Raw genomic sequence first — 72,089 nt, 5'->3', positions numbered from 1 at the left:
TTACGCGGTGCCGGTCGTTTCATTTACGTGGCGCCGCTTTTACGTGGCGCCAATGCCCAGCGCGCGTAAATGATGCGGCGTCGCTCCTAGCCCTCCCCCCCGGGGACGGGAGAATAGGGGGCTGGGAACGGCCTCCGACGCCGGAGTGAAACACTCCGGTTTTCACTCCGCCGTCGGGACGTAGTCTCCCGATGGGAGAATTGCGCCCGGCATCCCAGCCTCTAACAGCATTCCAGTACTTCATGCAAATGGTTATTATTATGTGCGAACCTCCAATGTTGGGAAGGATTGAGACATTAAAGTTGAATATAGTTCGTCCACACCCGTCAAGGGACTGGGGTCGCTGAATACCATTCAGAAGTGCGAACTCTGGTTGATATCTTTCTCTCTCACTCAGGGGTAACTGCAACTGAATATAATGTCACAAATAACAACGTACTTGAAAGCAGTTAACTTATGGGAGACAAAGCATAAATAGATTTTATGCCCTGTTGCATTCTCTTAAAATTACCGTGAAGCAGATGAAACACATGAGGAAATAATTAAATAAGTAAGCAGGCAGGCCAACAAAGGACAAAAAGATAAATCCTCACGGTTCCTTGAATATAAATGATAGCTCAAGGTGCAACACTCAATTCCATATCTATATTTTCCTCAGTTCTGCAGACTAATTCTTAAATAAACACACGTTGCCCTCTGTGTGGAGTAAGCTGAAGGAGGAATCTAAAGGATATATGAGCATATTTTATAGATCACTGTGAAATCTTGTAATTATCCCCAAAATACCCACAACTTCAACACAAATGAATTATTCATTCACAGATGTTTCCTCTGAATTCAATTCAAAGCTGATGGTTCGGACATGAATTAACCCTATCACACGATTAAAATTATTGTGATAATTGTCATCTACCTAGTAGTTGTTTGTTGCTTTTAATTACTTCCATCAGCACTGATAAGGACCAAGGTCTAATGTTTTTGGGTTTTTTTCGCAATAAGACAGATGGAATCATGCAATGCAATGCCCAAAATACTGATAAGATTCTCGGAAAACTACCTGCTGGAAACATAATTAACTTACTTAGTCACAGTAAATCAGTGGTCTTACCAAAGAGAAACTATCTGTGATGCTTTCATTATGCAGTCTGTGTATCACTGTAAGGATAGAGGAAGGACGGTGATATTTATAAAACTTGTCATTGATCCATATTACTAATTGGGAGCACCCCCCAGTGATAGTGAATGGCCAAACCTAAAGAGGTGTATAATCCCTGACTGCCAGTCGTGTACCCCAGGAGCCAGAGCCATATTCTGTACTTTTGTTTTGATGCTTTATATTTAAGCCTTCGGAGCACATTAAAAAAAATGCTGATAACACAAAAGTAGAGTGATTGGCAAACAGCATAAAGGATTTTAATAGACGACAGGAAGATTTAGACAGATTATTGGAATGGGCTGCAGATACAATTATCTTGTGGCTAAATATGAGACATTTTGAAGAGGACAAACAAAGTAGACTCAATGGACAGGAACTTTATTTCAACCTAAGTTTTTTATTTTATATCTATATTATGGGCACAATTCTCTTGAAAGGTTTCAAAATGTGGTAGCGAGTGGGAACTTCCGTGAGCTTCCCGGCCCTCAGCCCGGCGAGGCCGGAAACGCTATTCAACGTTAATTAGACCACTTAACGAGGCCCCACGGGCTTGACGCCACAAATGGCCAATTTGCCGGGACCGTGATCGCAGGTCCATTACCGATTGGAGGAGTCCCAGATGCTACGGGTGCAGGGGATGTCGCCGGCAATGCGTGGCACCGAAGTCAATACTGCTAGGATGGCGACCACAATGGAGAGCCTGGCGCACGACATCACCAGCATGATTGAAGGTATCCAAGGTGTCGGGCAGCCGGTGAGGAGCATCGCTGAGGCTGTCAACATAATGGTGCAGACATTAAGGAGACACCAGGGCTGGCAGAGCTAGATGACGCAGGGCAGTCAGGGCTCGAACCAGCTGTCCCTCCATCCCGAGGTGAATCCCAGGGTCCTATGGGCACCAAGCGGGAGGAGAGGGCGCTGGGTGCCAACCTGGACCTGCCCCATAGAGTGGGGATGGTGGCCACCAGCTCCCCCGAGTGCCACCCCCCCGATGAGGCCGAGTCTCGCAATCAGCCAACGGGACAGGGAGGTATGGCTGTGCGGCGGGACCCTCTGGCCCCGGAATCCCCAGAGGACGCCCGCCAGGGGCATTGAAGGCCACGGGACAAGGTAAGCAGCTGGCTGCCTCCACCTCCAATGTGCATCCTGGGGACACACTGAGACGTAACGATAGGGCAAGGAAGTCTAAGCACGTTGAGGATCACTGAGGACACTGGGAGGAGGGTGGGGAGGAGAGGGAGGTGTTAGGGTGGTGAGGAATGTAGGGCAGTACCATCGGGAGAGTGGGCATTGTTGGAATCCTGTGAAACATTCAAAACCCTTCACCACAACCAGTATGATACCTCTGTCACTTTCGTCCTCAATGCGGGCCGACTGCTGAACCCTTGGCCCATCTCTCCCCCTGCATGCCGATACACTGCATGCAGGTGATGGGTATGAGTGAGCATTCAGCAGACAGGCAGGGATCAGACTATGGCATAGATTGAGGAGCACTGGTGCTCAGCTCTCTGCGGGTTATCATCACCCTCCTGCCCTAGACAGTGACTTGCTGATGGTGCCGACACAGTACCAGCACCCTGGAGTGATGTTACACACTCCCTGTGGGGTGGGAAACGGTGGGGGGGGGGGGGGGAGGTAGCAATTACAGAGCAGGCCACATCCTATGTACAACCAGGCAGGTTTGAGGGCATCCATGGCCCTCCGGGCTTGCTGGACCCTCACCGCTGCCACCTGGCCTGCAGCCTCCGGCTGGTCATCCAGTTTATCCCTGGGATCGTCCTCCAGTTCCTGCTGGTCCAGCGCTTCCTCATCACCCTCGTACTCGTCCTCCACCTCAGGGGTGAGCACATGTTCCTCATCCCCAACTTCCAGCACGTCGCCAAGCTGCTGTTTCAGGTTGTGGAGGATGGAGCAGACCACCACAAAGCGGGCGACCCTCCGTGCGGTGTACTGCAGGTCACCACCAAAGCAGTCTAGACATTGGAACCGCATTTTGAGCTGTCTCAATGACTGCCCGAGTGGCCACATGGGCTTAGTTGTATCGGGTCTCTGCTTTGGTCTCCGGCCTCCATACTAGCATCATTAGCCGGTACTCAGTCGGTACCCCTTATCCCCCAAGAGCCAGCCGTCCATCTTGGGATGTTCCTCAAAGAAGTCAGGGATGTATGACTGCCCTAGGATGTAGCTGTCGTGCACACTCCCTTGGAAGCATACTTGTGCATGATCTTCCTATGGTGGTCACACAGGAGCTGTATATTCAGGCAGTGGAACATCTTTCTGTTAATGTAGAACACTCCCAGATGGCCCGGTGAGCGCAAGGCGACATTCGTGCCATCTATTTCCCCCTGGACCTGGACCTGGGGCATCCCGGCAATGGCAGAGAATCCTGCTGCCCGGATTGTTGTGCTTGGTCCAATGCAAATTTTATATAGTTTTCCACATGGGCAAACAGGGCATCCGTGGCCTGTAGGATGCATCTTTGGGCTGTGGTGTGCAAAATGCCACACAGATCCTCGCTCGAATCTTGGAATAGCGTAAACGTTCAGGGCTATGGTGACCTTGACAGCCACAAAGAGTGGGAGTCCTCCTCCTCCATGTGGTGCCAAGTCCGCGAGGTGCTGCACCCTCTCCTTGTTGAAGTGGAGCCTCCTGCGATGCTCGCTGTCCAGGATTTGTTCAAAGGACCAGCGATGCCTGTACATCCTGGGCCATCATGGGCCTCCCCTCTGGGTCTACCCCTGGCCTGAAGGGCAGCCGGGTCCTCAGGGTGTGGGGCGGGGCCCTGCACATGGACATCCACCTCAAGCCTCTGGCAACGCTGCTGCTGCCGTCGTCTCTGGTGTCTGGCCAACTGGTCTACCAGCAACACCACCAGGGCCTGCTCTGCGAGGTCCAAAATACCACCCATACCATTCAATATCTGTATGGAATTGGGAGAGGGTGTTAGGCTGACAAACAGCGGGGCTTCCACCCCTCCCCCCTCCCTCACAACTGGAAAACCCTGGCTGTCACTTTGGCTGCAGCGGGCCACCTTCAGACCGTAGACCCTGTACCCAGGACACCCGCACACAACTTCACTTGGACTGGGCGCTGGTCCCGTCCCCGTTGAATTTGCCCACCGGCCGGCCGTGGACATATCCCCGGAGCTGTGCTCCATCCCCTGGGTGTTTGGATGTTGGCTGCTACATTCATGGTGTTGCCTCTCGCAGTGTTCAGGCACAGTTTCCAGGCATCAAGGTGTGATTGGGATGCTCGGCAATGACTCCCACATGCTACATGGCCCCACCACCCACGGGAATCCACTTGGGTTCTGTTAAGTGCACACTGAAATATGATTGCCAATTCCCTATTAGCAGTAGCCTTCAGCCACACACCCAGAGGCTACAGCAGTTGGTGAAAGTTATGGGTGGTCGGGGCAGACGGGCAGGGAGAAAAGATGCCCCTGGAATGGCTACACACGATCCAGGGGTTGGCATGGTGGAGCCGTGCAGGGATGCCCCCTCCCAGCGGCATGCCTCCCCCCTCACCCTTCCCATCGCGGCAACCCGTTACAAGGATGCCCTCAGCCGTGAGTGCCCCACCACCCCTGGAGCACTGGGGCGGCAAGCCTAGCACCCCGGCTCTTTGCCTGTGAGCAATGATGGCTACTCGCCTATTTGATTCCCCACAGAAGCCCTTGCACCAAGTTCATGTTTTTTTTAACAGGAGTATTATTCGGCGCCAGTGTGACCACCTGCTGGGGAGACCGTTGAATCACAGGATGCCATTGGATATGGGGTGGCTCCCGTTAATTGTATGGAAATAAGGCTTAAGTGGTGAGAATTGGCTTCTCGCCACGCTATGGCGAGATCCCAATTTCGCCTACAGGAGTGGGCTGGTTGCATCGCAAACTGTTTGGTGCCTGGCGCTGTTCTCGTTTTCAGCCTCTCCCGCTATTCACTGCCTTGTTGCACTCAAGCGATAGCGCAACGAGTCTGGAGATTCACATCCTGTATATACGAATTCTGGAAATCCAAGCAAGATTTTTTGAAGCAAGGTTTCCACTGATTAAAACCCTGATCAAAGTTGAGTTTCAGAGGAAAATTTGGAAAACACGACCAATTTTTCCATTATAATTTGGAATTGACATAACCTGATCCAGGGAACTGTTTTCAATGATAATTGATTCAAACATCAAAGGACATGAGTCAAGAAATTAGGCGAATCTTTTTCCAGCTAAAGGCTAATAGAGTTAAGGAAAGCTATTAAAATGGAGAAAATCATTTGCTCAAGAAACAATTGGATATGTTTCACATTGGTGGGGTTTATGTAGATTCAAAGCAATGGTCAGGCCTAATGGCTTTTGCCCAAACATCCAGCCTCTGAACATTAATTGAGCCGCTCTTAGATGCAACCTAAGACAGCCTGACAGAATGAAAAGAGCTACAAGGTACTGTGATACACATGTTTGGCCTTGACAACAGCAGCTTTACAGCACCCACATGAATAAGCTCATCCCAGATGATTGGAGGATAAAATTATTTAGTGAAGTTATTGACATTTTGATTACAATGCTGGGGAATTTCAAAAATGACTGGTTTTCTTATACTGAAATACTTAAGTAAAAGCATATTCCAATTAATGGGACAGTGCAAGGAACTAGAGTGGAAATTGAATTGCATAATATGAGCATATGAATGCTTAAAGATCAGGGGCGTCATTCTCCGACCCCCCGCCGGGTCGGAGAATGGCCGTAGGCCGTCGTGAATCCTGCCCCCGCCGAAGTCTCTGGTACCGGAGATTGGGCGGGGGCGGGAATCGGGCCGCGCCGGTTGGCGGAACCCCCCGCTGGATTCTCCGGCCCGGATGGGCCGAAGTCCCGCCCAGAAATTGCCTGTCCCGCCGGCGTAAATCAAACCTGGTATTTACCGGCGGGACCAGGCGGCGTGGGCGGGCTCCGGGGTCCTGGGGGGGGGGCACGGGGCGATCTGACCCCGGGGGGTGCCCTCACGGTGGCCTGGCCCGCGATCGGGGCCCACCGATCCGCGGGCGGGCCTGTGCCATGGGGGCACGCTTTCCCTTCCGCCTCCACTACGGCCTCCACCATGGCGGAGGCGGAAGAGACTCTCCCCACTGCGCATGCGCGGGAAACTGACAGCAGCCGCTGACGCTCCCGCGCATGCGCCGGGAAACTGTCAGCGGCCGCTGACGCTCCCGCGCATGCGCCGCATTTCCGCGCCAGCTGGCGGGGCAACAAACGCCATTTCCGCCAGCTGGCGGGGCGGAAATCCCTCCGGCATCGGCCTAGCCCCTCAATGTTGGGGCTAGGCCGCCAAAGATGCGGAGCATTCCGCACCTTTGGGCCGGCGCGATGCCCATCTGATTGGCGCCGTGTTTGGCGCCAGTCGGCGGACATCGCGCCGTTGGGGGAGAATTTCGCCCCACATCTTTAAAATAGTGGACAAAGGATTTCATTTGTGAATTAAGCATTCCTACATTGTGGCCGTGGTAAAGATGCACACAGAACATCTAGTCCTTTGACGAGTAAGATAGTTTATTAACAAAATGAACACATGGAAAGATAACTAACGAATTATAATACAAATGGTAACGAATAAGTGAATTCTCCTGGAGCTACTTCTAATGCGACTGTCCTCGAGCACAATTCACTACCAACAACCGATCTGTGGAGCCACATGGTGGATCACTGTCCCCACCTGCTGGTCGGAGGTCATACATCCAACTATATACATTGCTATGCATATGCATATCACCACGCTCCATTTTAAGAGCAATATTAACCATGGCTTAAAGCTCTCATTAAAATAGTGGACTAAGGATTTTCATTAGTGTATTAAGAACTCCTACTTTAATATCATAGAGTGTGATTTCATCCACTTATGCTCAAACATAATTAATAGAAACCAGCATTTATAATATATTCACATAATTCCAAAAGCACAGGACAAATCATAATTATGGAAATGCATGATAACAGGTGGTATTGAGGTGTTTGCTGATCAGCAGAAAATGAGAACCCAATTGACTTAATTCATTAAATCTTATTAATATTAAATTGAAAAATATTTGCAATCACTCCTTTATAATTACAGTTCCCTCAGGTTAGCCTTGACTTGAATAAAGGCCAGGTTTATTAAAACAACCACACGCTGGAGGAACAATCTATAACATAAGCAATTAAAGGTCAAATTTTAAATGCAGATAAGTTGGAAAGGTTGTTCATTGCCTGCCCAGGCCAATTTTAGTCACGCTGAGCAAATTTGTTTTTAAATTGCCTGATAGTTTATAGGTGTGGCTTTATTATTATATATATTCCTTCAACTTAATATGCATTAATATGTAGCAAAAAGAGATATTTGATCTTTTTCATAGTGCTATTTATCGTACAGTTAGGTGGCTAATTCAGTCAAGAAGCAGAATTGTCTATATTTTTTCAAAGTTCTGACTGAAACCTGTCATGCAGCTCTCCAGATGCTCAACCGAGTTTTTAGACCAGATTTTCTGGCACTCTGGAAAAATAAAATCAATGGGCGGTATTTACGTCGTCAGTCTGACGGGGCGGGCCTTGTACAGCCAGCACGATGGCTCCACAAAGATTGGGCCGCCATCTTTCAAGTGCGCTCTGATCAACAGAGAAAGTAAATGCCCCCATGGAGGGATGCCCCCTTCACAAGCATCGGGGGCATCTCCTACCTTCACCACAGCACAAGCAATGGTGCCCCCCACCCCCACCAACACTCACCACTACAGCACAAGTAGCAGGGCTGCCCCCCACCCCCAACCACCTCCACTACATAAGCAACAGGGCTCTTCCTCCCCCATTCCCCAAAACTTCAGCACGAAGATCGGGGCTCTACCTCACCCCCCCCCCTTCCCCCTCCACCTCCCAATGGGACTCCCCAGAAGATCTTACCCAGCACTATCCACTGGCATAGGTTGGCACTGTGGATCTGTGTCAGGGGGCAGTGCCAACCTGCGTCAGGGGACAGTGTCAAGGATCAATTCACAGAAATATCCCTCTCCTCCCTGGGGCTACACTTACCTTCGTGCCCCGCAGAAAATCACCTCGACTGAGTCACACCTTTTATAAAGCTTGCTGACAAGTAAATATTCAGTGAGGGGGGGATTATGTGGTGGGGGTGCTCACTATTTGTATTATAATTCATTAAAATGTATTATCACGAAGTTCTTGCCCTTTGTTGGGGGGAACCTAATTACATCACCGACGAGTTGCATGAAAAATCATGTGCTCCGACCTGATTCACATTATATATTAATGATTTGGATGAGGAATTAAATGTATTATCTCCAAATTTGCAGATGCTACATAATTGGGTGGGAAGGTGAACTGTGAGGAGGATGCATGGAGGCTTCAGCGGGATTTGGACAGGTTGAGTGAGTGGGCACATGCATGGCAAATGCAGTATAATGTGGATAAATGTGAGGTTGTCCGCTTCGGTAGAAAAAATAGAGAAGGCGGGTTATTATTTGAATGGGTGCAAGTTGAGAGAGGTGGATACTCAGCAAGGCCTTGGTGTCCTCGTGCATCAGTCACTGAAATTAAGCACACAGATGCAGCAGACAGTAAAGAAGGCAAATGGGCCTTTACAGTGAGAGGATTTAACTATAGGAATAGGGATGTTTTACTATAAATGTATAGGGCATTGGTGAGGCCACACCTGGAGTATTGTGTGCAGTTGTGGTGTCCTTATCTGAGGAAGGATGTTCTTGTTATGGAGGGAGTGCAGCAAAGGTTTATCAAGCTGATTCCTGGGATGGCGGGACTGTCATATGAAGAGAGACCAAATCGGTTAAGATTTTATTCATTGGAGTTGAAAAGAGTGAGAGCGGACCTCATAGAAACTTATAAATTTCTAACAGGATTAGACAGAGTAGTTTCAGAAAGAATGTTCTTGACAGCGGGGAATCCAGAACTAGGGATCATAGTTTGAGGAAGGGATAAACCTTTTAGGACTGAGGTGAGGAGAAATTTCTTCACCCAGAGAGTGGTGAATCTGGGGAATTTACTACCACAGTAAGAAGTTGAGATGAAAACATTGTGTAATTTCAAGAAGGAAAATGAATTAAATATAGCTCTTGGGGCTAAACGGCTTGATCAGGGTATTGAACTTGATGATCAGCCATGATCATAATGAATGACGGAGTAGGCTCGAAGGACCTAATGACCTCCTCCTGTTTCTGTTTTCTTTATATGTTTCTATGTAAATGAGGGATCTCAGCAGTGAGAATCTCGTTTCCCGATTCTCGTGAGATTACGTGTCAGCTGACGGCAAATACAAGCACATTTCACCCGCACAGTTTCAATTCCCTTGAGTCCAAATTTATCAGTGTTGACCGGTTTGGTGGTCTTAAAATGAGCACTAGCATTACCAAGTTAGCAGTGCAGAGGCCTGCGTCAGAGCTAGAGATCCAACAAAACATCTCGATATTCACTGACCCATTGAGCAAGCTCCCCAAAATTAGTGATCCCTCTGGCATTAAATTGCACCCACACCACCAGCAACAATTGATCGTCTGACTTGCACCTTGGTTGCCATACCATTCCATCCCCCAACACCTTTCTCACTTACCCAGGAGCTGCTGCAGGAATAATGGTTCCCAGCCTGAGCACCAAGCTTTTCTGTCCAGTTTTTAATCTATGTCTTCACATACTTAAACCCTTCACCCAAGCAAATGATTTGTCTCGATCATATTTTGTCACTTTTCTTTTATATCATCTCCAAGAAAGGATAGCTGTGGGACATCGATAGATAAGCCTTGTTATAATCTATTTTGCTATGAAGCTAAGCAACTGGTCAATTTCTCACAATTCTGATATTGATTGCCTGCGCGTTACTGTGTGTGGATAGATTAACTTTTTAGATCAAATTTCCAAGTAACTATAGCAATAATCCTGGATGTTAACCAACAATAAATTGTACCAAAGCAGCAAGAATGTCGATTTATGTGAGTTATTCTGTGATTTTTCTCCTTCAGTGAAGAAGCCCCTTAGGGTTTTGCCTATTAAAAGCATAATTGGTGTGTTGTTCATTTTTAATCTAGTGATTGTGAAATGGCAGGTGCCTAATAAAACTTTGCTTTGTTTAGTTCTGCCCAGTGAAGCAGTAAAGGGAGATTAAATGTAAAAAGAAAATAAATTGCATGCTGACAGAAAAAATAGCCCCACATTTCTCGCCATTTTAAGGTAGCCACATCATTTTGTCACCGTCAAAACTACAAACGTTATTTATTTAGGAAGGATTGTACCCTGTTGAGAGTGATATCCAGCTGGAGGAATTATATGGTTTCAGTCTGACTGCAGAGACAGGAAAAGTGACATTTTGTTTCTCCTGTTTTGTCCCTCTGTGCTTTCTTCTCTTCTATAGACTCCTCTTCCAAAAGCTTATCCAAGTCATGGGCGGGATTCTCCGAACTCCCGGCAGGTCGGAGAATCAGCGGGGATTGGCGTAAATCCTACCCGGCCGCCCCGCGATATTCTCCGGTCCCCCAAAAATCGCCATAGATGACATAAATCGCGGCACACGCCACGGAGAATGTCGGGGATCGGCGCGACGTAATGGGCCCCGGGGCTGCCCCAATTCTCCGGGCCCGGTCACGATGGTTGACGCCGGCCGGCGCGGAGGTAGGGGTCGACGTGGGGTGGCTGTCGGAGAAGTGACGGCACAGCTGCAGGTGGTGGGGTGGGTCGCAGGAGCCGTTGGAGTGTGCGTGCGAGGGGGGGAGCTGGGGGGTGGGGGGCTGGGGGGGGGAGAGAGGGGCAGGGCTGAGGGGAGAGGGGCTGAGGGGGAGAGGGGCTGGGGGAGAGAGGGGCTTGGGGGGAGAGGGGCTGGGGGAGAGGGGCTGGGGGGAGAGAGGGGCTGGGGGGAGAGAGGGGGTTGGGGGGGAAAGGGGCTGGGGGAGAGAGGGGCTTGTGTGGGGAGAGGGGCAGGAGCCAGGAGAAGGGCAGGGCCACAATTACCGCCTGGGAGACAGTAGCAGCAGCCATCAGTTCGGGCAGCGTGAGCAGAAGGAACGCCGTACAGTCCCCATCACCATCCATTGCACTAGCTTAATCATTTTATAAAGGAATACTAAACAATGCCCACGTGATTCTCACTGGGAAGCCGGTTGGTTCCCGGGTGGCCGTTACATTGGACTTCCACCTCTCTAACGTCGAGATTGATACTAATTGGAGTCAATGATCTTCTCGCCACGTTTGGGCAGGATCTGGAACCGCCAGCGGAAGGCTGCCGGTTAGGTAGCGAATTGATTCGTGCCCGGTGCGGAACTCAATTTTGGCCTCTCCGCTATTTAACCGGCATGCCCAGATCCGGGCTGGGTGCAATAAATTGCGCCCAATAACTCTGTATCTCTCTCCAAAGATGCTGCCAGATCTGTTGAGCGATTCCAGAATTTTCTCTGTTTAATACTTTTCCTCGGGGCTCATTGTATAGCAATCAAAAGTGGGAACACAGATTGATTTTTCCTTCCGTCAGCCATGACCGCTGAGGTAAATTAGAGCACCTGCCATGTCGCTCTCCGGCCCACAAATTCATCACAGACTTGAGATGATATCTGAGCCATTCAGGTTTGTGTGACCAACTGCTCTGTTAACAACTTGATCAATGGTAATTGTTTTTGCAGGAATTAAAAGGCCGCACCCAGTTCAGAGCTGCCAGGTTTTTCTTTGACTGTAGCAAGGTATCGTATCCAAATATATAAATAGAACAGTCGGGTTATGCCATGTATATTTGACATCTCGGATATATGTCCTTGCTACGGAGGTCAAACATTGCACCTTTAGCCTCAGAAGTGTTTCCTCATGCACTACGTATTTTCCCCATCTCCGACATTAGCCATTCTGAGATGGCCAATTTAAAATAAATGCATTAAGAATGAACTGTAACCTTGGAAACTGAGTTTTCAGCAGTGCTGCAGGATGGGAACACTGCCACTGGAAAGACAATCTTGATCTTAAAGTGATGCACTTTGAAACCTAATGTAATTTTCCCTCTTCAGTCAAAATAATCTATGTTGAAATGTTTACTTATAATTATAATAGAAATTTACAGAAATTATAACAGAAATTTACAGTTCATAAAGAGGCCATTCAGCCCACCTGTGCTGGCTCTTTGGCAGGAACAGTCCTACTTAGTCCCACAGCCCTACTTAGTCCCACAGCCCCATTTTTTTGTCTGTAACTCTGTAAGTTCTTCATCCTTATGTCCCTGCCCAGCTCCCATTTAAAATGATTTATAAAATCAACTACCAACACAGAGTTATTTAAATATGAAAATAAAAGCAGGAACTTGAATAGGGCATTACAGGATCCTAATTATTTTATTGTTCATTTAACTCAAGGTATCTCATTTTAATTCATAAAGTAGAATTTTTTTGCAATACACATGCACAATAATCCCAATTGGCAATTACTTCTACATTCACAAAACAAAATTGGCTTGCTATTACATCTGGTTCTGAACTGGACTCCGTGGTAGGCCAGATTCAGGTTGGTGAGTACCTGGACTCTCTTTAAGTACATCAAGCACACACTTTTTATTTTTGTGTTATGACACAAAGAATAAAGGCAGCTCGGTACAATCTTCTGTGTTTTTAAAGCATTTAAATTAAAAGGTTAAAACATTTGATAATAGGTACTGTTAATTTGGTGGAAATTTGTACATTTTGTGCCGGTTATTTTAAGCTAAGCACTAACCGAGTTCAAGCAAACAATTTGATGCTTATTTAAACAGTCGACAGAGGCATGTCTTGCAAATGCCTTAAACACGGACCTGCTGTTATTGCCAACAGTCACTTCTAATCTATTGGTCTTTTGACCATGTCGAGAAAGTTTAATTTCTTTTGCTGGAAATGCAAATGATAAAAATCTGCAATTAATTAAGAAAATTGTAAAGGGCACATCAGTGTCGGTATGGACACAAGGGACCACACTTTGTGTCTTCAGTTGAGCCTAACTGATGAGCCTAGGTTTGCAATACATCATCCTCTCAATAATTACTATCACTCGTCCCTTATATCGATGTTGACAGCTCTAATATGGATGGTATGGGTCTCCTTTCCAGTCGGTATAAGCTAACAAAGGGATGTCCATCATGAGAACATAAGAACACTGAATGCTGCAGAACATGACCAGATGCTGGCTCATTCATAATAAGGTCAGTGGTACACATCAACATGGCATCAGTATATGGTAGCAATATTCTAAATATGCAAATAGTTGGTGTCTTTTTTTTAAACAAAGTGAAATTCATTAATATTCCAACCCTGCTCCATATCTGGGGCGAGATTCTCCGACCCCACGCCGGGTCGGAGAATCGGCGAGGGCTGGCGTGAATCCCACCCCCGCCGGTTGGAGAATTCTCCGGCACCGGATATTCGGCGGGGGCGTGAATCGCGCCGGTTGCCCCCCCCCCCCCCCCCCTGCGATTCTCCGGCCCGAATGGGCCGAAGTCCCGCTGCTAAAATGCCTGTCCCGCCGGCGTAGATTAAACCACCTACCTTACCGGCGGGACAAGGCGGCGCGGGCGGGCTCCGGGGTCCTGGGGGGGGCACGGGGCGATCTGGTCCCGGGGGGTGCCCCCACGGTGGCCTGGCCCGCGATCGGGGCCCACCGATCCACGGGCGGGCCAGTGCCGTGGGAGCACTCTTTCCCTTCCGCCTCCGCCACGGTCTCCACCATGGCGGAGGCAGAAGAGACTCCCACCACTGCGCATGCGCGGGAATGCCGTCAGCGGCCGCTAACGCTCCCGCGCATGCGCCGCCCGGAGATGTCATTTCTGCGCCAGCTGGTGGGGCACCAAAGGCCTTTTCCGCCAGCTGGCGGGGCGGAAATTCGTCCGGCGCCGACCTAGCCCCTTAAGGTTGGGGCTCGGCCCCCCAAGATGCGGAGCATTCCGCACCTTTGGGGCGGCGCGATGCCCGACTGATTTGCGCCGTTTTGGGCGCCAGTCGGCGGACATCGCGCCGATACCGGAGAATTTCGCCCCTTATTTCCAAACCATGGCAAAGCTGCCAGAACACTGGCAGGAATGCTTATTCTCTCAAAAAGGTAGTCACAACCGGTCCTATGGAAAGTAATGCCCCACATAAGACAATCACAAGGCAGTGCCCCAGAATATTCCTTTGAGAAATTATCCTTTTTAAGTTGTGACAAGGACACTTAATGCACACATGTGTGCACACAAATATCTGTGATTCTGAGGAACCATAAACACAGAACAGCAGTACCTCAGGTTAATGAGCAACTGACAATGGGAGAAACAAATATCTAACGGCATTCTTTGTCCTTTGGCAAATCTGATTGTTTTTTCTTTCCAACAGTTTTCATAACCTCTCAGCCAACCAACTTCACCATTCATCCCTATCCTTCAACAAATCTAATTTGGTTTTGACGACTGCCAGTCCTGCTTTCTAGCTGATGGCTGGTTGATACTCATGAACAGCATATTTTGTGAATAAAGTTGAGTCTTTTGTGAACTGGCAAAATAAAACAACACATACAGCTATTGGGACATTGCAACAGGGTCACAGTTGAATTCGTAGTTTTCCTCTTTTCCACCTGTTTCATTTGGAGAGATTGGGAGAAAAGCTGATTAAGATCCATTAACAGATCATGGATCATGCTGCATAACTAACCCAAGTCTGATGGAAGAGGTGAAGACGGGATGCAAACGTTATGCTGCCTGTCCATCGTCATGATTGTGCCAGGCAGCCTAAGGTTAAATGCACTGTTGAATGGCTGTCCATTCCGACGGAGGCTCAGATACCTTCAAAGCTAGGTAGCATTGTGCTGAAGGTGGCTAGGAGGGGCATTCAGTGCAGGAAGGAATGGAACAATGGACTTACAGATCAGATCGAGAATTCCTAACATAGCGGTGCATCTGGTATCAGGTGGAAGTGGTGGGGGAGAGCACTGAGCAGGGGTAGTGGTCGGTCCCTCCCTGCAGGGAGCGATGTCTTTGACAAACTGAGCAGTGGAGCCAGATGCCAGAAGGTTTGGATTTGGATTTGATTTATTGTCACGTGTAGCAAGGTTCAGTGAAAAGTTTTGTTCTGCGAACAGTCCAGACAGATCATTCCACACCTGAAAAAACATAGGACATACATGAATACATAACGTAAGTACATAGACACAGGCATCGGGTGAAGCTTACAGAGTGCAGTACTACTCAATAGAGAAGATGTGTTAAGAGGTCAGTTCAATGCAGAAGAGGGTCATTCAGGAGTCTGGTAACAGTGGGGAAGAAGCTGTTTTTGAATCTGTTCGTGCATGTTCTCAGAATTTTGTATCTCCTTCCCAATGGAAGAAGTTGGAAGAGGGAATAACCCGGGTGGGAGGGTCTTTGATTATGCTGCCCGCTTTTCCAGGGCAGAGGGAGGTGTAGGTAGAGTCAATGGATGGGAAGCGGGTTTGTATGATGGACTGGGCTGTGTTCGCGACTCTCTGTAGTTTCTTACTGTCTTGGGCCGAGGCAGTTGCCATACCAGGCTGTGATGCAGCCAGATTGGATGCTTTCTATGGTGCATTCGTAAAAATTGGTAAGAGTCAATGTGGATATGCCAAATGTCCTTAGTTTCCTGAGGAAGTCTAGGCGCTATTGTGCTTTCTTGGTCGTAGCGTCGACGTGGTTGGACCAGGACAGATTGTTGGTGATGTACGCACCTAAGAATTTGAAGCTGTCAACCATCTCCACCTCAGCACCGCTGATGCAGACAGGGCCGTTACATCACGCCATTAGGTTCTTTATCTCCCTCCTGTACTCTGACTCATCGTTGTTTAAGATCCGATCCACTACGGTCATGTCATCAGCAAACTGAGAGATGGTGTTGGGGAAAAGCAGCAAGGACAAGTCCAGCACTTGTGAGTGGCAGCGTGGCAGGAGCCAAGGCCATGACTAGAGCAGCTTGAAGCCCCAGAGGGTGACTAGAGTATGAAAAGCAATAAAAGACCTAGCCAGACTGCCTGGCAGCAGCCCTGAGTATGAGTAGCCTCAGAGAGAGAGAGAGAGAGACTGAGACGGAGAGAGAGAAACCGAGGCAGCAGATGAAGCCTGGTGAGTCACTGTGCCGAGGAGCCAAAGTCTCAAACAGGACAGAGATCTGGAGCATTGGCAGTGAATAAATAGTTTGTTTCTTGAAGTTACACTTTTCCTTGTGAGTTTATCTGATTTTAATATTGGTGGAATAAATGAAGCTTGTGTTTTAACTTTTGTGCAGTCTGTGTGCTTAAATCGCACATTACACAAGACAAGGTTTTCAGATGCTTTGCTGGAGACCTTGCTGATTTGTTACGTTGTAGGTGTAACGTAAGCGGCTTCCTTGTGGTGCACTTGAAGGTTCAGACGTGGAGATAACTTCAACACGTTTATTAAACTATTTACACTTCTATTACTCGGGTTCGACACTACTGCTAATCCTACTATAACTACCCAGACAGACTAAACAGCTGCTGCAATCCACGTGGAGGGTGTAATATTGAATCAGCCCTGTGTCTGTACTCACTGACTGTCTCCACTGGAAAGAGGCAGATCATGTGTGTGGTGTCCTTTATATATGGGTTGGTGTAATGCCCCCCTGTGGTCGTGTCACCTCCTTGTGTATCGTGAATGTCCATTGGTCATGCCCCATCTCCTTGATCTATTGGTTGAGTGTGTGTGTGTGATGTTTCTGGTGCTCCCTCTAGTGCCTAGCTAGCCTACATGCATTTACATTGCTGCACATCACCACACTTACTTCAATAACCTCACAGGAGTGGTGACGGTAAGTGAGTGCATCATTAAAAAGCAGTAGGGTAGCTGAGTAAGGATGCCTAACTGAGGAAGTGCTCTACGTCCTGTAAGCTGGCATTAACTGCCCACGTCTAGTGGACACGGCCCAGAGGAGGGCATGGAGAGAATCATCATTGAATCTTGGAGATGCTTTGGTCCTGCTTCCCTCCCTTGCACCTAGCTCCCTTCAGCCCTTAGGAAATCTCAGAAAGATATTTGAAAATCGAGAGGTTGAAAGGGATGGAGGAGGAAATCAAAACAATGACCATAAACAAGGAAGAGGTACTGGGAAAACCTTTAGACCTATAGGCTGACAAGTTCCTAGGACCTGAAGGCCTGCATCCTAAGGCCTTAAAGGAAGTGAATGCAGAGATGGTGGAGGAATTCCATAGATTCTGGAAGAGTCCAAGCGGAAAGGCAAATTTAACAACTTTAGTCATGAAAGGAGAGAGACAGAAAGCAGGAAACCACAGGCCAATTAGCCTAACACATAGCAAAGGGAAATTGTTACTATTCAGTATTAAGGAGGTAATAGTAGGATACTTTGAAAATGATTGTGGTAAAATGGACAGTAGCCCGAATTTTAGGCCTGATATAAAATTGAACACTCTAAATTAATAATTGAACTCTTTAAATCAATTCACAGCCAGCTCCAGGTAGGCCTGCTGGGAGTTTGAAGTTGGCCAAGATCGAATACACTGAACACAGACAGACTGCCAGGATTTTGCTGGACCTGCCCTGTCAACAACACATCGGGAGATAATTAGTCCCGTTCATGTAGATTAATTGTTTTGGGTTGCCCAAATAGAAATAAACAGTCTGGCACCCAGTTCTCCTGCTGTTATCATATATGCAGAGAGGTTGCGTACAAGCAACACACCTCGAGATGGACCCCTGGAGGTGGGCTCCTGCAGAGTTGCAATTGGCAACACCATTGGGTATTACGACCCCCACCCCGAGACTTCATTGGCAGAGGGCCAGAGAATATTCTGGAAAGGCGCAAGGAGGGGGATAAAGATCGGCTACCAGGACCCTCCCCAATGAACACTCAGCACAGAGGTAGCAGAGACGATTGGACGATCGACCAGAGAGGGAAGGAAGCAATGTGCGAGACCCACCTTCATTGACAAAGGCACTGAGACAACCAAGGCACAGAGGATGGGGCCCACAGCTTGATTGAGTTCATCAGCATGGTTAATATTAAGAATCTAAGGAGTGTTATTATTGTTTGGGATAGCTTAGGGCGGTAACTGTTTACTGTGTTTAGTAATAAATTTGGTTGAATCAGACACTTGTATTTAATAATAATATTATTAATAATAATCACTTATTGTCACAAGAAGGCTTCAATTAAGTTACTGTGAAAAGCCCCTAGTTGCCACAATCCGGTGCCTGTTCGGGGAGGCCAGTACGGGAATTGAACCCGTGCTGCTGACATTGTTCTGCATTACAAGCAAGCTGTTTAGCCCACTGTGCTAAACCAGCCCCATGATATTTGTCCTTTGCTCAGCTCACAAAGAAAGGCACCTGGGTAAAACATTTGAGTAATAAACTGGTTGAAGTTTCTGAGGTTTTGAAATTAACACCATAATGGGATCAGGCAGAGTCAATATGGTTTTGTGAAAGGGAAATCATGCTTAATTAATTTATTAGATTTATTTGAGGAAGTAAAAAGCAAGGTTCATGAGGGAAACCTGTGGATGAGATGTACCTCGATTTCCGATAAACATTCCGAAAGATAACAGGAAGCAGAGACTAGGGATAAATGGATCTTTTTCAGGTTGACAAGTTGTAACCAGTGGAGTGTCACAGGGATCAGTGCTGGTGCCTCAACTATTTTCAATTTATATCAATGATGTGGAAAAGAAGGCCAAATGTATAGTAGCTAAATTTGTCAATTACAAATAGGTCGGAAAGTAAATTGGCAAGAGGAGATAAAGGGTCTACAAGGGGATGTAGATAGGTAAAGTGAGTAGGCAATAATTTGTCTGGTGGAGGATAATGTGGGAATATGTGAATTTGTCCACGTTGGCAAGAATAGCAGAAATGTAATATACTATTTAAATGGAGAGAGATTGCCGAACTCAGTGCTACCAAGGGGTATGGATGTCCTGGGACATGAATCACAAAAGTTAATGTTCAGCTGCAGATAAAGGAAAGTTGGTGTTTATTGAGAGGGGAATAGAATATAAAAGGGGGAAAATTTCACTGAAGCTGTACTGGGCCATGGTATGACCACATCTGGAGTATGATGAACAGTTTTATTCTCATTTGAAAAAAAGGCTACAATTGCATTAGAAACAGCACAAAGAAGGCTTACTCCATACATTCTTCAGATGAAGGGGTTACCTTATGAAAAAAGATTGAACCGGTTCAGCCTAACTTAATTGTCGTGTTAATGTGAGCCTACTTGTGACAATAAAGACTCAGGGCAAAATTCTCCGGTATCGGCACGATGTCCGCCGACTGGCGCCCAAAACGGCGCAAATCAGTCGGGCATCGCGCCGCCCCAAAGGTGCGGAATGCTCCGCATCTTGGGGGGCCGAGCCCCAACCTTAAGGGATAAATTTCCGCCCCGCCAGCTGGCGGAAAAGGCCTTTGGTGCCCCGCCAGCTGGCGCGGAAATGACATCTCCGGGTGGCGCATGCGCGGGAGCCGCTGACGGCATTCCCGCGCATGCGCAGTAGGGGGAGTCTCTTCTGCCTCCGCCATGGTGGAGACCGTGGCGAAGGCGGAAGGGAAAGAGTGCCCCCACGGAACTGGCCCGCCCGCGGATCGGTGGGCCCCGATCGTGGGCCAGGCCACCGTTGGGGCACCCCCCCGGGGCCAGATTGCCCCGCGTTCCCCCCAGGACACTGGAGCCCGCCCGGGCTGCCTTGTCCCGCCGGTAAGGTAGGTGGTTTAATCTACGCCGGCAGGACAGGCATTTTAGCGGCGGGACTTCGGCCCATCCGAGCCGGAGAATCGCAGGGGGGGGTGGGCGCCAACCGGCGCGGCGCGATTCCCGCCCCCGCCGAATATCCGGTGCCGGAGAATTCGGCAACCAGCGGGGGCGGGATTCATGCCAGGCCCCGGCGATTCTCCGACCCGGCAAGGGGTCAGAGAATCTCGCCCTCAGTTCTGGTGGGATAACATAGGACAGGATTCTCCGGTTTCCCAGCCACCTGTCTCGCAATGGTGTGCATTCGCTACATAAAACATCGAACATACAGTGCAGAAGGAGGACATTCGGCCCATCGAGTCTGCACGGACCCACCCAAGCCCTCACTTCCACCCTATCCCCGCAACCCAATAACCCCTCCTAACCTTTTTGGTCACTAAGGGCAATTTATCATGGCCAATCCACCTAACCCGAATGTCTTTGGACTGTCGGAGGAAATCGGAGCACCCGGAGGAAACCCACGCAGACACGGGGAGAACGTGCAGACTCCACACAGACAGTGACCCAGTGGGGAATTGAACCTGGGACCTTGGTGCTAGCGGCCGGATTCCACATTTCTGCCCCTTGCCAATGGGATTTCCCATTGAAACCATGCCACACTGCAGGGACAGGGTTGCACTGCCGGCAGCAAAAATGAATTGCAACGGCCAGAGAATTCCGGTCTCCCAAATGGAGAATCCAGATGGTGATCTCATTGAAACAGATAAGAACCTAAGAGGACTTGACATGGTAGATATTGGGAGGCTGTTTCCTCTTGTAGGAGAGTATAGAACTAAGAATTAAGAGATACATTTTAAGAGTAAGTGGTCTCCCTTTTAAGATGAAGATGAGGAGAATGTGTTCCCACTGTATATTGTTAGTCTGTGGAATTCTTTCGCCAGAAAACAGTTGAGGCTGGGTCATTAAATTAATTTAAGGCAGAGTTAGATAGGAGACTGACTTTTGAGACCACAATCAGATAAGCCATGATCTTATTGAATGTCGGAGTGCACAGGAAGCACTGAAATCCTAGCTGCTGCACTGAAGTCCTATTCCTATACCATCTCTTTACAATCATACAAGTGATGCAATCACTTCTCAAAGCATCACACTCCAGGAATATTGTGATCCCAAATGGCAGCCAACATTAGTGCATGATGCTGACTGATGTCACAATCTGGCTGTGGTGTTATGTATTAGGGGTAATACGGTACACCATGATGCCGAGGGGCTATTGGTGGACAGATACTGGGTCTGGATTGGATCTGCCGCCTGCTGGGCTCCACCCAGAAAGGCGGGGTATAAGAAGCTGGTTGCTCCCAGCAGCGGCATTCTGTAACTGAGCTGCTGGGGAACAAGTCTGCTCAATAAAGCCTCGATTGAGTTTCTCTACGTCTCGCCTCGTGTGTTATCGATGGTGCTACAATTTATTGAGCTGACTTAAAGAAAAGGAATATGGAGCTCCGGATCGCCCCGGAGTGCCTGCAAATCGGCCCCCAAGCAGCTAACTCCGCATCGGCGTTTAAGCACTGGCTGGCGTGCTTTGAGGGATACCTCCGAATGGCTCCCGGCAGACCAACAGAAGACCAGAAGATGCAGGTCCTACACTCCAGGGTGAGTCCCGAAATCTACTCGCTCACCGAGGACACGGAAGATTTCCCAGTGGCGATCACCTTGCTGAAAGAGACCTACATTCGGCCCGTCAACCAGGTCTATGCACGCTACCAGCTCGCGACGAGACGACAAATCCCCGGGGAATCGCTAGACAAAATCTACAATGCCCTAACGATCCTGGGAAGAAACTGCAACTGCCCAGCTGTAACAGCGAACGAACACACGGAGCTCCTGATGAGAGACGCATAGGTAGCAGGTTTGGCATCGTCGCAAATTCACCAGAGACTTTTAGAGAAAGACTCTCTCGGACTCACAGAGGCACGGGTCCTTGTGACCTCCCTTGACGTGGCCTCCCAAAACGCCCGTGCCTATGCCCCCGACCGGGCTACAGCCCCTTCGGCTCCGTGGACCCCCACCGCGATCGACCCCCGGGCACCCCCCAACCCCCGCAAGCGTGCGCGGCCAGAATCCCAGACCACCCGGGGGGGGGGCCCGCTGCTATTTTTGCGGGCAGCCGAAACACCCCCGGCAGCGCTGCCCGGCCCGTACGGCCACCTGTAAAAGCTGCGGCAAAAGGGGGCACTACGCAGCGGTGTGCCAGTCCCGTGGGGTCGCCGCTATCTCTGGGGAAGAAACGGGACCACGGACTCACCCTCCCAAGCGACCCATGTGCGTCCAACGGGCGCCGCCATTTTGGACCCCGGGCGCCACGAGGGGGGGACGGGAGCCGCCATCTTGTTACCCGCAGGCCGCGTGCGATCCATGGGAGCGGCCATTTTGTCCACCCCCGGGCACGTGCGACCCATGGGAGCGGTCATTTTGTCCACCCCCGACCGCGTGCGATCCATGGACGCCGCCATCTTGGCTGACAGGCAAGGACCCCAGCGTGGACTGCTCCACGCTGCCTGAAAACAACGACCAGATGCAGCAACCACGTTTGGCATCGGTGACCCTGGACCAGTCGCAGCCCAGGACGCTCCAGACAGCAACGAAAAAGGTGCTGGTGAACGGACATGAGACGCCGTATTTGATCGACTCGGGGAGCACGGAGAGTTTTATTCATCCGGACACGGTAAGACGCTGTTCCCTTGTAATTCGTCCAAGCACCCAAAAAATTTTCCTGGCGCTGGGGTCCCACTCCGTTGAAATCAAAGGGTTCTGCATCGCAAACCAAACGGTGCAGGGGAGAGAATTCAAAAATTACCGGCTGTATGTCCTCCCCCACCTCTGTGCTCCCACCCTCCTGGGGTTGGATTTCCAATGCAACCTCCAGAGCTTAATCATAGAATTTACAGTGCAGAAGGAGGCCATTCGGCCCATCGAGTCTGCACCGGCTCTTGGAAAGAGCACCCTACCCAAGGTCTACACCTCCACCCTATCCCCATAACCCAGTAACCCCACCCAACACTAAGGGCAATTTTGGACACTATGGGCAATTTAGCATGACCAATTCACCTAACCCGCACATCTTTGGACTGTGGGAGGAAACCGGAGCACCCGGAGGAAACCCACGCACACACGGGGAGGATGTGCAGACTCCGCACAGACAGTGACCCAAGCCGGAATCGAACCTGGGAACCTGGAGCTGTGAAGCATTTGTGCTATCCACAATGCTACCATGCTGCCCGTCATTCAAATTTGACGGCCCTATCCCCCACTGACTATCTGCGGCCTTGCGACCCTCAAGGTTGAACCGCCTTCCTTGTTCGCGAACCTCACCCCGGATTGCAAGCCCGTCGCCACTAGGAGCAGACAATACAGCACCCAGGACTGGACGTTTATCAGGTCCGAAGTCCAGCGGCTGCTGAAGGAAAGCATAATCCAGGCCACAATAGTCCCTGGAGAGCCCAGGTGGTAGTTGTGAAGACTGAGGAGAAGCAGAGGATGGTCATAGACTACAGTCAGACCATCAACAGGTACACGCAGCTAGATGCGTACCCTCTTCCCCGCATATCCGACATGGTCAATCGGATTGCACAGTACAAAGTCTTCTCCACCGTGGACCTTAAGTCCGCCTACCACCAGCTCCCCATTCGCCCCGGTGACCGCAAGTACACTGCCTTCGAAGCAGAGGGGCGGCTATACCACTTTTTAAGGGTTCCATTCGGCGTCACGAACGGAGTCTCGGTCTTCCAACGGGAGATGGACCGAATGGTTGACCAGCACGGTTTACGGGCCACGTTCCCGTACCTCGACAACGTCACCATCTGTGGCCAATACCAGCAGGACCACGACGCCAACCTCCGAAAATTCCTCCAGACCGCTAACTCCCTCAACCTCACCTACAACGAGGAAAAATGCGTGTTTAGCACCGACCGTCTAGCCATCTTGGGCTACGCAGTGCGTAATGGAGTGATAGGCCCCGACCCTGAACGCATGCGCCCCCTCATGGAGTTCACTCTCCCCCACTGTGCCAAAGCCCTGAAACACTGCCTGGGGTTCTTTTCTTATTACGCCCAATGGGTTCCCCAATACGCAGACAAGGCCTGCCCACTAATCCAGTCCACTACTTTTCCCCTGTCGACAGATACCCGCCAGGCCATCAGCCGCATCAAAGCGGATATCGCAAAGGCCACGATGCGCGCCATCGACGAGTCCCTCCCCTTCCAAGTCGAGAGCGACGCATCCGATGTAGCTCTGGCGGCCACTCTCAACCAAGCGGGCAGACCCGTGGCTTTTTCTCCCGGACCCTCCACGCTTCAGAAATTCGCCACTCCTCAGTAGAAAAGGAGGCCCAAGCCATAGCGGAAGCTGTGCGACATTGGAGGCATTACCTGGCCGGTAGGAGATTCACTCTCCTCACTGACCAGCGGTCGGTAGCCTTCATGTTCGATAATGCACAGCGGGGCAAGATAAAAAACGACAAGATCCTGCGGTGGAGGATCAAACTCTCCACCTACAATTATGAGACCTTGTACCGTCCCGGAAAGCTGAACGAGCCGTCCGATGCCCTATCTCGCGGCACATGTGCCAACGCACAAGTGGACCGTCTCCAAGCCCTCCATGACGACCTCTGCCACCCGGGGGTCACTCGTTTCTACCACTTCATAAAGGCCCGCAACCTCCCGTACTCCGTCGAGGAGGTCCGAACAGGCACCAGGAACTGCCAAATCTGAGCAGAATGCAAACCGCATTTTTTCAGGCCAGATAGAGCGCACCTGATAAAGGCTTCCTGTCCCTTTGAACGCCTCAGTTTGGATTTCAAAGGCCCCCTTCCCTCCACCGATCGCAACACGTACTTTCTTAACGTCGTTGACGAATACTCCCGTTTCCCCTTCGCCATCCCCTGCCCCTACATGACCGCGGCCATGGTCATTAAAGCCCTCTGCAGCATCTTTACCCTGTTCGGTTTCCCCGCCGACATCCATAGCGATAGGGGGTCCTCCTTCATGAGTGACGAACTGCGTCAATTCCTGCTCAGCAAGGTCATAGCCTCGAGCAGGACGACCAGTTACAACCCTCGGGGGAACAGGCAGGTAGAGAGGGAGAACGTAACAGTCTGGAAGACCGTCCTACTGGCCCTACAGTCTAGGAGTCTCCCAACTTCCCGCTGGCAGGAAGTCCTCCCGGATGCCCTTCACTCTATTCGATCCCTGCTGTGCACCACCACTAACCAAACGCCTCACGAGCGCCTCCTTGTCTTCGCTAGGAAGTCCGCCTCTGGAACGTCACTTCCGAACTGGCTGGCAGCCCCGGGACCCATCCTGCTCTGGAAACATGTGCGGACGCACAAATCAGACCCGCTGGTGGAAAAGGTACATCTCCTCCATGCAAACCCGCAGTACGCCTACATGGCGAACCCAGACGGCCAAAAGGACACGGTCTCTCTGCGGGACCTGGCACCCGCCGGAGCTCCCCACACACCCCCAACACCAATCACCACCCCCTCACTCCCACCGGTGCACCCACAGCCACCTCCTTCCCGGGGGGATCGGTTCTCCTCCCAGGCCCGCCCAGGAGTAAGGAAACAGGGATGGTCAGCGCGATGCTCCCAGAGTCGACCTGACCCGAGCCAGCACCACCACCACCACCCGGGCTGAGACGATCGGAAAGGGCGACCATGGCACCATCTCGACTCATCGAATCGGTTTAAGATGTAAATAATTCAGTGGCCAGCAAAAGCGGCCTTGTTGTATATAGTTAATGCTGCGAATCGGTTAAGATGTAAATAATTCAGTGGCCCAGTAAAAGCGGCATTGTTGTATGTAGTTAAATTGTTAAGGCACCATACCGGCCCTGTAAACCCCTACCACCATACCATCCACCACCCCGCCGGGTTCTTTTTTAACAAGGGGTGAATGTGGTGGTATGTATTAGGGGTAATACGGTACACCATGATGCCGAGGGGCTATTGGTGGACAGATACTGGGTCCGGATTGGATCTGCCGCCTACTGGGCTCCACCCAGAAAGGCGGGGTATAAGAACCCGGTTTCTCCCAGCAGCTGCATTCTGTAACTGAGCTGCTGGGGAACAAGTCTGCTCAATAAAGCCTTGATTGAGTTTCTCTACGTCTCGTCTCGTGTGTTATCGATGGTGCTACACTGGCCACTCTGCCTTTGTCTGCGGCCTGCATGGGACATCCATGCTATTGTCCGTCAAACATAGTCATCGACACAAGATGCAGTGGAAGACAAACCCCAATAATGGTTTAATATTAATGTAAGCCTCAAGAGAGCTTTGCTCCTTCCCCATGCCCAACTGTGATGTACCCAAATTGTAGAGTAACACCACACAATACTTACGTAGGAATTTATTTTTCCTATTTTTAAAACGTATATATTTCCACAAATTACCTTTTTATTTATTTGTCAGGGACATTTGGCACTTGTAATAGTCTTTTTATGTGTAATTGACTGTGAAGGATATATATATATATATACCACAGTATAGCTCATAATGATTGAAAGCAAGCTATTTTTAAAAAGTATCAACATTCAAGTTAGTGAAATATTCCAGAAGATAGTCTGCACGTAACAATAATTTCTTGAAATTCTTTCCCTATTTTCATCTCTCTCCACTGAAGGTGTTGACCCCATTCTGAAATATAAACCAGGATTCTCTAGCAAGGACGGAGAATTTGACGCTCAGCTAAATCTCCCATTCACTGCAGCGGCACCGGAGAATCCCGCTGCCATGAACAGGCAGAGATTTTCCAGCCCCGCCATGGTGACCCGTTGGAGGAGATGCAGCGGTAAAGCCAAAAATCCTTTGATGTTTGCCGGAACTAATGATCCCTGTGGTGGCGGATCCAAACAAATCCCACCCTATATATATATATATTTCTATCAGTGCAAGCTGTAGGTCTTTCCCAAATGGTGACACTTCCCATGTAAGCCTGGCAGCTATAACTTTAAATGTGGGGTGCATTGACACCAAAAGCAGGAATAGCCCGTTCCCCAGCCGCGTGTTTCTCGGCGCTGCACCATTCCCTGGCGGTGGAGTTCTATCTTCCCTCTGCTTGTCAATGGGATTTCCTATTGAAACCCACGCCCACACCGCCACAAATCCCACAGATTCTCCCCTACCCGGCGGGGCGGGGGGTCCCGGCGCCGAGGAGTGGCGTCAACCACTGTGGCGTCAGGTTGCCCCAAAGGTGCGGAATCCTATGCACCTTCAGGGGCTAGGCTGCCCCGGAATGGTTTGCGCCCCGCCGGGTAGGGACTTGGCGCCACACCAACCGGCGCCGAAGGGCCTCCGCCGGCCGGCGCGAGTTGGCGCCTGCGCGGGAGCGCCAGCGTGTGCTGGCCTCATCCTGGCACATGCGCGGGAGGGTTCGTCTCCGCATTGGCCATCGCGGAGGACCACAGCAGCCGATGTGGAGGAATAGAGTGCCCCCACGGCACAGGCCCGCCCGCGAATCGGTGGAACCTGATCGCGGGCCAGGCCACCATGGGGGTACCTCCCGGGGCCAGATCCCCCCGTGTCCCGTCCCCCCCGAGAACCCCGGAGGCAGCCCGCACCGCCAGATCCCCCCGGTAAGCACCTACTCCAATTTACACCAGCGGGACTGGCAAAAGACGGGCGGGACTTCGGCCCATCGTGAGCCGGAGAATTCGGGTGGCCAGGGGGCCCATTGAGTTGTGCTAGTCCCCACCATTCTCCGAGGCGGGCGTCGCGATTCACATTGGGGTGATTTTTGGGAGGCCGGAGAATTCGGGGGACGGTGGGGCGGGATTCACGCCGACCCCTGGCGATTCTCTGACCCAGCGGGGGGTCGGAGAATCCCGCCCCAGAAATTTAAATGAAACTCATGCAAACTGACAAAACATGTTCATCGAATTATTTCATATAGTACACAATTCAGTGGCTTTTTTATTGATATTTGCCAAAATGTTCGGCTTAATTTGTGCTTCAGCTTGATGTAATTGTAAAAGAAAATGTTAACGATGAGTAAATTCTAAGCAAAGTGGCAATTTGCTCTTTAAAGCACATTTTAATGGCAACATTTAAATTTATTGCATCTGACTTTTCCTGTCACAAGGGTCCAAGCAATTTTGCAGTCTGGTATTGGAGATGAAGGAACCGTTACCTAGCAACTTTCATTTTGAGAAGAGTTATGGGAGATCTCGCATTTTCAGTTCCTCTGGGAGAGAAATCATTGCTGCTCCAATTTGACACCAGTCAAAGGCTTCACTAACATTGTTCCAAACTGCTCGCATGTCTTGTAAAAGATGGCAGATGCACTCACTGAACTTTTCAAAGAAGCAAGTAGTGGTCATGAAGAAAGATTTCTAATGGATCTGTTAAGTTGACACCCACTGTCGATGTTGACAGGCTTTAGACAGTGGAGATGATGACTTCTCTGCCCTTAGATTCTAAGAATCCACGTCTTCGTATTCATACACAAAGATTTTTATTTTCGAGCACTGCTAACATTTCTGCCAAGGGAATAACTGTCTTCATAACAAGTTCTTAAGACAGCATGGTCAATTAAGCAGTGATTGCGTCAGTGGGTAAACCAGTTTACCCTGTCAGTGAAGGTTACGAGAATTTTCTCAATTTTTGTGCTTTGAAAGGTCCTGCAATCTGGGCTTGAGTAAAAGCCTGACACTGAGCGCTCATTTGCTTATGTGCACAGTGTCTAGATCATCGTCACATATTGCTCTAGTGACTCTGTCTCTCTCTTTCTCTCTGCATGGTACAAATCACCAGAGTCAGCTCTCCCCCTCAAAGTCACCTGGGACTTTGGCAACTTTTCCTTACCTTATATAATCTAGGTTGGGCTGGAGGTTCATGGGGCAGGATTTATAGTAGTCCTTGGATCCTGACATTGGGACAAAATGGGGCACCCAAGCCTTCACTCGCCAGCAGCTGGACTGATGCAACTATTTTACCCAAGACAGCCAATTGATTGGCCACTTCTGGGTTTGTCATCCATTTAATAATGGTGGTAGAAATGTAGCTGTTACCCAATCTGAAGGAGGAATGGGGGCTGCTTAGGCAGAGAGGGGAGATCTAGGCATACCCCTCAGTGGACCTTTGGGGCCCCAGGGATAGCCTTCCCTGCCTGCATCTTTGTTGTGACACAGAACCTCAAGCTCCTATGAATCCATGAATTTGACAGCCTTCCTCTGGGGTGGTGAGGAGGTATATTCAGCTGCTGGCAAAATGCCAGCAGGCCAGGAAAATAGTCCTTAATAAAGCCTTTAATCACTTCATTTTTAAAAAATTTAGAACACACTATTCTTTTTTTCCCAATTGAGGGGCAATTTAACATGACCAATCCACCTATCCTGCACATCTTTTTGGGTTGTGGGGGGAGACCCATGCAGACACGGACAGTGACCCGGGGCCGAGGTCAAACCTGGGTCCTCGGATCCGTGAGGCAGCAGTGCTAACCACTGTGCCGCCATGCCGCCCTAAGCATTTACATTTTTAATAATTTGAATGGCTTTCGCATTCAGTGGGCAACTGATCTAAGTCTAGTGGCAGCACGGTGACGCAGTGGGTTAGCCCTGCTTCCTCACGGCGCTGAGGTCCCAGGTTCGATCCTGGCTCTGGGTCACTGTCCGTGTGGAGTTTGCACATTCTCCCCATGTTTGCGTGGGTTTCACCCCCACAACCCCAAAAAATGTGCAGGGTAGAAGAATTGGCCACGCTAAATTGCCCCTTAATTGGAAAAAATGTATTAGGTACTCTAAATTTATTTATAAAAACTGATCTAAGTCTGGATCTGCTGCTAGGAAATGCTCTGTGGCAGAAAAAGCTCCAATTCTCCCATGCCTCCCTCCACTCGTTCCGCTTATTTTCCCAGCCACCCCATCTTCGACTTGGTTATTCCCGGAGCTGCGAAGATCCTGCCCCTGGAGCTCAACCCTGGCTATTTCAAATCTGAAGTGAAAATTCCATACATGCATCAACATGGTTGGTGCTCAATATCTACAGTGCTTTCTTTTCAATTCCACCCTCTAAATTATCCCCTGCAGCTGCCTGGAGGATATGTGAAATATTCTACAAAAGGTGCAGGCAGCCTCTGAGCTCAAAACTGATTTACCGATTTAGGATTGCAAAATTCTGATGTGGACCAACAAGTGACGTGCAGGATTCTGAATCAGTCTGTGGGTCAAACCAATAACATTGCATCAGCAACAAGTTGAATTTATATAACATATTTAATTGAGAAAAAAACGTTCCAACATGCTTCATAGAAACTAAGCGAAAAATATTTCAGCAGAGAAATGCTGGATTATTTCTTCTGGATACAGGTATAATTATACACGTTTTTGGATCTTCATTATAATTCTCTAAAGTTTCAACAGTTTGGCTGAAATACTTATAAAAGCCTGAGCTGAAATAAATCATTTTCAGACATGAATGACATGGTACGTCTTGCTCTTGGAATTGAGTATGACGAGGGGATTGAGAAAGTCCACACAGAGTAGAACAAGCTTCTAGAAGAGCAGGGAGGATGAGGCGGAGCAGAGCTTTCAGCAGAAAGCTATACCCACGAAGAAGCAGTTCTCTTAGCTGAACTTCAATGAGGAATAACGCACGGGATATCTTCGCTTCACTGGCAAAATCTGCCAACAACTGCAACATCAAAGCAGGGCAAGGATCACATTGTCGTGTTAAGCACAGTAAGATAACACGGGCTGCAACTGGATGCAGCTTTACCTGAGAGATACTCCACACCTTGAAGTTAGTTCAATATGATTTATTGAACCTGTCACACAGTTAGCTCAATCCTCTGTGAGTTCGACTCTCTGCCAACGTAGTGTGATTAATCTGTCTGAATGAACCAGACTAGCACTTAGCCATGTGCTGTAGGAGTTATATGATATGTACACCCTGACTCACACTGTCGATGTCACCAGTGGAAAAAGGCGGAGTGTGAATGCCTTGTGCCTTTTATAGTGGGAAACCACCCCCAAGTGTTCTGCCTGCTGATTGGTTATGTCCTGTTCTCTGTATTCATTAGCTGCCTGTTTGTATCTCATTATGTGCATGTTTGCATATCATGAAATCTCCCCTTTTGAAATGTTTTTCTATGGCCTATGTGAAAGTATTTACATGTGTAGGTCGAAAAACTAACTTATTTACATACAGTAGCAGATGGGAACATATGTACATGTGTCGAAGGTGCGAAAACAGAACATAGCAAACAAAACAAGTGTTCATAAGTCCAGTCTCTGGGGCTTGCGTCTGATCCTGGTCAACCGCCGGAGAGGTGGTGGTTGGGACAACGGCGCCTTGATAGGCGGGATTGAAGCCTGACTGGTGGCCTCCTGGTTTGAGGAATCAGGAGGTGGCACAATAACTGATGGAAATAATGAAGAGTGTGGTTGCGGGCGGGCAACTGTGCGCAGTGCCCGTCTGTTGCGCCGCACAACAGAGCCATCAGCCATACGCACACCATATGATCGGGGAGCAGCCTGTCGAACAACAATAGCTGGAGCTGACCAGCCTCCATCAGGTAGCTTGATCCGAACTGCATCCTGCGGGAGTAGCACAGGCAAATCAGTGGCATGAGCATCATAGCTCTGCTTTTGCCGGTCCGTGAGTTTCTGCATCTTCGGGAGGTGATCCAGGTCAGGCAAGCGTATGGCTGGAAGAGTCGTCCACAGGTCCCTATTCATCAGGAGTTGAGCCGGTGTCATGCTGGTAGACAGAGGGGTTGTCCTGTACGCAAGCAGTGCCAAGTTGGCGTCAGAAGCAGAATCCGCGGCCTTGCAGATGAGCTGCTTCACTATGTGCACCCCTTTCTCAAGCTTCCTGTTGGACTGTGGGTAATGCGGGCTGGAAGTGACATGATGAAACTGATATACCTGGGCAAATCTTGACCACTCTTGGCTGCTGAAGCAAGGACCGCTGTCACTCATGACAGTGAGTGGAATACCATGCCTGGAGAACGTCTCCTTACAGGCCTTGATGACGGTTTTGGATGTGAAGTCCGAGAGCTTCACAACTTCTGGGTAGTTAGAGAAATAATCAATAATTAACATATAATCACGACCATTGGCATTAAAGAGGACTATGCCCACCTTGGACCACGGGGAGGTCACAATTTTGTGCTGCTGAAGCGTCTCCTTGCCCTGTGCTAGCTGGAAGCGTTGACAGGTCGGACAGTTGAGGACCATATTTGAGATATCCTGACTGATCCCTGGCCAGTAGACAGTCTGCCTGGCTCTGCGCCTGCACTTCTCAACATCAAGATGTCCCTCATGGATTTGCCAGAGCACCAAGCTCTGGAGACTGAGTGGAATGACAATGCGGTCCAACTTGAGGAGGATGCCATCAACTGGCGTCAGGTTGTCCTTCACATTGAAGAATTGAAGGCACTGCCCTTTTTGCCAGCCATCGGCGAGGTGGCGCATGACACACTGCAGAAGAGAGTCTTTGGCTGTCTCCTCGCGAATCACCTTTTCATCCAACGCCGGGAGGTTGCTGGCCCACAGCTGCACCTGTGATTCGATCTGTTGGACGAATGGCGGTGGGTCAGCAGGCAAGATTATGGAGCGGGACAAGGCATCCGCAATAATGAGCTCCTTGCCAGGCGTGTACACGAGTTCAAAGTCGTACCTCCTGAGTCTGAGAGAATGCGCTGCAGCCGGGGTGTCATGCCGTTCAGGTCCTTCTGCATAATGTGGACCAGAGGCCTGTGGTCCATCTCGACTGTGAACGTCGGCAGGCCGTAGACATAATCGTGGAACTTGGGAATTCCAGTTAGCAGGCCCAGGCATTCCTTTTCAATTTGGGCGTACCGCTGCTCGGTGGGTGTCATTGCCCGTGATGCATGGGAAACTGGTGCCCAGGATGAGGTGTCACCGCGCTGGAGCAACACCGCACCGATGCTCGCATCTGTCGAGATTTTTGTTTCCCTGTCAGCGTCAAAAAATGCCAATACAGGTGCAGTGATGAGCTTGGCTTTTTGCTCCAACCACTCTGCTTGATGAGCTGCCTGCCACTCAAAGGCAGTAGACATTTTCACCAGGTGTCTGAGGGCTGTGGTGTGTGAGGCCAGGTTTGGGATAAACCTGCCCAAGAAGTTTACCATGCCTAAAAAGCGCAGTACCGCCTTCTTGTCTTCAGGGGTCTTCATGGCTTCAATGGCCTAGACTTTGTCTGCGTCCGGGCGCACATCCTGTTGAGATATCTGGTGACCTAAGAATTTAAGTGTCGACATGCCAAAGCAACACTTGGCCCTGTTCAGCTTGAGGCCATTGGCATGGACACGGCGGAATACCTGCTGGAGACGCGAGATGTGCTCTTCGGGGGTCTTGGACCATATGATAACATCGTCCACATACACACAAACCCCTTCAATGCCCTCCATCATCTGCTCCATGATTCTATGGAAGATCCCCGAGGCCGAGACAATGCCAAACAGCATATGATTGTAGCAGTACCTGCCAAACGGTGTGAGAAGCCTTCTGCTGGACTCATCCAGCTGGATTTGCCAGAATCCCTGGGACGCATCTAGCTTTGTGAAAAACCGGGCGTGTGCCATCTCACTTGTGAGTTCCTCCCGCTTCGGAATGGGGTAGTGTTCTCGCATTATATTCTGGTTGAGATCCTTGGGATCAATACAGATGCGCAGCTCCCCCTAAGGCTTTTTTACACATACCATCGAGCTGACCCAGTCAGTCACTTCTGTAACTTTAGAAATGATGCCCTGGTGCTGAAGAGCCTTGGGCTGCGCCTTCAGGCGCTTCTTCAGTGGAGCCGGGACCCGGCATGGTGCGTGGACCACAGGCATGGCATCAGGCCGTAGCAGGATCTTGTACCGATATGGCAGAGTGATATGGCAGAGTGCCCATCTCGTCGAGCACATCCGGATACAGAGCTTGGATGTCGTCAATGCCGGCTTGAAGATCCCCGTTGGGGAGGTCATTGTGTAGACCCGCTGCACAAGGTGTAGCTGCTTGCATACCTGTGTGCCAAGTAGGGAGGCCCTGTCTGGCTTGACGATCTCAAACCGTAGCCTTGTGTGATTGCTCCTGTTGGAGACGAGCAGATGGCAGGATCCCAGTGCTGTGATGGCATTGCTGTTATAGTCCAGGAGCTGGCAGGCTGCTGGAAGGAGCTTGGGTGGCTTCTTGATGTGGTTGAAATCCGCCTGTGAAAGGAGATTGGCAGACGCACCTATGTCCAGCTTGAACTGGATTGAGCTTTGACTTATTTGCAGCACTGCATGTCATTCGTCCGCAGAATCCACAGTGAGGATGGGCAGGCTCCGTGATGATGTCGGTGAGGCATGTTCACGTGTGGTAATGATGCCCACATGGTAGGGGGATTCCAGGCAGTTGTCCTCTGGGTCCGTTGTACTGCCAGGATCAGAATCCTGTAAACCTTGCTGTACACTCCTTACACGTCTGCGTTGGAATTGGGAGGGCTGTCCCTTGACTGGTGGTGCAGACCTGCACACAGCTGCATAGTGTCCAGGCTTTCCACAATTTAAACATTGCCTGCCTCTTGCAGGGCAGTGTCTCTTTAAGTGGGGGTGCCGCAGTTCGGGCACGTCATGACGTCATTACGCTCCATGTGTTGTCACACATGTGCAGTGCAGTCGGCAGATGTTCGCACCTGCGCAGAGTGGTGATTGGCCGTTTCATCAGCCCAGTCGCATCGTGCATGCATGGGGCTCCGAGAAGAGCCTGCAAAACAGCTGCTTTCATCAAGCTGAGGCGCTGCATCCGGGCAATGGCCTGCACATACTCTACCTCGTGGGAGGCAAGTTTCTCCTTTTCAACCGATTTATATTGGGAATACCGGTTTTTGGCGTGCTCGTGCACTGTACATGTTTCAATCGCGACTGGCAGGGTCATATTCTGGATTTTTAAAAGCTGTTCTCTCAGACGATCAGAGTAAACTCCGAAAACGATCTGGTCCCTGATCATGGAGTCAGCAATATCACCAAAGTTGCAGGACAGCGCTAGTAGACGGAGATTAGTTAGGGAGGAGTTGAAAGATTCATCTTTACCTTGGAGGCATTGTTTGAACATATAGCGCTCGAAGATTTCATTAGTGTCCACTTCACAATGACTATCAAACTTGCCCAGGACGGTCTGAAACTTTGTCTTGTCCTGGCCTTCGGTGAAGTTCAGCGAATTGAAGAGTTGGATAGCTTGATCCCCCGCAATTGAGAGGAGAAGCGCGATCTTCCTTGTATCAGACGCACCCTCAAGGTCTGAGTCTTCGATGTACAGCTTGAAAGTCCACCAGTTGGCACTGAGATTGCCGGTGTTCCGCAACTGTTGAAGAGCCTGGATCTTCTCCATGGTGCTGGGACACATTTGCTGGTCGTCACGGAACAGATTGAGGTAAATCACCTTGGGATTGCAGTCTCCTGGTATCATGTCGTGTTAAGCACAGTAAGATAACACGGGCTGCAACTGGATGCAGCTCTACCTGAGAGATACTCCACACCTTGAAGTTAGTTCAATATGATATATTGAACCTGTCGCACAGTTAGCTCAATCCTCTGTGAGTTCGACTCTCTGCTGACCTAGTGTGATTAATCTGTCTGACTGAACCAGACTAGGTCTTAGCCACGTGCTGTAGGAGTTACATGATCTGTACACCCTGACTCACACTGTAGATGTCACCAGTGGAAAGAGGCGGAGTGTGAGTGCCTTGTGCCTTTTATAGTGGGAAACCACCCCCAAGTGTTCTGCCTGCTGATTGGTTATGTCCTGTTCTCTGTATTCATTAGCTGCCTGTTTGTATCTCATTGTGTGCATGTCTGCATATCATGACTCACATTACCTGTGGCTGTCGTGGTGACCATGGCTCTGAGCATTTATGTGCCTGGCTCCTTCCAGGCAGCTGCTGAAGTTATAAGCAGCACCTTGCAGTTAACCAAACACTGCTACCTAACAGGGGCTACTGAGGCTCTGTATGCAAAGAAATATGACTTCTTCACATTAGTTTATGATCACAGATAATGTTACTACTGAACAAGTCAGATCCCAGAGTGAATCCTGGCTTGATAGATCCTAACTTTGCTTTTTAATAGAAACTATGGAGGTCAGTTACTGAACGCAGTCACAAGAGTCTGCTAGTATACTTTTATCACAAAGAATAAAACATTTATCAAATTAAAAAATAAACTATATTACACAAGAAAAATAATGGTTGGAATGCAAACACCAGAACATGATTCAAACTCACAATATTCCTTTTATCCCGGCAATGCCCTTACAGACACAAAACCCCAGTGAATATTTACCACTATCTCAACACCAACGCTTCTCGCTTGGGCTGACTCAGTTGCAATGGTTTTCTTCTGACGAATTTCTAAGCATTCACCAGATGCTTTTCCCCGAGCTGGTATCTCTCCCTCTGATACCCTAAACTCACTGTGCTTCAAATTCAGAATAAAGACATGAGTGCCCTAAACTCAGTTCCTCAGCAGTCTTGCAGGATTTGTTCTCAGAGAGTTGACAATTCCTGCCTTCACTCTCTGGTACACACGCACTGACTGCCCTGCCTTTCTGTATTGCCCTGTGTCTCTGTGTGTCCCTGGATCTCTGTTTCGAGACAACAGCAAAGTTATTTCTACTATATGCTTTACTTATAAATTCACCAAACTGCTGACCCCTTTATGACCCATCTCTGCACTTTGAGGGTTATAAAACTGCATTAAAAATACATGTATACAAATAGGACCTCCAGACTTCCTGGCACCAAGTTGACAAAATACTTGAAATGAAACTAGAAACCTGACACACCCTTCATAACGCACAAATACAAATATTAATTCAACTAAAAGTTACACATTGTTCTTAACAATTGCCCTTGGTTGAGACTACAGGAAAATTGCGCATGTGAATTTGCAAGGATTGTAATCTTCTCCAGGGGCTGGTTTAGCACAATGGGCAAAACAGCTGACTTGTGATGCAGAACAATGCCAGCAGCGCGGGTCCAATTCCAGTACCGGCCTCACCGAACAGGTGCCGGAATGTGGCGACTCGGGGCTTTTCACAGTAACTTCATTGAAGCCTACTTGTGACAATAAGCGATTATTATTATGTAGGACAACGTTTCCCAAGTTGGTTCTGCAGAATGTTGGAGTTCTGTAGGATACATCCAAGGGTTCTGCAGTAGGTCTAGCCATTGTAAATTTGAAAAAAGTTGTCCTTCCAGATTGTCCAATTTGAGGCATTTCACATTGCATTGGTGACTGGTGGGGGCACTAGTCAGCCAATCAGCAGCCAATGCACTGAAAGGTCAGCCTCTGATTGTGTAAAGTGGAATTAGCTGCAAAGTCCCAAGCAAGAGCGAGAGTGGAGGAGAACAGCTCAAACAAGGTAGGCAGTGGCCATGCGGTGGGAGGTAATTAGTGGGCATGGATCAAGGGACGGGAAGCGGACACAGAGCAAGGGTGAGAGAGATGAGTGTGTGTATGTGTGTGCGTGAGTGAGGCAGAGAGATGTGTGTCTCTGTGTCTCTGATAGAGAGATGAGAGTGTGTGTAGGAGAGAGAAGTGAAAGTGTGAGTACGTATGTGTGTGTGAGAGAAGTGAGAGTGTTAGTGCACGTGAGGGAGAGAGGTGTGAGTCTATGTAAGAGAAAGGTGTGTACGTGAGTGTGTATGTGTCTGAAAGAGAGGGAGAGGTGAGACTGTGTGAGAGAGAGGGAAAGGTAAGAGTGTGTGTGAGGGAGAGAGGTGTGAACTTGTGCGGCAGAGATCAGTGAGTGTGTACGAGAGCAATGGGTGAAATGTGAGTGTGTGTGAGAAAGAGAGGTGAGAGTGTGTGCCTGAAAGAGAGGTAAGAGTGTGAGTGTGTGTGAAAGAAATGTAAGAATTTTTGTGTGTGAGAGAGAAAGAGAGAAGTGAGAATGTGTGTGTGTGAGTGTGAAAAAAGGAGAGTGTATGTGTGAGAGAGAGAGTTAGGTAAGAGTCAGAGTGTGAATGTGTGTGTGAGAGGGAGAGATGTGAGTGTGTGTGAGAGTGAGGTGAGGGGGTGTGTGTGCATGTGTTTGAGAGGCAAGACAGTCTATGTGTGAGAGAACGAAGTGTGAATATGTAGGTGGGTGTTTGTGAGTGAGAGAGATTTGGGAATGTGAATGTCTGTGTGAGAGTGAGAGGGGGAGGTAAGATTGTTTGTGAAAGAGAGATGGCAGAGTGTAGGGGAGAGAGAGGTGAGAGTTTGAGTATGTGTAAATGAAAGAGAGGGAGAGGTGAGTGTGTGATTTGGGAGAGAGGTGTGAATGTGTGTGTGAGAGAGAGACATAAGAGTGTGAGTGTTTGTGTGAGAAAGAAATGAGATTGTGAGTGTGTGCGAAAGAGAGAGGTGAGAGTGTGCAAGTTTGTGAGAGAGAGGGAGTGTGAGTGTGTGTGTTTGTTTGAGAGGGAGAGAGAGAGGTGGGAATGTGAATGTGTCTGTATGTGTGTGTGTGTGAGAAAGAGAAAGGGGGAGAGGAGAGAATTGTGTGTGAATGAAGAGAGAGGTTTGTGTCAGTGTGTTAGAGAGAGGTAAGCGTGCGCCTGTCTGAGGCATGATCAATTTGACTGGAGATGAAGTTGAATCTAAACTGAGGCTTTATTAGTGTCAGATGTGTGGCCTCCCACAGCAGCTGACAAAATGGCTGCGAGCTGGAGGCCATGCATATTTATAACCCGCCTCCTGGTTCGAGCTAGCATGCAGGGGCCATAGGTGAACCTGTAGTGCAGGTTCTACCGTACAACCTCTAATATCAGACACAGTGGTTTACCACATTCACCCCCTGTTAAAATTGAGTCCGGCGAGGGTGGTGGATAACTATATATAATTAGCAGTTTTTAATATTTACAGATCAGTAAAAAAAATGTCTCTGGTCATCCGGCGGGCCGGTCAGAGGTTCAGAGTTCAGCCGGTCCGGCGCCTTGTGGTCCTTTGTGATGGACAAAGTGGTGACGGCGATGTTGGCGCTGTCGTGGTCGAAGTTGAATCTGGGAACGTGCTGAAATCTTCTTCATCAACGGGCGTGAGCAGGGGGAGGACAGACAGTCCTAGGGAGGGTGATGGGGGTGGTGGGGGAGGGGAGGGTGGTGCTGGGGGCGACGGGAGTGGAACCTGCTGGTGCCAGGTCCCTGAGGGAAGCAGTATCCTGGCGGCCGTTGGGGAACGCCACGTAGGCGTACTGTGGGTTTGCATGGAGAAGGTGCACACTTTCCAACAATGTATCCACCTTGTGGAGCCGCATATGTTTACGGAGAAGCATGGTTCCAGGAACTCTGAGCCAAGTTGGGAGCGATACCCCGGATGTGGACTTCCTGGGGAAGGCAAAAAGACGTTCATGTGGTGTACTGTTGGTAGAAGTGCAGAGTAATGAGCGAATGGAATGTAGTGCATCAGGGAGGACCTCTTGCCAGCGGGAGGCCAGGAGATTTCTGGACCGCAGGGCCAGCTGGACGACCCTCCATACCGTCCCATTCTCCCTGTCCGTTTCCCCGGGGGTTGTAGCTCGTCGTTCTGCTGGAGGCGATACCTCTGCTGAGCAGGAACTGACGTAGCTCATCACTCATGAATGAGGATCCCCTGTCACTGTGGATGTAGGCGGAGAAGCCGAACAGAGTGAAGATAGAATTAAGGGCTTTAATGACGGTGGCAGACGTCATGTCGGAGCATGGGATGGCGAAGGGAAACCGGGAGTATTCATCGATCACACTGAGGAAATATGTGTGTCAATCGGAGGAGGGAGGGGGCCTTTGAAATCCATGCTGAGACATTCTAGGGACGGGAGGCCTTCACCAGGTGCACGAGGTCCGGCCGGTAGAAGTGCGGCTTGCACTCCGCACAGACCTGGCAGTCCTTGGCGATTGTCCTTACTTCCTCGATGGAGTAGGGCAAATATTGTGCCTTAATGAAATGGTACAACCGAGTGACCCCCAGGGCCCGGAATCGGTCTACTTGTGCGCTGGCACATGTACCTCGGGATAGGGCGTCTGGGGGCTCGTTGAGTTTGACAAGGCGATACCTATAGGTGGAGAGCTCAATTCTCCACCGCAGGATTTTATCATTTTTGATCTTGTCCCGCTGTGTGTTGTTGAACATGAAGGCTACCAACCGTTGGTCAGTGAGGAGAGTGAACCTCCTGCCGGCTAGGTAATGCCTCCAATGTTGCACAGCCTCAACGATAGCCTGGGCCTTTTTCGACGGATGAGTGCCGAATTTCGGAGGCATGGAGGGTGCGGGAAAAGAATGCCACAGGCCTGCCTGCCTGGTTGAGTGTGGCGGCAAGGGCAACGTCCGATGCGTCGCTTTCTACTTGGAAAGGAAGTGTTTCGTCTACAGCGTGCATTCCAGCTTTGGCAATATCAGCTCTGATCCGGGCGAAGGCCTGTTGGGCCTCGGCCATCAGGGGGAAATGAGTTGACTGTATGAGTGGGCGGGCCTTGTCCGCATAGTTTGGGACCCACTGCGCGTAATATGAGAAGAACTCCGTTCTGGACCACGTAGCCGAGGATGGCTAAGCGGTTTGTACGGAACACACACTTCTCCTTGTTATACGTGAGGTTGAGGAGAGTGGCGGTGCGGGGAATTATAGCGAGGTTGGCGTTGTGGTCCTGCTGATCATGGCCGCAGATGGTCACATTGTCTAGGTACGGAAACGTGGCCCGCAAGCCATACCGGTCGACCATTCGGTCCATCTCCCTTTGGAAGATCGAAACCCCATTGGTGACGCCGAAGGGGACCCTAAGGAAGTGATATAGCCGGCCGTCTGCCTCGAAGGCGGTGTATGGCCGGTCCGATTTACGGATGGGGAGCTGGTGGTAAGCGGATTTTGGGCACCACTGCTGTTCATAATGTACCAAAATTAACATGGATGTGCCGGCAGAGGAGAGCCTGATTAGAATGAGGGGCGAAATTCTCCGGAAACGGCACGATGTCCACCGACTGGCGCCCAAAATGTTGGGGCTCGGCCCCCAAAGATGCATTCCGCACCTGTGGGGTGGCGCGTTGCCCGTCTGATTGGCGCCAGTCAGCGGACATCGCGCCGTTTCTGGAGAATTCTGCCCCTCATTCTAATCAGGCTCTCCTCTGCCGGCACATCCATGTTAATTTTGGTACATTATGAACAGCAGTGGTGCCCGAATTGATCCAGGGCACTCAACAGGCCAACAGTCTCCCAAGTACAAGTACAGTCGCTGATCAATCACTTTCTATAATATTGGTGTATAACCCATGTCTCTTAATTTTATTCCCTCCGCAAAGAATTGCAATTACATTTGTTAAGTATGACCTGCCTTTCATAAAGTCTTGTTGGCTTGGAATTATTGATTTTTCTTATTAATCATGCTTGAATTTTTTCCTTTGTGATAGATAGTACAGCTTTGCCTACTGTAGATTTAAAGCTAACAAATTTATAATTGCTCAGATCACGATGCTGACCTTTTGCGAAAAAAAGAAGCACAGTTTGCAATCTCTTCGGCAGCAGAACTGCTGGCTTTGTGTCTCCTTGCTTTTGTTTGCATTTCTTAATGCAATCCATTTGATTCTTTATGATGACTCTCTTTTCATTCATTCACAGGATGTGGGCATTTCTGGCAAGGCTAACATTTATTGTCCATCTCTAATTGACCTTGGGAAGATGGTTGTGATCTTCATGAATACAACTGAGGGACTTGGAGGCCATTTTCGAGTGCAGATATGAGTTAATCAGATTAAGAGTCCTTAAAAGAAGAGGGAGCAGTGGAGAAATTAAGGGAGGGAATTCCAGAGCTTATAGCCCAGAAAGTTGAAGACATAGTTGCTAGTGGTAGTGCAAAGGAAGTTGGGAATTCACGAGAGGACAGAGCTGGGGAACCAGGTGATCAAATAAAATATAGGCTGGGATTTTTTGCTCCCGTTTTCGTCGGACCGGTTTGATGATGGGAGAGGAAATTTTTGCGACAACTCCCAAATCACATTTCATGCCGACGTAAACATATGACGCCACTATTACCTCCCCAGTCAATGACGGGGCATGTTTCCCGACTTTCAATGTTAGGAACATCATTAGGGGCAGAACGGTGACACAGTGGTTAGCACAGTTGCTTCGCAGCTCCAGGGTCCCAGGTTCAATTCCCGCCTGGGTGACTGTCTGTGCAGAGTCTGCGTGGGTTTCCTCCGGGTGCTCCAGTTACGGGGATAGGGTGGAGGTATGGACTTAAGTGGGGTGCTCTTTCTAAGGGCGGTGCATACTCGATGGGCTGAATGGCCACCTTCTGCACTGTAAATTCTATGATTCTATGATTTGAGTGCATTAGCATCTAATTATCAGGCCTTTACGCCTGAATCATCTTCCCATCAGGAAATGCACTCATGTCGGTGTGAGGACAGAACGGTGTGAATCACGACTGTCTCCCAAGGCATGCATCTGGCAAACAGACCTCCCAGGTTAGCTCTGATGAGTGCAGCGCTCGGGGGAGAGGGTCATGCCTGGGCCCTGCCCCTTGCACTGCCTAGTGCCAAGAGGCATTGGCAAATGGCAGAATCCAGGCAGTGCTAGGAGGCAGTACCAAGGGGCAGTGCCAGGGGGCAGTGCAGGTGGGGAGTTTCCAGGTGAACACCTTTGCACTGGGACAGCGGTTAAACATGATGCAACGATCATCCAGGGACTAAGTTACTGGCAGGGCAGGCGAATCAGAGGCCACCCTGTCAGCGTTCCGATGTGGAACCCACCCTTTTAAGTTTTGAATGTGGGATGAGACGGTGGAAAAAGCCACTATTGTTCAAAGGCCCTTTTCCCGCCCGATGTCGGCCTTTTCCCATTTTGTTCCAAGGGATTTTTAGTCTGCTTTGCTCTTTCTCTTAGGTGACCAGGAATTATGATTGACCCAATCCCATACTAAATCTAATTTAAGAATTCTAAATAAAATAGTTTCAATTATCATACAGTTATTTCTCAGGTGGTCAATTTGGGAAGACTATGGGCCACTTACAGTTGATCTTTGACCAAGATATTCCTGCCTGGTTCACCAAGAAACTTCTCTCTAATATATATCATGTTGGATTGAACTGGATTTGTTTATTGTCATGTGTACCGAGGCACAGTGAAAATAATTGTTCTGCGTACAGTACAGACAGATCTTTCCATACATGAAAAAAAAACATAGGGCATACATGAATACACAAAGTAAATAGTAGATATAGGCATCGGATGAAAGCATACAGGAGCGCAGTACTACTCAGTAGAGAAGATGTGTAAAGAGATCAGGTCAGTCCATAAGAGGGTCGTTTAGGAGTCTGGTAACAGGGGGGAAGATGCTGTTTTTGAACGTCTTAGTGCATGTTCTCAGACTTTTGTATCTCCTTCCCAATGGAAGAAGTTAGAATAGTGAATAAGCCAGGTGGGAGGGGTCTTTGATTATGTTGCCCACGTTCCCAAGGCAGCGGGAGATGTAGACAAAGTTAATTGATTGAAGGCGAGATCGCATGATGGACTGGGCTGTGTTCACGACTCTCTGTAGTTTCTTGCAGTCTTATGACAAGCAGTTGCCATATCATGTTGTGATGCAGCCAGATAGGATGCTTTCTATGGTGCATCTGTAAAAGTTGGTAAGAGTCAATGTGGACATGCTGAATTTCCTTAGTTTCCTGAGGAAATATAGGCGCTGTTGTGCTTTCTTGGTCAGAGCGTCGATGTGGGTGGACCAGGACAGGTTGTTCATGATGTGTACACCTGGAAATTTGAAGCTGTCAATCATCTCCACTTCGGCACTGCTGATGCAGACAGGGGTGTGTACGATACTTTGCTTCCTGAAGTCAATGTCCAGCTCTTTAGTTTTGCTGACATTGAGGGAGAGATTGTTGTCATTGCACCACTCCACTAGTTTCTCTATCTCCCTGTCTTCTTTCTTGAGTGCTCCTGTGTTGGAAAGGTTTTTGAAAGAGCTCATGTGCTTTAGTAACTTGAGGAAGCCAGCAGGAGTGGAACAAAGATTTATTGAACTATGTACAATACTCTGACCTTGTCAGTAACTCTGACCCAATCCAGTCCCTGTTGGGGCAACCAACAACTCCAGGTTCTGCTTGGGCCAGCTTTTATGTGTAGGTCTATAACAAGCTCCAGCTGGGAGGCCTCCGTCCCCTACCTGGAAAGCTCGTACTCCATGAGTCCCACGGGGAGGTCAGCAATGGTTTCCCCGTGGTCCTCATGGGGATTATGGCATGCACAATCCTCTTCAGTTAGTTGGGTGAATGATTGGCTGTTAGTCTTATGTGGCTTAGCTGGAAATTTCTTCCTGTACCTGTGTGAGTTGTGTCATGGTGATGACATCAAAAAGAAGCAATACCCTGACTGAAGGCACATAAAGAACTGCATTGTGGGTGCAAGGCAGGATGAACAACTTAGTCAAGGCACAGCCTTGGCAGAATTAGTAAGGTCTGCAAAATGAATTAAACTATGCAGGAGAACTGGCCTCAAACGCTGGGAAAGATAGATCCCCCTTTGTGCTCGCTAGAGGTAATAAAGATGTCTGTCTGAATCAGCCAGGGGATTGTTAACAGTGCAAGGCAGTGTTTTCAAACTTTTTTTCCCGGGATCCACTTTTACCAACCAGCCGACCTTCGGGACCCACGTCGACTGATCTTCATGACCCACGCCAGCTGATCTTAACGACTCACGCTGGCCAATCTTAGCAACACATCATTTTTGTTTATCTTGAATGCAACTGATGAGCCAGCTTGGTCCTCATGATCTCACTCGATTTGTCATTCAATGTTACATTTCTGCTAAGGATTTCAACTGATAATTTAAGTTCTTGCTGTGCACTTTGAAAAAAAATCAAGAGGTTTGTCCTCGAACTCGCCATGCTCAGTCTTAGAACATAGAACATAGAAAAATACAGCACAAAACAGGCCCTTCGGCCCACGATGTTGTGCCGAACCTTTGTCCTAGATTAATCATAGATTATCATCTATGATAAACTAGCAAGTTGGGGGGAAGGGAAGGGTAAAGCTATGGACAATATAATGGTTGATGGAGAGCAAGGCAGCAGGTTACGTGACAGGTTATTATGTAGAGATATGGGTTCAAAGACAAGGAAAATTAGGAGAAAGGGTAAGAGGAAAAATAATTTGCGAAAAGTTTCTGATCAAGGTGTTAGGATTCATAATGGGGCAGCACGGTAGCATGGGGCAGCACGGTAGCATTGTGGATAGCACAATTGCTTCACAGCTCCAGGGTTCCAGGTTCGATTCTGGCTTGGGCCACTGTCTGTGCGGAGTCTGCACATCCTCCCCGTGTGTGCGTGGGTTCCTCCGGGTGCTCCGGTTTCCTCCCACAGTCCAAAGATGTGCAGGTTAGGTGGATTGGCCATGATAAATTGTCCTTAGTGTCCAAAATTGCCCTTAGTGTTGGGTGGGGTTGCTGGGTTATGGGGATAGGGTGGAGGTGTTGATCTTGGGTAGGGTGCTCTTTCCAAGAGCCGGTGCGGACTCGATGGGCCGAATGGCCTCCTTCTGCACTGTAAATTCTATGATAATCTATGATAACAAAGACATAAAAAACAGCATAAGTGTACTTTACCTGAATGCTCGTAGTATACGGAATAAGGTGAATAAGCTGATGGCACAAATCATCGTGACTGACTATGATATAGTGGCCATTACTGAAACATGGTTAAAAGATGGTCACGACTGGGAGTTAAATATCCAAGGGTATCAGACTATACGAAAGGATAGAATGGACAGTAAGGGCGGTGGTGTAGCTTTGTTGTTTAAGGATGGCATCCGGGCAATAGTAAGGGATGATATTGGTGCTATGGAGGACAAGGTTGAATCAATTTGGGTGGAAATCAGGAATAGTAAGGCGAAAAGGTCACTGATAGGAGTAGTCTATAGGCCACCAAATAGTAACAGGATGGTAGGGCAGGCAATAAGCAAAGAAATAACGGATGCGTGTAGAAATGGTACAGCGGTTATCATGGGAGATTTTAATCTGCATGTCGATTGGTTTAACCAGGTTGGTAAAAGCAGCCTTGAGGAGGAGTTTATAGAATGTGTCCAGGATAATTTCCTGGAACAGTATGTAATGGAACCTACAAGGGAACAAGAGCTACACGGTCCTAGATCTGGTCCTGTGTAATGAGGCAGGATTGATTAATGATCTCATAGTTCGGGATCCTCTTGGAAGGAGCGACCACAATATGGTGGAATTTAAAATACAGTTGGAGGATGACAAGGTAAAATCAAACACTAGTGTTTTGTGCTTAAACAAAGGCGATTACAATGGGATGAGAGAAGAACTAGCTCAGGTAGACTGGGAGCAAAGATTTCATGGTGAAGCAGTTGAGGAACAGTGGAGAAGCTTCCGAGCGATCTTTCACAGTGTTCAGAAAAGGTTCATACCGACAAAAAAGAAAGACGGTAGAAAGGGGAAAAATCTACCGTGGATATCTAAGGAGGTGAGGGAGAGTATCAAATTGAAGGAAAAAATATACAAAGTGGCAAAAATTAGTGGGAGACTAGAGGACTGGGAAGTCTTTAGGGGACAACAGAAAGCTACTAAAAAAGCTATAAAGAAGAGTAAGGTAGACTATGAAAGTAAACTTGCTCAGAACATAAAAGCAGATAGTAAAAGCTTCTACAAATATATAAGACAAAAAAGAGTGGCTAAGGTAAATATTGGTCCTTTGGAAGATGAGAAGGGAGATTTAATAATAGGAGATGGGGAAATGGCTGAGGAGCTGAACAGGTTTTTTGAGTCAGTCTTCACAGTGGAAGACACAAATAACATGCCAGTGACTGATGGAAATACAGATATGCTAGGTGAGGGCCTTGAGATGATTGTAATCACTAAGGAGGCAGTATTGGGCAAGCTAATGGGGCTGAAGGTAGACAAGTCTCCTGGCCCTGATGGGATGCATTGAGAGTGTTAAAAGAGATGGCTAGGGAAATTGTAAACGCACTAGTGATAATTTATCAAAATTCACTAGACTCTGGGGTGGTCCCAGAGGACTGGAAAGTAGCAAACGTGACACCACTGTTTAAAAAAGGAGGCCGGCAAAAAGCGGGTAATTATAGGCCGGTAAGCTTAACTTTGGTTGTAGGGAAAATGCTGGAATCTATCATTAAGGAGGAAATAGCGGGGCACCTCGAGGGAAATTGTCCCATTGGGCAGACGCAGCATGGGTTCACAAAGGTTAGGTCGTGTCTGACTAATTTGGTAGAATTTTTTGAGGACGTTACCACTGCAATAGGTAACGGGGAGCCAATGGATGTGGTATATCTGGACTTCCAGAACGCTTTTGACAAGGTGCCACACAAAAGGTTGCTGCATAAACTAAAGATGCATGGCATTGAGGGTAAAGTGGTAGCATGGGTAGAGGATTGGTTAACTAACAGAAAGCAGAGAGTGGGGATAAATGGGTGTTTCTCTGGTTGGCAACCTGTAACTAGTGGGGTCCCTCAAGGATCAGTGTTGGGCCCGCAGTTGTTCACAATTTACATAGATGATTTGGAGTTTGGGACCAAGTGCAATGTGTCAAAGTTTGCAGACGACACTAAGATTAGTGGTAAAGCAAAAAGTGCAGAGGATACCGGAAGTCTGCAGAAGGATTTGGATAGGTTAGGTGAATGGGCTCGGGTCTGGCAGATGGAATTCAATGTTGCCAAGTGTGAGGCTATCCATTTTGGGAGGAATAACAGCAGAATGGATTATTATTTAAACGGTAAGATGTTAAAACATGCTGCTATGCAGAGGGACCTGGGTGTGCTGGTGCATGAGTCGCAAAAAGTTGGTGTGCAGGTGCAACAGGTGATTAAGAAGGCTTATCGAGTTTTGTCTTTCATTGCTAGAGGGATGGAGTTCAAGACTAGGGAGGTTATGCTGCAATTGTATAAGGTGTTGGTGAGGCCACATCTGGAGTATTGTGTTCAGTTTTGGTCTCCTGACCTGAGAAAGGACATATTGGCACTGGAGGGAGTGCAGAGGAGATTCACTAGGTTGATCCCAGAGTTGAGGGGATTAGATTATGACGAGAGGTTGAGTAGACTGGGACTGTACTCATTGGAGTTTAGAAGGATGCGGGGGGATCTTATTGAAATATTTAAAATTATGAAGGGAATAGATAGGATAGATGCGGGCAGGTTGTTTCCACTGGTCGGGGAAAGCAGAACTAGGGGGCATAGCCTCAAAATAAGGGGAAGTAGATTTAGGACCGAGTTTAGGAGGAACTTCTTCACCCAAAGGGTTGTGAATCTCTGGAATTCCTTGCCCAGTGAAGCAGTTGAGGCTCCTTCTTTAAACGTTTTTAAGAAAAAGATAGGTACCTTTCTAAAGAATAAAGGGATTCGGGGATATGGTGTACGGGCCGGAGAGTGGAGCTGAGTACACAAAGATCAGCCATGATCTCATTGAATGGCTGAGCAGGCTCGAGGGGCCAGATGGCCTACTCCTGTTCCTAGTTCTTATGTTGTCATAGAATTTACAGTGCAGAAGGAGGCCACTCGGCCCATCGAGTCTGCACCGGCCTCCGGAAAGAGCACCCCACCCAAGGTCAAAACCTCCACCCTATCCCCACAACCCAGCAACCCAACCCAACACTAAGGGCAATTTTGGACACCAAGTGCAATCCACCATGGCCAATCCACCCAACCTGCACATCCCCGGACCGTGGGAGGAAACCGGAGCACCCGGAGGAAACCCATGCACACACGGGGAGGACGCGCAGACTCCGCAAAGACAGCGACCCAAGCTGGAATCAAACCCGGGACCCCGGAGCCGCGAAGCAACTGTGTCATCCACAATGCCACCGTGCTGCCCTTAAGAACAAATTAATATACACTATATCATTCTACCGTGATCCATGTACCTATCCAATAGCTGCTTGAAGATCCCTAATGTTTCCGACTCAACTACTTCCACAGGCAGTGCATTCCATGCCCCCACTACTCTCTGGGTAAAGAACCTACCTCTGACATCCCCCCTATATCTTCCACCATTCACCTTAAATTTATGTCCCCTTGTCATGGTTTGTTCCACCTGGGGAAAAAGTCTCTGACTGTCTACTCTATCTATTCCCCTGATCACCTTATAAACCTCTATCAAGTCGCCCCTCAGCCTTCTCCGTTCTAATGAGAAAAGACCTAGCACCCTCAACCTTTCCTCGTAAGACCTGCTCTCCATTCCAGGCAACGTCCTGGTAAATCTCCTTTGCACCTTTTCCAAAGCTTCCACATCCTTCCTAAAATGAGGCGACCAGAACTCTACACAGTAATCCAAATGTGGCCTTACCAAGGTTTTGTACAGCTGCATCATCACTCACGGCTCTTAAATTCAATCCCTCGGTTAATGAATACTAGCACACCATAGGGTTCTTCACCGCTCTATCCACTTGAGTGGCAACTTTCAAAGATGTATCAACATAGACCCCAAGATCTCTCTGCTCCTCCACATTGCCAAGAATCCTACCGTTAACCCTGTATTCCGCATTCATATTTGTCCTTCCAAAATGGACAACGTCACACTTTTCAGGGTTAAACTCCATCTGCCACTTCTCAGCCCAGCTCTGCATCCTATCTATGTCTCTTTGCAGCCGACAACAGCCCTCCTCACTATCCACAACTCCACCAATCTTCGTATCATCTGCAAATTTACTGACCCACCCTTAAACTCCCTCATCCAAGTCATTAATGAAAATCACAAACAGCAGAGGACCCAGAAGTGATCCCTGTGGTACGCCACTGGTAACTGGGATCCAGGCTGAATATTTGCCATCCACCACCACTCTCTGACTTCTATCGGTTAGCCAGTTTGTTATCCAACTGGCCAAATTTCCCACTATCTCATGCCTCCTTACTTTCTGCATAAGCCTACCATGGGGAACCTTATCAAATGCTTTACTAAAAATCCATGTACACTACATCCACTGCTTTACCTTCATCCACATGCTTGGTCACCTCCTCAAATAATTCAATAAGACTTGTAAGGCAAGACCTACTCCTCACAAATCCGTGTTGTCTATCCCTAATCAAGCAGTGTCTTTCCAGATGCTCAGAAATCCTATCCCTCAGTACCCTTTCCATTACTTTGCCTACCACCAAAGTAAGACTAACTGTTCCCAGGGTTATCCCTATTCCCTTCTTTGAACAGGGGCACGACATTCGCCACTCTCCAATCCCCTGGTACCACCCATGTTGACAGTGAGGATGAAAAGATCATTGCCAACAGCTCTGCAATTTCATCTCTTGCTTCCCATAGAATCCTTGGATATATCCCGTCAGGCCCGGGGGACTTGTCTATCCTCAAGTTTTTCAAAATGCCCAACACATCTTCCTTCCTAACAAGTATTTCCTCGAGCTTACCAATCTGTTTCACACTGTCCTCTCCAACAATATGGCCCCTCTCATTTGTAAATACTGAAGAAAAGTACTCGTTCAAGACCTCTCCTATCTCTTCAGACTCAATATGCAATCTCCCGCTACTGTCGTTGATCGGACCTACCCTCGCTCTAGTCATTCTCATATTTCTCACATATGTATAAAAGGCCTTGGGGTATTCCTTGATCCTACCCGCCAAAGATTGTTCATGCCCTCTCTTAGCTCTCCTAATCCCTTTCTTCAGTTCCTTCCTGGCTATCTTGTATCCCTCCATCGCCCTGTCTGAACCTTGTTTCCTCAGCCTTACATACGTCTCCTTCTTCCTCTTAACAAGACATTCAACCTCTCTTGTCAACCATGGTTCCTTCACTCTTCCCTGCCTGACAGAGACATACATATCAAGGACACGGAGTACCTGTTCCTTGAACAAGTTCCACATTTCACTTGTGTCCTTCCCTGACATCCTATGTTCCCAACTTATGCACTTCAATTCTTGTCTGACAACATTGTATTTACCCTTCCCCCAATTGTAAACCTTGCCCTGTTGCATGCACCTATCCCTCTCCATTACTATAGTGAAAGTCACAGAATTGTGGTCACTATCTCCAAAATGCTCCCCCACTAACAAATCTATCACTTGCCCTGGTTCATTACGAAGTACCAAATCCAATATGGCCTCCCCTCTGGTCGGACAATCTACATACTGTGTTAGAAAAGCTTCCTGGACACACTGCACAAACACCACCCCATCCAAACTATTTGATCTAAAGAGTTTCCACTCAATGTTTGGGAAGTTAAAGTCACCCATGACTACTACCCTGTGACTTCTACACCTTTCCAAAATCTGTTTCCCAATCTGTTCCTCCACATCTCTGCTACTATTGGGGGACCTATAGAAAACTCCCAACAAGGTGACTGCTTCTTTCCTATTTCTGACTTCAACCCATACTACCTCAGTAGCCAGATCCTCCTCGAACTGCCTTTCTGCAGCTGTGAAACTATCCCTAATTAACAATGCCAACCCCCAACTCTTTTACCACCCTCCCTAATCTTATTGAAACATCTATAACCAGGGACCTCCAACAACCATTTATGCCCCTCTTCTATCCAAGTTTCCGTGATGGCCACCACATCGTAGTCCCAATTACCGATTTATGCTTTAAGTTCACCCACCTGATTCCTGATGCTTTTTGCGTTGAAGTATACACACTTCAACCCATCTCCGTGCCTGCAAGTACTCTCCTTTGTCAGTGTTCCCTTCCCCACTACCTCACTACACGCTTTGGCGTCCTGAATATCGGCTACCTTAGTTGCTGGACTACAAATCCGGTTCCCATTTCCCTGCCAATTTAGTTTAAACCCTCCCGAAGTGTACTAGAAAACCTCCCTCCCAGGATATTGGTGCCCCTCTGGTTCAGATGCAACTCGTCCTGCTTGTACAGGTCCCACCTTCCCCAGAATGCACTCCAATTATCCAAATACCTGAAGCCCTCCCTCCTACACCATTCCTGCAGCCACGTGTTCAACTGCACTCTCTCCCTATTCCTAGCCTCGCTATCACATGGCACCGGCAACAAACCAGAGATGACAACTCTGTCTGTCCTGGCTTTTAACTTCCAGCCTAACTCCCTAAACTCATTTATTACCTCCACACCCCTTTTCCTACCTACGTCGTTGGTACCAATGTGCACCACAACCTCTGGCTGCTCCCCCTCCCCCTTAAGGATCCTGAAGACACGATCCAAGAGATCCCTGGCCTTGGCACCCGGGAGGCAACATACCTTCCGGGAGTCTCGCTCGCGACCACAGAATCTCCTATCTATTCCCCTAACCATTGAATCTCCTATGACTATTGCTTTTCTATTCTCCCCCCTTCCCTTCTGAGCCCCAGAGCCAGACTCAGTGCCAGAGACCTGGCCGCTAGGACCTTCCCCCGGTAGATCACCCACCCCAACAGCATCCAAAACGGTATACTTGTTTTGAAGGAGAACGGCCACGAGGGATCCCTGCACTGTCTACCTGTTTGTTTTCTTTCCCCTGACTGTAACCCAGCTACTCTTGTCCTGTACGTTGAGTGTGGTTACCTCCCTGTAACTCTTCTCTATAACCCCCTCTGCTTCCCGGATGATCCGAAGTTCTTCCAGCTCCAGCTCCAGTTCCCTAACACGGTCTCTGAGGAGCTGGAGGTGGGTGCACTTCCCACAGGTATAGTCACTGGTGGTATCCCTCACCACTCACACCCTACAGGAGGAGCATGCAACTGGCCTAGCCTCCATCCCCTCTTACCTTACAGAAGATAGCTGCCCTGTGAACCAACTGGACCTCCGCCCTCTTACTCTGCTCCCAGTCAGCTGCACTCTCTGTAAACCCGTGGCTCCCTTATTGCTCTTTGCGGAAATGTCGGAAACAAAATGAAAGTAGCACCTTACTCGCTCCTCACCTAACTCCCTCAGTCACCAAACTCTTACTCTAGCACTCAAATGCACCAAAATCAGCACTCGGTGCAAACATAGTCTACACTGTAGGTGGATCACTTTTATACTGTGAATCTAGCCTCTGAAAACTGGCCTAATCCAATTAACATATTAACAAGCTCCAGCTGCAAGTACCTACAAGTAGAACCTTTGTTTAAAGCTGATTGAAAATTCACCTTCTTCAAACCATACAGCAACTTTTAAGTTAATTAACTAAATAAAAGAAAGACTGGACTTTAGATAACAATGAACCCTTACACTCCCTCAGTCACCAAACTCTCAATATAGCACTCAAATGCACCAAATTCAGCACTCGGTGCAAACAAAGTCTGCACTGAGGTGGATCACTTTTATACTGTGAATCTAGCCTCTGAAAACTGGCCTAATCCAATTAACTAATTAACAAGCTCCAGCTGCAAGTACCTACAAGTAGAACCTTTGTTTAAAGCTGATTTAAAATTCACCTTCTTCAAACCAAACAGCACCTTTTAAGTTAATTAACTAAATAAAAGAAAGACTAGACTTTAGATAAAAATGAACCCTTATACTCCCTCAGTCACCAAACTCTCAATATAGCACTCAAATGCACCAAATTCAGCACTCAGTGCAAATCTTCAATTGCCTTTGACGTTTTGAGGGTTTTAAACATTCATTTGCCAGAACTTCCCTGCATATAACACACATCAGCTTTGCATCGTGATTTGCACTGGCACAATTAACAATACCATATCTCAAGAAATCATCCCAATACTGCTTTGTTCCCAATTTCAGTTTTTTTTTGTTTAAGACGATCCAACTGCAGATCTTCATAGTTCTGTTGTCTTTCCTGCTCACAGCTGAAAAATAGAGGAATCTCTCTTCCGTGATTTCGCGCCAAAAGCACGGACGTACACGACGCATGATGTTCTTGCCGGAAGACTGCATCGTTCCATTTAAAAATTGGTCATGACCGGCATTCTCAATTTAAAAGCCGGTCTCAGCCGGCATTCTCAATCTAAAACCCGGTGTCTGCTGCTGAGCGCTAATCCCGCGATCAGGAAGCCTCGACCGATCGCTCCACAACCCTCCAGACGCCCGCCCGCGATTCACCCGTGGGTCATGATCCACAGTTCAAAAAACCCTGGGGCAAGAGATAAAAAGCAGAATCAATCTGGCTATAATATTTCAAGCAAGGCCTTGTGAGAGGCTGAGGGCATAAACAGAAGGGAAAAGCCACTGACCTAATTGAAAAACAATGAAATGGGCTATAAACGGGTACAACCTGATATGGCACGAAGTCAGAGCCAAAAATAGGAGAAAAGGAAAAGCACCATTGCTGGAGTGGGTTAGAGCTATATGGTCAACCATACCAAAGATATCCACAGATGGCTCGTCAGATGATTGATCACCAAGACAGACTCTGGCTCACAGGGAATCTAAGCAGCCGGTATTATTGTGAATCTGTATGATTGTTTGGTAGTTTAAGAAAGGTGCACCACATTTTTGGTGGAATAATACCAAAGTTGGTGTGCGCCATTGATATCCCGTGTAAAGGCAAGGATGTTTCGACCTGAAAGGGGGTCTTCCAGTGCAAAGGGAGAGACTGACAAACATTCATCTCAGTGCTATTTATGAGTCCTAACTATGTGACAAGTCAGTGGCTGCATTCACCAACCCACCAAACACTGCATTGTACTTTAAAATAATTCATCTCATGTAAAGAACTTTTGGGTTGCTTAAGATATGCGAGAAAATATATGTGCAAATATTTATTTTCTGAAGTAGGCAACTCTCACTAAGTTATGGTACTTTGGGTACCAGCAGAAAGTTTTGGCATCTGGCCTATTTGGCCAGATCTTCATCTGTGACAGTGAAGCAAATCCATCATGGAAACTATTCAGTTCCCCTCAAGCTCGTGTTTCACTGGCTTGTAGAATGAACAAAACAGCAGGAAGATTTTTAATCATTACATTCATTTGAAAATGAGCATACATGATTAGTAATGAATAAATGAACAATTCATTTTCCTTCCCTGCTTAAATATATTGTTTAATTTTCAAAATCTCTGATCTGTATGGCTGGTGAATCATCTTGACTATTTTCAATAAACATAATGAATTCAATAAATCAAACCAAACTATACAATAAAAGTCATGTATTTACTGCATCATTATAATGTATCATCAGGATTGTGCTTTACATCATCAAACAGACTAATGAAAAAACACTTCGAAAATAATTTTAGAAAGTGGAGTCTGCTTGTCTTCCAATATCTTGTTATCAGCAGAAGGTTGAAATGTGTAGGTGGCGTGCTTCAAGACACGACACACCATCACATTCTCCACTGCAATTTGCAGTCACACCTCATCTGGACACATCTCTTGTTTCCTCACCACATCCACCATCTCTGGTACCATGAAACTCTTCATTGAATCTCTCCTGTCCTTCACCCTATCAAAGATATTTCCTTTGTTCTTCCTGCCAGCAACCAATCGTACAGCCCCCCTCCACTTCCCTCCGCACACACTTCCACTGGCTTAAAATTGATTGCATTCGTATCTTTCCTCAATTCTGATGAAAGTTCATCATCCACCTCAAACATTAATTTTGTTTTTCTCCACAGATTCTGCCTGACCTGCTGAATATTTCTAAAATTTTCTGTTTTTATTTCCGATTTCCAGCATCTACAGTATTTTGATTTTGGACTAACATGTGCTGAATCAGCGGGTAGCATTGGCCAGTGGACAGGCCAGGTGAACAAAACAGTTCACGTGCCAGCTTCATGGAGGGTGATGTCACAGGTGACGGGGGGAGGGGTGGGAGAAGTGAGTTTGTGCTGATGCTACAGTAGAACCCCAGCAGAAAATCCAAGCAATGTACAACTCTGCATAATATGGTCCCAGATGCCTGAACAGAAAAAAAAGGTATTTTGGAATAATACATCCAATAAAAATATTTAGCATCAATTGCTTACGAGCAGTGCAGACCGGTAGCCAGACAGCTTGGTCAATGACCGTTCATGTTTTTAACTGGATAAAACCATCTTATCAGAGGGGGAAAACTACATTTCAGGCCATTCTTGATCTTGCCTCAAGTGCTGTCAGCAGATGACTGGGGGGGGGGGGGGGGGGGCGGAGGGGGGCCATTTCTGGTTGTTCCCACTAGTGGGATCTTCCGTTGCCGCCGATGGCACACCCCTTCCATGGGTTTCCCGGCGACGGGGGATGGATTCAATGGGAAATTACGCTGACAGTGACTGGACCAGGAAATCATGCTGTCGGCCAATGTCAGCCCATGTCCCGTCGCTGAGCAACACGACATCTGCTGCAAGGATTCAGACAGAATATTGATAAGGCAATCAGGCAGCCTACAGGAGACCAGTGGTGAACAGCTCACCAAAATAACCTGGTGCATTAGCAGGCCTGCCAGACAGCCGACTGTCAAGCAGGATAGGGGAATCCAGCTCCGACATGGCACAGGGCTTCGCACATCCTTTCCAGCATGAAACCCGTGGTCAACTCCATGACAGCACTTGCAGTCAAATCTGTGATGCCTGACTACTGGTGTCTCAGGTACTACTGCACACAGGCGGAAGCCACCTAACAGCAGTGGAAATGCAGACTGAGGTCATGAGATCCTGCATGGTGGTTGACATGCAGACACACACACTGCTGCCACCACAGCTTCAGAGCTCAGTACTCAAGGGGCTTGCAGGATCTCACAGCTGTCTAGCAAGTTGAATTCAAATAGATTACAGTGATTGATGAGAGGCCTCCCGAGGTAGTGTCAGAGGTACCGTGCAATTTGCTGTTCTATGTCAGGATGACAGATTTGTGTGCCGGTCACTGGCATTCTGCTAGTTTCCTTGTTGCTACCTTTAAATCAGTCAGTCTGCTACTACCCATGTCACAGTGGTGCAGCCCAAAGAGAGGCCCTCAAGGTTCAGAGCTGCTGAAGGTCATTCTGTGAGGCCATCTGTGAGAACGGTGAGAGCCGCCTTCCACCAGCCATGCTGCATCCATTGGCATAGTGCTGTTTAGTAGCACTGTGGCAGTAAAGACACTAAAGGGTGAATAGTTCCCATTTAATTCCATTGCGGGGAGGTTCCCAGCGCTTGTAGCATTGGACGGCACTCTGGGTTTTTTGGGTCTCAGTGGAGCTTCGCTCGTCAGTACAGGAAGAGATCAGTGCGCCATTTCTCTCAACCCCCCCGACGTGATCCCCGGATCCACAATGCTCCAATTCACCTGTTGGGGAGTCCTTCAGTCCCAGGTTGGCACCCAGGTGACACTGCCAGGGTGCCCAGGTGGTACTGCCAGGGTGCCAGACTGGCAGTGGCATGGTGCCCGGGTGGCATCAGCAGTGCCCTTAACTCAGATTCCAACCACCCGGGGGGGCTCCGATTGTTTGGGAAGCCCCTTCACGAGCCGTTGTACCTGGTCCCCGTTTGTGGGGACCAGTGCTAAACGGCGCCCGGCTAGGGTCTCCTCGGCCAGGTAGATCCCGGGGCCGGTTAGATCTGGCATAGTCAAACTCATTTCACAATGCAAGTCTGGATGGGTGAGATCCAAATCACAATGTCTCGGCAGAACTTGTTAGGTCCCCCGGGGCGTAACGACCGTCGGGAAACCCGAAGGCCTCTCACGGGATCTATCGGCTCCCATCCTGATTCCGGCGGGAAACGCCCAAAGAAGCGAAAATATCACAAGCAATGCTTTAAATTTAAAAATATATGGAATTTATTAGCATAATGTTGAGGTTTGACATTCAGTAGATATAAAAAATACTCTTTCAGGTTCAAGCTGCTGTATTTTACCTTGTGCTTCATTATCATTGATCTGGTCCAGGCAATCATTTACAGACCCTCAGTAAAGTCCACAAAAAGGATCAATCGGGAAGGGAGCAACACAGAGAGGAGGGAGGCCCGGCGAGTGGAATGACTTTAAGCGAATACTTGTGGGAGTAGGACAATTGGACAAGAACCAACGGTTAGGAGGAGGGCCAACACAAGGGCGATGTTAAAGGGCGAAAAGTAGGGAGGGTAGCAATGGCCAGGGTCATGGAGGGTAACAGTGATCAGGATCGGTAAAGCTGACAGTGGCAATCGGGGTGGTGGGGGATGTGGATGTAGATTCTGCAGTCGTGATCAGGGTAGTAAAATTCACAATTGGGAGAACTGAGGCTATGAGCAGTGACCAGCTGTTTTCCAGCAGTTCAAGAGGAACACGTTCCTTATTGGAGGCAGCCTCCAATGCTCCCTGTAAGCACCCACAAGTTAGGTTGCATTTTGTCCTGGTGTTTCTGAATAATGAAGAGGACATATTTTTATTCTTACTCAGATAGGGCCTCAAAATATTGGAGGTGTGATCCAACGGGCATGCTGCACCTGAAAAGCAGCTCACCGCAGCGCAGTAAGGTTGATAAAAGCCAGGAGACACCACTCCCGGATTCTACCCGGCCCATAAAGCTTCGTGAGACCTAACGCAAGATTACTCGTGGACGGGATCACTTTTTCGCAAATCTGCATATTAGAGCAAGACAGCTCGACCCATTTTAATGTGCACATTCCTGTGTTTCCCAAGGCGTTGGGACCTCTACCCTTCACCTCAGAGACCTCATTCAGCAGTGATCCCCACAAACAGGGACCAGTCGGAACGACACTCATGGGGGTCTCCCAGGGCGGGTTCATACCCTGGCACTGCTGGTGTCAGCCCAGCAAGTGGAGCTCCTCCGTGTAGAAGACGGGGCTATGTGCGGCCTCGGCCACCCGTTCCATGCTGAGGCCCCTTAATTAATGTGAGTGATGTTGCATAGCCATGTGTTTCTCAGTGCTGCGAGCGTCAGGAAACACGCAGCTAAACGTGCTTGCCATGGGACTGTGTTCCCATTTAGTTGTAACGCGCCATGGTAGTCAAAGGTGCTATTGTAAATTTGGGGAATGTCATTAGACAATTGTGGATGTCTGAAAACAGCATGGGTTAACCTCACAACTCAGTTTTCTATCCACAGTCAGTAAACTTTCTTACTAGAAGTTAATATCACTTCAGACACCCAGTTGAGATCAAAATTCTTCCCTGGAGGGATTATATGAGATAACTTAAATCATACCATTCTCTTTTGAAGTGATCCATTTAGTGATATTCTGTCCCTTTAAGTCATCTTTCTAATTTGGACATTGATCTCAAAATTCTATTATCACAGACGAGGTTACTGGCCACTATGAATACCTGTCAGTTCAGCTGCTAACAATTTAACTGGCTCCTCTGAGCAATCAGCTCCATGGAAAACTGAGTAATGAAAATTCAAAATATTACCGTGAGTATTTCTCCTTTCTTATCCACATGGGTTTCAAACATGAGCTGGCTTGAATATTCTGGGGAATTTCGCTCCTTTAATGATTTGTGGCGCATTTGGTATTCTTTATAATATACCAAGATACATCCACATCCTGATAGTCCTGCTCATTTATTGATTGATTCTTTTTAAACTAACACCATTAACCTAAGCCGCAATGCAGACAATGTAGACAATAGTAAGAAAAATATAACCTTGTTAACTTTGCGGGAAGAAAAGAATGAACATATGCTTCTTTCAGAGTACTTGTGTACTGCTGTCCTGAAATCTTGTTCTTTCAGATGATCATTAGTCATAAGCCACTCAGGTGGAACAGCATTCCACAGGGGCTTGATCCACGGTGTAAAAGAGCTTATATGATGGGCAATTTGTATGTGCAGCTATGTTTCTTCCTCCTGCAAGTTATTGTCGCTGCTGCATTGATCTGCCAAGTGTCTTCGGTGGTGGTAATGTTTCTGCCTGAGACACTGGAGCTGCCCTACTAATCATCCGTTGGAGCATACACAAGGATTTCACATTTTGTCTGCATTGCAGTGGTGGAAGATTTCACTGAATCACTGTTGCAGCATTCAGTCTAATTTGTACCTTCGTCAAAGGATACAATTCTTCTTGTCGGTGATTGTAGTGGAAAAACTGTGCAAGCTCAAAATAGGATTGTGTGGCATTTTTTGGCAAAAAATGTATTGACGGGTAATTTTGCCTCATATATCACCATTAGTACTCAAAGCATACTTGTGAAATGACATTGTACCACGATGAATGTGTTAATTCTACTGTTTGCCATTTTAATCAAATGTTAAACATGCCCTATTAAACATATGGTTTGCTGTATTTGCTCAAATCAATTTCAAGTCAACACTTTCAACAACAAGTTGCATTTATATAGTGCTTTAATACAATAACATGTGGTCCTGAGGTGCCACAAAGGCACTTTATCAACAGAGTCACCCAAGTCATAGAATCAGTTCTTCAAGCCGATGACCAAAAGCTTGGTCAACGAGATAGGTTTAAGGAGCATCTTAAAGGAGCAAAAAAGAGGTAAGAGGAAGTGGGGTTTAAGAAGTGACTCCTAGACTTAGGGCCTATGGAGCTGAAGGAACATAAAGCAGCAGATCATTTAAAATTGGAAACATGCAAGAGCCTGAATTGGAAAGTTGCAAACATGTCGAAGGGTTGTAGGGCAGGATAGGCTGAAGACGTAGGGAGTAGTGAGGCTGTAGAGGGATTTGAAACCAAGGATGAGAATTTTAAAATCGAGGTGTTGCTTAATCAGGAGACAATATAGATCTGTGAGCACAGTAGTGATGGACGAATAGGACTGGTTCTGTTCTCGGATATAGACAGCAGACATTTTGGATGGGTTAAGTCTATGGAGGATGGAAGATGGGCTAGAAGTGCATTGATATTGTCAAGTCTAGTCTGGTAACAATGGCTTGAATGAGGGTTTCAGCATCAACTGAGCTGAGTCATTGGTCTTACTGATGGCATAATGCAAGGTCAGAAGCTGATTTAAGACCAAGTTTGTGAACAGTCTGCTTCAGCTTTAGATAGTTGTCAAAGAGAAGGTCCAAAGATCAGACAAATGGCTTTGGTTTCCTCAATAATTAATTGGAGGAAATGTTTACTCATTCAATATTGGTTTAGGAACAAGCAGCCTGACAATTTAGAGACAGTGTGGGGCTATGGCAGATTGAGAGGGGGAGTGGTGAGGTAGAACTGGGTGATGTGTTTTTGGATGATATTGTTGAGAGGCAGCATGTGGATAAGAAGGGGGAAAGGATAGTTCCAGGGTAATGATGTAGGAATGGGAAGATATGTCAGGTGATTCTCTGTCTACAATTGGATAGATAAGAATGGAACCATATTAATGCAGTTTCACCCAGCTAGATGACATTGGAGGAAGATCCTGTGGTCAAACATGTTATAGTCTGTAGACCGGTTGAGAAGGAGGAGAAGGGCTCGTTTGCCCCTGTCACAGCTACAGAAGATGTCATTTGTTTCTTAAATAAGAGCTGTACCTCTGCCACGGCAGGGGTGGAAACCTGATAGGATGGATAACTTGGCGCTTCAGGAAAGATAAATTGGGCTTTAAGACGTTGTAGAGGAAATAGGAGTGAAAGGTGGATGGTACAAGGACAAGAGAGTCAAGGTTTTTTTTTGTAAAAAGGGTAGGTGACAGCAGGAGAGAGTGACAGTACCTGAAGAGAGAAAACCATTGACAATGTCAGTGAACATGGGGATCAGGAAAGGAAGTTGGGAGATCAGCAATTTATTGGGAATAAGATTCAGGGAGCAGGCAGTGGGTGTCATAATATATACCAGTATATTATGGTGCAGACACACACGCACACACTGATGGCATGCAGTGGGACCAATCAGCATACACAACACTGCAGCCAATCACCAGTGAGAGCACACACACTATAAAGACAGGGGACAGGAGAGTTCCCGCTCATTCTAGTAGCAGCCAGCTCGGAGCACAGAGCTCACAGCCTGCAACACAGGCATTCACCATGTGCTGAGTGTATCACCTGGTTAGGACTAGGCTAGGGTCAACAATTAAAGCTGGTATTGCATTTACCCACAGTTCTAGTATGTTAATATAGTTAACCTTATAATAAAATAGAGTTGCACCATTTCCAGTGTTGGTGACCTGTTTGTGATCCAGAACACCCAACACATCATGGTACAAGGAGTGGTTGCATACTAGCACTTCTGAGACCCACCTGCAACTAATCGGCATTCCGGCATCCTGAAGTATGGAGAACATCAACCCGCCGCCGCCACTCCGCATCGCCGGCAATCTAGGGGTCAATTGGAAGATTTTTAAACAACACTTCCAGCTCTTCCTCGAAGCCACGGGCAGGGAGAACGCCTCGGACACCAGGAAGATTGCTCTGCTCCTCTCCACGGCCGGGCAACACGCCATCCACATCTTCAACTCCCTCACATTCGCAGACGACGAGGACAGGACAAAGTACAAGACAGTTCTCCTCAAATTCGATACCCACTTCAGCATAGAGGTCAATGAAAGCTTCGAAAGATACCTGTTCCAGCAGCGCTTGCAGGGTAAGGACGAGCCTTTCCAATCCTTTTTAACCCACCTCCGCATCCTTGCGCAGTCCTGCGGCTACGGGCCCACCTCCGACTCCATGATACGCGACCAGATCGTATTTGTTGTTCTGTCGGACCCCCTGCGTCAGCAGCTCCTCAAAATTAAGCAACTCACCCTAGCGACTGCCATTGAGACCTGTGTCCAGCATGAAAATGCCACCAGCCGGTAATCCCACATACAGGCAGCTGAAACGGCGCTTCAAGATCCCTACAAGGCAGAACGGGTCCAAACAATTGAACACCTCCAAGGCTGCAGCCTGGATGAGGGCGGCCATTTCGCACGCTTTTTGCGGCCTCCCGTGCTTGTACGCGGCAAACGAGGGGACAGTGATGTGGAGGAACGTGATGCGCAGGTGCGCACCACGCAGGACTGCTCCATGCATGCGCGGTGGCGCAACGAGCGTACTGATGTTACGACGTGCGGCAACTATGGCTCCGCCCATTTAAAGCGGCAATGTCCTGCAAAATCACGACAATGCCTACGATGTGGCAGACTTGGCCACTATGCTGCCTGCTGTCGAGCAGCTCAGCCTGTCAATTTGCATCACTTCAGCCAGCCTCGCAGGAAAATTCGGGCAATTCAACCCACGTTCACTGAGTCCAATTCTGACTTCCCGCAGATGAGTGACACCGAGGACCCGAGGGAGCCTTTTCGAGTCGCTGTTATAACAAAGAACAGGCTGTCCCCGAATCAAAACCACCAGCCGCTGTCGGTGCACAGCATTGATCCTGATGACGAGTGGTGTGCCACCCTGACGGTCAACCGATCCCAGATACGATTCCGCCTGGACACTGGTTCTTCCGCTAATCTCCTAGTGTGGTCAGACTTTCAGACCCTTGGTGTTAAACCAAACATTTTTCCGTCGACCTGCCAAATAGTGGACTACAATGGCAACGTCATTCCTGCTACCGGTTCATGCCAACTCGAAGTGACGCACAACTCGCAAAAAGCCATCCTTCCCTTCGAGATCGTGGGCTCCTCGAAGGACTCTCTGCTAGGCGCGCAGGCGTGTAAACTCCTAAAACTCGCTCAACGAGTACACTCTCTCTCTCCAGAGGACACGTCTGCCTTCCAGGATGCGGATTTCAGGGCGCAACTCAATGCCATCATCGACCAGCACCGCGACGTTTTCGAAGGCATGGGCACGCTTCCATACACTTACAAAATCCTGCTCAAACAAGACGCCAAGCCTGTGGTACATGCACCTAGCAGAGTCCCAGCACCCCTCAAGGACCGCCTCAAGCAGCAGCTGCAGGACCTCCAGGACCAAGGAGTGCTCTCCAGAGTGACGGAACCAACTGACTGGGTCAGTTCCATGGTGTGCGTAAAGAAGCCTTCTGGCGAGCGTCCGGATCTGCATTGACCCAAAGGATCAGAATCGCAACATAATGAGGGAGCATTACCCTATCCCCAAGCGCGAGGAGATCACGTGCGAGATGGCTCGGGCCAACATCTTCACCAAACTTGACGGCTCGAAAGGATTCTGGCAAATTCAACTAGACAGGTCCAGCAGAAAGCTGTGTACCTTTAACACCCCGTTTGGCAGATACTGCTAGAACAGGATGCCGTTTGGGATTATCTCGGCATCAGAAGTATTCCACCGGATCATGGGGCAAATGATGGGGGGCATTGAGGGTGTGCGCGTCTATGTTGACGACATCATCATTTGGTCCACCACCCCGCAGGAGCATATCAGTCGCCTCCAGCGCGTTTTCAAACGAATAAGGGACCAAGGCCTTCGCCTCAACAGAGCCAAATGTTCCTTCGGCCAGACGGAACTCAAGTTCCTAGGGGACCACATCTCCCGGTTGGGTGTGTGGCCGGATGCGGACAAGGTGGCAGCCATCACGGCCATGCAGAAGCCAGCGGATAAGAAGGCGGTCCTCCGATTTTTGGTCTGGTCAACTTCCTGGGGAAGTTCATCCCCAACCTTGCCTCTCATACCACAGCTCTCCGGAACCTGGTCAGGAAGACGACAGACTTCCAATGGCTTCCCGCCCACGAGCGCGAATGGGAGGAGCTTAAGACCAAGCTTACCACGGCCCTGGTATTGGCATTTTTTAATCCCACGAAGGAAACAAAAATTTCAACGGATGCCAGCCAATCCGGCATTGGGACGGTGCTTCTGCAATGCGATGAGGCCTCATCATGGGCCCCCATTGCATATGCGTCACGTGCCATGACCCCCACAGAACAGCGCTACACACAGATCGAAAAGCAGTGTCTGGGCCTGACTGGTGTCGACAAATTTCGTGATTACGTGTACGGCCTCCCCCAATTCACTGTCGAGACCGACCATCACCTGCTGGTCAACATTATACAAAAAGACCTTGAATGATATGACCCCTCGCCTCCAGCGCATTCTGATTATCTCCGGCGGTACGATTTCCAGCTCCTATACACCCGGGCAAGGACCTGATCATAGCTGACGCTCTGTCCAGGGCAGTCAACACCCTGTCTGACCCAGAGGGGTTCGTCTGCCAGGTTGACGGCCATGTGGCCTTCACGGCCTCCTAACCTTCGGCCACAAATGAACGCCTTATCCACATTCGCCGCAAGACTGCGGCTGACCCCCTACTACAGAGTGTCATGCGTCACATGATGGACGGGTGGCTCAAGGGCCAATGCCCGCAGTTCTACAATATCAGAGACGATCTGGCAGTAGTCGATGGTGTCCTCCTGAAGCTGGACCGCATCGTGATCTTGCACAGCATGCGCCAGCTCATTTTGGAACAGCTACACGAGGGCCATCTTGGCGTGGAGAAGTGCCAACGGAGGGCCCGAGAGGCTGTGTACTGGCTCGGCATCAATGAGGACTTTGCCAACACAGTGCTCAACTGCCCCACTTGTCAGCGGTTCCAGCCGGTCCAACCACGTGAGACCCTACAGCCCAATGAGTTGGTCACGTCCCCTTGGTCTAAGGTAGGTGTTGACCTGCTCCATGCGCTCGGCAGGGACTATGTTCTGATTGTAGACTATTTTTCGAACTACCCGGAGGTCGTATGCCTGCACGACATCACATCATCGGCGGTCATCCGTGCCTGCAAGGAGACCTTTGCTCGTCACGGCATCCCACTTACTGTGATGTCGGACAATGGCCCCTGCTTCGCGAGCCAGGAATTGTCCAACTTTGCCAGCAGGTACAACTTTGTGCATGTGACATCCAGTCCCCTGCACCCCCAATCCAATGGCAAAGCGGAAAAGGTCGTCCACATCGTCAAACGGCTTCTCTGCAAGGCTGCCGATGCAGGATCTGACTTCTACCTCGCCTTGCTGGCCTATCGTTCGGCCTCACTCTCCACGGGCCTGTTGCCAGCCCAGCTGCTCATGGGTCACACCCTCAGGACCACAGTGCCGTCCATTCACGTCCCAGAGCTTGACCACGCTCCAGTCCTTCAGCGGATGCAACAGTCTCGTGCACAACACAAGGCGGCGCATGAGGCTCGGGCGACTGATCTCCCTGCTCTGGTGCCGGATGACAACGTCAGCAGCCGTCTTCCGGAGGGTGGCTGGTCTGCAAGTGCTGTGGTTCTTCGGCAGGTGTTTCCCCGCTCGTTCCTGGTTCGTCAGCCAGATGGTTCCATTCGCCGCCACAATCGGCGTGCCCTTCGTCTCGTTTCACGCTCGCTTCGTGATCCTCCACCAGTGCGACGCCCTCCTGTTGTCCCCAACCTCGACTATGTGGAGATTCCGAATACTCTGCATCCTCCTCATTCTGCTGTGGCCCAGCCCGTTCCTCAGCCGGTGGCTCCTGACCCACCCTTGAGGCAGTCAACCAGAATTTGTCGCCCACCTCAGAGACTTGACTTGTGAGTTTTACGATTTTGGACTCTTTGATCTGTTCTGATATCCTGTTTCATCGTTCCAGTAGTTTGTATATAATGTTCATTTCGTTGTTGGTGTGACACCTTATTTCTCTGCACCAAGTACCTTCCCGTGTAAATAGATTAGCGTCATGTACATAGTCATGTAAATAACATGCACACACATAGTCAGGTACATTCACTACATGATATATATTGTCACGCAGGCACATGTTCTTTATATAAAAGGGGGGATGTCATAATATACACCAATATATTATGGTGCAGACACACACACACTGATGGCATGCAGTGGGACCAATCAGCATACACTACACCGCAGCCAATCACCAGTGAGAGCACACGCACTATAAAGACGGGGGACAGGAGAGTTCCCGCTCATTCTAGTAGCAGCCAGCTCGGAGCACAGAGCTCACAGCCTGCAACACAGACATTCACCATGGGGAGGATTGCAGGAGATAAGATTAACGGAGGATGTTCTTTGTGTTTTAGGATTGTCCTGGAATAATGAGTTTTGGTGGAGGAAAACAGGAACCAATGCTGCCTTATGGGATCCAGCCCAATCTGACGATGAATGAGCAAACCAATTGCCCAAAATATACAGAAAAATGTTGAAAATACTGAGCATGTCTGACAGCACTTGTTGAGGAAGAAAAAGAGTTAACGGGCATGATTTTTCAACTGCATTACATTTGGCACTGATCAAGTTGTGCTTTGTGCATCACGGGAGAGGCCCAAACCATAGTCCCGAGTGCCCAGCGCCGAGCGCCGAGCCGATCGCGAGTCACCTAACCTGCTACGCCCGGCGCAATCTAGATCATGCCCTTGCTGAGCAGGTTCCAGATAATCATGTTTAAATGATCCAATTGGCACATCTGAATATGCGCACCCGTTTGAGGCCCCATTATCCCGGCTCTTGGGAGTCACCAGCCAAACCAGTGAGACCTCACTCGAGTGCGAATTAGTACTGGTCTCCACAATTGGCCATGCTAGGGGGCTCAGAGGCCAGTGGCCATTGGAGACCCATTGGGGGGGGAGGGGGGTGTCAAGGACAGGGCTGGGCAGTTGGCACTGCTCCTGGCACCCTGACACTGCCAACCTGGCACCCTAGCATTCTGGTAGTGCCAGACTGGCATCCTCGCAGTGCTAATCTGCCAGGGGCAGAACCCGAGTGCTAGGTTGGCACTACCAGGGTGGCAGTGCCAACGGGAGGGATCTGAGGGGGCCACATCAATGAAGGGGGTATGAAGGGACATCATGAAGGGTGGGGATGGAGGGGTCCTGAAACGGTGACCTGGAAGGGAGGACCCTAAAGTCAAGGGGCCCTTAATGGGGTATGCTCATTTGTGGGGATGGCGATGCCCACAAGGTTGGATGGGTGTGGGCCAGCATCACCCTTATGCCTGGGTGGCGTTGGGGGAGATGCTCATGCTAAATTTTAGTATTGGGGGAGGTTGCCCTTTGGGATTCGGGGATTGTGGGTGTTGTCCGTGTCTGCGGGGGCGGAGGTAGGTGGGAGGCATTTTGACCGTGGGTGAGGGGTCTGGGGGGCCCTCAAACTCACTTTGAGATAGAGACACCCTTTCAAAATGGCGCTCCGATTTCCAAGGAGCCAGTCTTGCCGGCGAATTTAGTTCCCCACTGTAGAAGAAATTTGAACTGTGGGATTTACCGGTGAGAAACTCCCCCAGCTCAGAAAAAATGACTCAGTGAATACTGGTCTGGATCTCACCAAAAAAGCCAGCCCGAATCATCCCGTCAAACCCGCTTAGTCATTTTCTGAGTGAATCTCGCCCAACATTTCACGTGAATTGCATTTCATTTTTCCTGGTTGGACCCCCACTTTCTATTCCGCGTGAGCTTGAGGTTATCTTAAGCTATGCTGCCCAGGTCCTTACATTCACCAAGTTCATTTTATTGTCCCTGTGCTCACTGACACAAATTGGCTCCCAGTCAAACAACATATGAATTAAAAAATGTTCATTCTTATTATAAATCCCACCATTGGCTTGCCCTTCCGCATCTGTGTAATTTCCTCCAGTGCTGCAATTGAAAAGATGTACTCCCGGAGACTTCTTTAGTTGAACAACAGAACTTTATTTACAAGGCCGCATGCTTGCAGCTCATCAACAGTACACTCGTCTACGAAGAAAAACCCCTCCCGCTGGAGCGATTCCCCACTCTGAGTCTTAATTGGTTATTCAAACCATATGGCCCTCACTCAGCAAGGTTGCTCTCAAAGGGACAATCATCACAACAACCCTCGAGGATAACTGCAGTCATCTTACTCTGGCTTCTTGAATATCTCAAATTTTAATTGCTTCACAATTGATGATCATGCCTTTAGCTGCCTGAGCCCTAAGCATTTGAATATCCCTCCAAACTTTTCTGATGCTTTCCCTATTTTTTTCTTTAAGTCGCTCTTTACAACTACCTATTTGATCAATCTTTTGACCATCTATTCTAATACCTTGCATGACTTGGTGTCTATATTTGTTTTATCATGTTCCTGTGAAGCATTTTGGGGAATGTCATTTGTAGGTAGGGAGACCAAAACTGCACGCAGGTGTGGTCTCACCAAGGCCCTGCATAACTGCAGCAAGATATCCCTACTTCTGAACTCAATTCCTCTTGCAATGAAGGCCAACATGCCATTTGCCTTCCTCACTGCTTGCTGTACCTGTCTCTCCACTTTCATTGGATGTACAGGACACCCAAATCCCTTTGTACATCCACACTTTCCAATATGTCACCATTTAAATAATACTTTGCCTTTCTGTTTGGCACACTGAAGTTCACATTTATTCATGTTATGCCGCATCTGCCATGTGTTTGCCTGCTCACTCTACTTGTCTCAGTCACCTTGAAGCCCCCTTGTATCCTCACAACTCACATCTAATCCCAGTTTTGTGTGGTCAGCAAACTTGGAAATGTTACATTTGGTTCCCTAATCCAGGTAATTTATATATATCAAATATACATATATGTATATAAATTGTTGTTGCTATCACACTCAGATTAAATCTGCCCCTTGCAAGAACTATTGGATTGACACCTGTTATCCACACCATTGAAATCAAAGACAAAACAATAAACCAAAGTGGGTCAAAGGCCTAGATTACTAATATGTGGGTTTTGAAAGCATTAAACTAAAGCTTATAATATCTATAAGCTGATTTGCATCCATAAAAGCTTGTTAAAATATTTTTAAAATGTATTTGTGGTATTTAGGCGACAGCAGAAAGGTATCTATTTTTGCACACCTGTGAAATGGATTATAACTCTAGCCCCAAATCTAGACCACCCTAGATCTGGAGCACTCTCTTAACTATCACCCTCACCTGAGTTCAAGGCATCGACCTCACACAGACATTTATTTTGGGTCTGAGAAAGTGAACCTCGTCTCTCCCAAGCAAGCAACTATTCAGAGAAATTACCTTTTCCCAGATAGTCTGTTGTATAATTTGTTGGCCAAGTTATATCTACCCGGATATTATAAGGGTTGGGGGATCTCTCTTATTTTCCCACTTTCAGAAAATACAAGAGAGGTAGATTCTTATTCTGCATACAGAAGAATACAAGCGACGTTATACTTCACCCACTCGTTTACAATTTTATTACAGAACCATTTAACATACAATACACTTTAAAGTGGATAAGTATGTTGCAAAATTAATGACTATAAAAGATAAACAAATATTGGGCGTGATTCTCAGTGATGGGAGGCAGCCCGCCATTGGCCGGCAGCAAGATCTTCCGGTCCCCTTGCTGCCAATGTGATTTCCTATGAAATCCACCCTATGCTGCCGGGCAACCCATGACGAGAGTGCGCCGTAGGCAGGACTAGAATACACCACCAGCATGAGCAGCCATAAGATCTCGCCCACAGTCTTGGTTCTAATACAGAATCCAGTAAAACTTTACAAATACAGTGCCATAGTTAATGCCAATTTAAAAATACCCTTCAGTATTCAAAGTAATGATTTAGCTGCAGCTAAATCAATCTGTTGTTGTGAAGTTGGATACAAAAGCTGTCTGCTTCGAGATGTCCAACCCCTTGACAACCAGAGAAACACTGAGAGGGTGCTTCCCGTACCCTTCTACTATATTCCTGATTTTCTGAAAGGAAGCTGGAACAAGAATACCCTTCTAAACCAGATCACATAACTCTTTAGCTGCAACGAGTGTTGCTTCTTTGATTAACTCCTCATTTTAGATGTGTTCTTATTAGTCACTATGATTTTATTGTTGAAATATTTTTTCTTAACCATGCTGTGAGCCTGATATATGGTCATCATGTTCTTAAATCTTTCCGGCTTTGCTCCAATTGTTCCTATTTTTTATAGAAGTGATTTCTAACTTTTAACAAAGGAATAGATTTTTTAAAATCTGTTTTTCTAATATGCCGAGCTAAGTACTGAGAATGCTTTTCCAATCCGATGGAGAATGGAGGGTCGGTCGGAAAATGGGATCGGCACCAGGCTTTTGGTATGGTGAGGAACTGTCAATCATAGGAAAAGTGTTGAAAAACAGTGTGCTTAGCAGGGTTATGGAGGTGCATTCAAGTGTGAAGGGAGGGATAGATCAAGCAGCTGTATCGAGAGTAAGTAAATTGTCACTCACTAGCTAATGCAATGCATTGCTGTGTGAAATTGAATGGACAATTTGCATTTCAAAGGCTGTCAAGTGATTTGAACCTCTACGAAGTATACAGGGCTTTGGAGGAAGCCTCTGACACTTGTAACAGCTGCTACTTTAAATACTTTTGTCTGTGGCAGCAGATATTAGCAAAGGGTAAATGTAAATCCAATGCTTTTTCACTTCACTGTCTGGACTGCTCTGCAGCTTTCAGGCAGGATTGACTGATGGGGTCTCTGATGGGGTTCTCTATTTGGGGTCTCTATTTGAGGTCTTTGATGGGTGTCCGATGGGGGCCTCTGTGGGGCTTTCTGTTCAGGTCTCTGTTGTGGGTCTTTGTTGGAGGTCTCTGAAGGGGGTCTCTGATGGGGGTCTCTGATTAGGGGCCTGATGGGGATCTGTTGGGGGCATCTTTTGGGAGTGTCCAATGGGGGTCTGTTGTGGGGATCTGATGGGGGGGTTCTGAAGGGAGAGTCTTATGGGAGGTCTGATAGGGGAATCTGATGGGAGATTGGGGGGTTCAAGTCACCCTCATGTGTTCGGGCTGTGGGAGGCGGCAGGGGCTGACCCATTACTCCTGTGGTTGGGGGGGGGGGGGTGAATAATGCCCCTACTTGCCAGCAGAGCGGAGGGGCAAGATTTGCATTGTGAGGACTGGCCACTGGATCTTGGTAACAGGCCACCTGCCCGCTCAAATGGTGCCCCAATGCCAGGGTCCCGTGAGCTCTCCTCCTTGTATAAATTTGCATGGTAAAGGAGATGGAATTGCACCTGGGTGCCGCCCTTATCGCCAGCGGAGACCAGTCACGTGTCTTCATTGGCAGGAGCACTTATTCTCCAGAACAGAAACTCCAGCCCAATAATATCGCAAAACAGGTGTGTTCCTAAAGTTCCATTTGATTCCTCCACTACCATTCATTGGGGCGGCATGGTGGCACAATGGTTAGCACTGCTGCATCACAGCTCCAAGGACTTGAGTTCAATTCCTGCCTCAGGTGACTGTGTGGTGTTTGCACTTCCTCCCCTTGTCTGCGTCGGTTTCCTCTGGGTGCACTGGTTTCCTCCCACAGTCCAAAGATAGGTGGATTGGCCATGCTAAATTGCCCCATAGTGTCCGAAATGTTATGTGGATAGGGTGGAGGCGTGGGCTTAAGTAGTTCCTGATTTGTTGGGTGTTCTGGATCACACACAGGTCACCAACACTTGAAGTAGTGTAACACTATTTTATTAAAAGGTTAACCATTTAAACATACTTGAGCTGTGAGTAAATACGATACTAGCTTTAACTAAAGTCCTTTGCCTTGTCCTAACCAGTTGATGCACTCAGCACATGGTGAATGTCTGTGTTGCAGGCTGTGAGCTCTGTGCTCCTAGCTAGCTGCTACTCGAATGAGCGGGAACTCTGATGCCCCCTGTCTTTATAGTGCGTGTGCTTTTACTGGTGATTGGCTACGGTGTTGTGTATGTTGATTGGTCCCACTGTGTGTCCATCAGTGT

This window comes from Scyliorhinus torazame, chromosome 5, assembly GCF_047496885.1.
Source record: "Scyliorhinus torazame isolate Kashiwa2021f chromosome 5, sScyTor2.1, whole genome shotgun sequence".
In the NCBI taxonomy this organism is placed as follows: Eukaryota; Metazoa; Chordata; class Chondrichthyes; order Carcharhiniformes; family Scyliorhinidae; genus Scyliorhinus; species Scyliorhinus torazame.
Note: the sequence above shows the minus strand (reverse complement) of the source record.